At 40.9% G+C, this 60,948-nt stretch overlaps 1 protein-coding gene and 1 long non-coding RNA gene across 7 annotated transcripts; both read right to left on the bottom strand.

The window, feature by feature from the left end:
- Positions 1-4,187: 4,187 nt before the first annotated feature.
- On the bottom strand, positions 4,188-7,868 carry si:ch211-288g17.3 (serine/arginine repetitive matrix protein 1). Of its 2 annotated transcripts, none has more exons than XM_010900899.5 (2): positions 7,452-7,868; positions 4,188-6,799 (listed from the first exon to the last, which is right to left on the bottom strand). In XM_010900899.5, exon 2 carries the CDS (start codon positions 6,718-6,720, stop codon positions 5,758-5,760), a length of 963 nt encoding a protein of 320 aa, XP_010899201.2. In that variant the 5' UTR covers positions 6,721-6,799; positions 7,452-7,868; the 3' UTR covers positions 4,188-5,757. The 2 variants fall into 2 exon arrangements, with proteins under 2 accessions (XP_010899201.2, XP_010899202.2); XM_010900900.5 differs by lacking the exon at positions 7,452-7,868 and adding an exon at positions 7,061-7,444.
- Positions 7,869-24,254: 16,386 nt separating this feature from the next.
- LOC105028278 lies at positions 24,255-53,635 on the bottom strand. 5 transcript variants are annotated; one of them, XR_002196505.2, is made up of 8 exons: positions 53,157-53,635; positions 51,604-51,732; positions 49,377-49,497; positions 48,785-48,840; positions 39,951-40,025; positions 25,425-26,637; positions 25,221-25,277; positions 24,255-25,016 (listed from the first exon to the last, which is right to left on the bottom strand). It is a non-coding gene; the product is annotated as an uncharacterized LOC105028278 (long non-coding RNA). The 5 variants fall into 5 exon arrangements; XR_004576251.1 differs by having other exon boundaries at positions 25,425-25,491; XR_002196507.2 differs by having other exon boundaries at positions 53,198-53,635.
- Positions 53,636-60,948: the final 7,313 nt, after the last annotated feature.

The following is a 60,948-nucleotide window of genomic DNA, read 5'->3' as shown; positions in this document are numbered from 1 at the left end:
TTCACATCATGTGGATGGCCAGGTGCATGTGCGTTGCTTACCTGGAGAACACATGACCCCAGGATGCACTATGGGAAGGAGGCAAGCCGGTTCAGGAATGGTTTGAGGAACACAACAACGAGTACAAGGTGTTGACTTGGCCTCCAAATTCCCAAAATCTCAATCCAATCGAGCATCTGTGGGATGTGCTGGACAAACAAAAGTATGATCCATGGAAGGCACACCTCGCAACTTACAGGATTTAAAGGATCTGCTGCTAATGTCTTGGTGCCAGATACCACAGCACACCTTCAGAGGTCTAGTGGAGTCCATGCCTTGACGGGTCAGGGCTGTTTGGGTGGCAAAAGAGGGACCTACACAATATTAGGCAGGTGGTCATAATGTTATAGCTGATCACTGTCCAGCAGGAAGAAGGTAGAGTGACTCTTGACTCTCTGCTATGGACCAACTCATTGGCAGCATAACTGAAGACCTCAGTGTCTGTCTTTTGTGATGGTGAGACTGATGACAATCTCCCAGACCCTGAAGGAATACCAGACAAACCAACTGATGACAAGTCAAGCTTTATTTTCACAACCATATTCAGACATGAACTTGCTTTACAAAAATATATCAAATATACATGACAAAATAAATGGAAAGCAAAATCTACTAATAAGCCAAGCTCAACAAAAAAATCTGCACACTCATTGAAATTATGCTCCCTGCGATCCTCCAGCAATGCAATATTTGCCCTTTTGGACAAGACACATTGCCTCAGTGTGTCCCTTTTATATTATTTAACTGTCAACTGAAACACATGGGAAAATCTTATCAGTAGAAATATGAATAGCCTACAGGAATGCAACATCGTAGGCTAATAGGCTACAGATGTAGCAAGCTCAAAACCATACCGCCTGTAGTTGATCCTATTTGAACTAATAGGTTGTAAAACATAGCCCTTTCAGTGGGCATATCCATTCAGTTTGAAAACTAGACGAACAAGTGCCCTATGTGCATGTGTGTAAGCAACACATTCAACATTGCATATTTTGCCATACACTACAATATTAAGATTTATTAAATATCTCACTTTTACTTTTAGTTTGTCTTTTTGAATGAGCTACAGCATGTCATACATGTTGGCTTACAATTTGTAATTTAACAAATTTACAATACATTTCAGGAATTACTTTCATTAAAATTATCACTGAATGAAAATAAATGGAACATAAAATAGGTACGCTTATTCACCACAAATCGATTTAAAACAGCCAATAGTCCTAATCAACAAAAGTATAGGGCTATTGCTATGCAGCACTAAATAAAAAATGCATTTCACTAAAATGTAACAATCATTTTAACACAAGGACTTTCCAAGAGTCACTGATCTTCTATAAAACTTTTGAAATGCTATATTTTTTCTTGGCCATATTCCTTAGGCTACTATTTCTTTTAACAGATCTTGCATTTGCAAGACAGCCTCGGCTGTACCGCCACGACCCGGTATAGTCCTCACTCGAAACCATACGGAACGTTGCTTAACTGCAGAGCCCCGCAACACCATTCTGGCGTGCCATTGCAGATTCTTGTTATATAGCAAAAATAACAGCTAGTACCACAAGACTTGAAGTGGGCTTGACCAATTCCCTTTGATTTTATGTCTGTATTGATATGTTTCTTGAATGTGAAGTTGAAATGTTATGATTAGCCTAGTGGCAAATGATCATTCCCATATGGGAAATAAATACATTTTTGCAATGCAAAATGTATGTCAAATATATGACGAACATGTCGACATTTAACTTAATTTGATGCCTTTCAGGTATCAAAATGTATTTCAGCTTTTATTCCGAAATGTATTTGAAAATGTATAAATACATTTCAGTTTTGTCTAAATGTATTTTACAGTCATAAATGCTCTCATTACAATATGTATTTTGTGTAGAAAATACATTACAAAATGTATTTTGAAGCCCATATTAAAATGCTTTGAAATTTAAAAGATTAAATGTAATTACAGACATATTGATTATAATACATTTAGGTGTTGAAACACATTTTATAGATATACATTACCAAAATACTTTACATCTTATGGTCACAAATATCTCCATCAACTGCAAGATGCTATCCTATCAATATGGCCAACATTTCTAAAGAATGCTTTCAGCACCTTGTTGAATCAATGCCACGTAGAATTAAGGCAGTTCTGAAGGCGAAAGGGGGTCAAACACAGTATTAGTATGCTGTAACTGCAACCCTCCCACAGCGACATGTCGGTGTCCCCATCAAGGACTTTTCCGCTCAGACCTCCCCAATGATGCCAGCGGTTTGCTAGTCACTGGGGAAAATATCTATCACACTTTGTCCACCTCCTGTAGTTTGTCCACTGGTTAGGAGGGCAGCCAATCGCTACCTCATGTCCACCTTGACTGATCTCTGACCACTTTATTTTATTAACAACAGCCACGTCTTGCAATGCTGAATATTTATGACTTCTTTTTCGAGCTACTTGATACGTCTTGAAAAATGACACGTTTTTAGATTTTATATCAAGTAATATTATTTGAAGTTCATTATGGGGAATGTATTTTTTTCTGACTGGTCTCCATCTTGTTTCGTGTATTGACTGAAATTACATAGTCAATAGGGCTCTTTTGGATACCTTATATGGGTAATTGTAGGCGTTCTTTGGGCGGAGACCGTGAGGTCGTTCACATATGTAGAAGTATAGTATGGGTCTGATTTATCAACGGAAGCATGCATATGTGTTGCGTATGCCAGTTTGATAAATACAAATATTTATTTGCACACACAAATCATAGGATTTCCACATACGCCAGAATTTAGTTAGAAATGTAAGCAAGGTTGATACATGGAGGCCCCTGATCACTATCAAAGTCCCGCCAAAACTATTTTCTAATTGTCCCTCCTTTGTTTTTTTTTTATTTGATACCTTATTATTTACCCACCAGATTCTAATTAGCTACTTGATTTAACCAGTGCTCTTTGGGATTCACCTATTTTTGCACATGCACTAATTCCCTAACATTAAAATGTTTATAAGAATGACAACAATGCAATGAAGTGACGATGTGCAACCCATGAAAACATATATTTAATAGCAAAACTACAGTCAATTATGTAATACAAATACAATACATCCCACAGAGCACAGAACATTCCCTAAAGGTTCTAATTTCATATAACATTCTGGGAACCTACATTTGTCAACTAGGATAATTTAAAATACTCTGTGCATCCCTTCACAATCTACAACCGTATGGTTGTTTTGTAAATATATTTATTACCTATTTTTATTTCTAACCTGTGCCTGAGTTACCGGAAGTACTTTGCAATTCATAGGTAGCAGAATTCATTTAGCTTCCTAAGCCATCAATGTCAAGCATAGGTGGAGCTGAGATAGCTTATTTGCCCATAATGCAGGGTATTCTGATATTTTTGTTTGTTTATATTATAGCTAACTTATTTTTGTGTGTAGTTCCATGCTTTTTCAATATATAGTATTTTTTCCAATCATCTGTGTTGCTTGCTATTACCAGATTGAAGGAAACGGTTAGTTTAAAGCTTTTTTTTTTTAATGGTTTAATATAGCTAGTAATGCCCCCCATCAAAGACCTATCTGTAAATATCACATACATTATCCAATATTTCCCAAACATAGTCCACACACTGACATAGCATTTGGTGGTCTAGAGCAAATTCCTACTAGGATAGACTTTAGATGAGGTAATTGAATGTACCCACAATTGAGGCCAACATTTTCACACTTGCACTATTTAAAAATAATTTCCTATCATCTTAACATTAAGTAGAAAATTAGCAATCTTTAGTTTTTTTCCCATTATCATAGATTTTTACAATTGCATGACTGTGAAAATAATTCCTAGGTCCCTGAAGAAAACTGTCTATGTTTAAGGATTATTTTGTTTATGACTTCCTTGGGTAGTTCTTTGGTCTTCACCATCTTGACAGTGGTACAGGGAGTGGAGTCTATTTTCTCTTTCTCAAATCCTGCTGAGTGGCAATGTATGGAACCACTGACCAAAATGACAGCAACAGAATGCCTCTAACACTGAAATCTGGAGTGAACAATACTGCAAGAGAAGATTTCCATTTGAGTAATCAGGCTTCTTTCCTCTATACAATCTTCAGTGTATCCTATAAAATAAAGACAAAATAAGTAACATTTTATTTTTTATTGAGATTAAAAAACATCAACAAATAAAACAAAGTTTGATATTTCACAACTACACTAAATGTTCTAAATAATTGCTCTAAACAAAAATAAAATTCACATTAGCCTCAAATTAATGTTGGGTTGGTTTCACAGACCTGGTTCTCAGATACACAGTATGCATTTATCTGTATAACTAGTTCTATCACTAAAAGTCAAACAATGGAAAAAAATCCAAGTAATCATAAAAACAAACCAATTTGAAATCATGAAACTTTGGTTACAGGAACTTGGATTCATACAATACAAGAAAATTATAGATTTTCCTGTGTATTAAAAACAACCATTTTGGTATAACATGAATGACCAAGTTTGTATGAACGAATATCATGACCAGGCACAGAAATAATGACAAGGTAAATATACATGCAAGCTTAAAAAACATTTACACACAACTTTACAAGTAGTCTGCGAAACCAAGCCACCCACTCCGATAAAAGCCAAATGACAAAAAAAAATGTTCATGTGAAAATTGCAGATCGCAATATAACTGCTGGGGGAAATCTTAGGGATGATGGATTAGAAGTTTAGTTTTTGCTCCAGAAGGTGAAATATTCAATGAACTTAGTAAAAGTACAACTATATTAACTGTCTAAAGTGGCGCACTGTTCCCTTTAGAGCGTAGTACTTTATTACACTTTATTGGAAAAGGTGTGACAGTTGGGCACTGGTCAATATTAGTACACTACAATAAGAATAGGCCATATTTGGGACAAATGAAACTGAGTGACTAACACTGAGACAGTGGAATAAAATGGGTGGGATGGGGAATGGAAATTTAGGCAAATAAATGTACAAGACATTAGCAATAAAAATTTATAAAAAATAATAATTAATACTGATTGAATGGATTGAATCAATTTTAGCTACTTTGCTTAACCTATATCAAATGTAATCAGGCAGCTGATTTATACCTTCTGGATCTTTCCCACATCATAATATTTTGGGAAGAGAACAAAAAACAAAATCTAGAGAAAAGCTCAATGCCAGTATTATCAACTAGACTATATATGAGCATGGAATTAGAAGCATTATCAATGTCAGTAGAGGAGAAAAAGTAAAACAGGATAAGTCTGCACAGACAAATACGAGATTAACAACTGTCCACTGAATTCTCATAATTTGAGCTATGGATAAGGAATGTACAAAAGGGTAAAAAAAAATCCACATGGTTTTCACAAAGGCATTAAACCATCACAAATAATAGCAAGAGCAAATAGACACGTATGTTAGTTGAGAAACAAAAAAGGGTAATAGCTTAGTGCCATCCCAGTAATAAAATTTTAAAAACATGTCAGTTCATCCTACAAGATGCTTCTGATATTTTGTGTTCCCTGACAACAAGGTATGTTGTCTCATTTAGATTGCTCTACCTAGGTTACCTTTACTTTACAACCTTTTTGCTAGAGCCAGGCTTCCTGCCCCGCCTCTTAGGAGCAACCGCCACCTTCTTTTTGCGAATACCACCATGCACTTTCACTTCCCCTTCATCTTCCACTGGAGAAGAGTCTTCATCCTCATTTTTTCTCTGCATCTTCAACTTTCTCCTCCTCTGAATCATGAGTTGTATAATCTACTTTCACAGTCTTTCTCCTGCCTCTTTGCCTCTGGGCTTGGGAAGCTGCTTCATCTAACACATTTGCTTTACCATTAGAACAGCGGTAAAGCCTTACTATTGGAGAAACATTGCACCCCCGTTTGGCTGGGGGTATGCTGTTAGATCTATCCTTCTCTTCTGCACCCTTGGCTTGGACTGCACCTAAGGGTCGTCCCCTCTTTCGTGCGGAAGCCTCTTTAGTGGGGGGCTTAGAAACTTTAGGGGTTGGAGGTGGGTTCTTTCGTATGAGGTCACCTTTGTCTGTTATTGCCTTGCGTGGACGGCCTCTTCCCCGTGGCTCAGTAGAGGTGGGTTTGGCTGGTGCATCCACACGAGGATGGATGCGTGGCCTTCCTAATGGTTTCCATTCTCTAGATCCCTTATGTTGGCTTTTAGGTTTCTTTCCCTCCTCATCGGGTGACAGCGGGGTCTTTCGCGGCCTACCTCTTTTCTTCGGTTGTTGAACTTTTTTGGGCCGACCACGCTTCAAGGGCGCAGTTGTCTTTTCAGAAACATCATCAGGCTCAACCACATCAGGATCAACAACTTTGCGTGGCCTCCCCCGTGGCCTCTTGTCTAGTACCTTAAGTATCTTCGGTTTCTTGGAGCCTGATCCTTTAGGCCTACCCCTTCCCTTCTTAGATGGTATGGGGCTGCCATTAGACAAGGCTTCACCTGACTCTTCACTACCAGCAGCATCTATCTGTCCTTCCGACATTGTGGCCCCATCCTCTGACACTGTTGCTTCTTCTTCTGACATTGTTGCAACTTCTTCCGACATTGTTGCCCCTTCTTCCGATACTGTTGCCCCTTCTTCTGATACTGTTGCCCCTTCTTCCGACACTGTTGCCCCTTCTTCTGACATTGTAGGCTCTTCTTTCATCTGTTTTCTCTAAACCTGGCTCCTTCCTTATATCCAACTCACCTTCTATGAGTACTTGCAAACTACTGAGGGCTTCCAACTATAAAACACACATATTGAGAAGGTTACAATAGAAGCAAATGTTCTTTGTGCATCCCTTTATAAAACTGGCCACGAGAATGGATATCAGCCAACATTTTATTTTAACATGCAATCCTTAAGTACTGACTTCGTGTTTACTATGTGAAATTGTGTGCATAGGAAACGGTAGACCGTACAAAGAAAATCGGGTACAGTATTATTAGTAAAAATTCTAATTTGTTTGGTTAGTATTAGCTAGTAACGTTAGCCAACTACATACCTGCTTTTCGAAGCAACATCACATTCATTTTCTAGGAGGTAGCTAGTTTGCTAGCTAACGGAATTTAAAAAGCCACTAGCGAACCAGCTTATTGGCTACCTATCTAAGCAGCATGACCATCTAACTAGTCATCCTGATAACACTAGCTAACTAGCTAGCTGGCGAAATACATTAGGGGTATTCATTCCCACAAAACAAAACGTTTTAATTGTAAAACGTTTCGTTGAACGAGTTTCTATTGGACAAATTCAGCTAGGCCCCTCCCCACTTCGTCCTGTTTGGCGAAACGTTTTGCAACTAAACCTAGGATAGCTACGCTAGTGTTAACGTGCTAGCTAACGTTAGCTACGTTGGTGAATGAAAATTCCACGCATCGCAGCATACACCTCACCTTAGTAAAATCCTCTCTTAGGTGGTACTGTCTAGGAATTGATCAGATATTGTTTAATCTCATCAAAGTCGACAGCTGGTTAATCGGTCTTTGTTGTTTTTAGCTAGCTAGCTAGTAGCTAGCAATTTGAATTTAAACCGGACGTTGTGGCTTTGGGGCTCTTCTACCGGAGACAGTACAGAAAACGAGATATCCGACTTAGAGACACGCCCTCCTTTTATTAATCGGAGGGGGCAAGCTTGCCCCCGCATCGTGGTGTCCCCTTCAGCGAGACAACTCAGTAGCAATTTTTTTCTGTTTGGAATGGGGACGCTATTCAGACCCGAATTTGCTACCACGGCTCCGCCCTGCCTCGAAGGGAGAGCACACTAGAGACAGGGCACACTTCCAGGGGCGATAACAATAAATAGACCCGTATGAACCCAAACACAAAAACATATATTGGGGGGGAGGTTGTTTGAATGTTGGGTGTCTCTTTTCTGTACTGTCTCTGCATCCGTTTCTGCTCGGTCTTTGTGTGAGCTGCAGTGGAGTGAACCCTATTACTGCCTTTAACAGGTTGGAGTGTGAAGAGCACATTTCTTGTTTTCCCAGGGTTATGGGAAAACAAAAATCCCACCACCATCTCACAGGCCTTCAAGTGTAAGAATTAAAAGATAGTTGACATGCCTGATGAAATAAAGGTATGAGTAAATGAATTATAAAATGTTTTGAAGGTTGTGCACTACTAGTAGTAGTCTAAAATACTCTGTCCTCTCTCATTACATCTTGTTTCCCAGACATTTGAAATTTTCCTTTAATTTCTTTGCATGCGGGATCAAATGCTAGGCTTGATCATCTCAGTATGGTTTGGTGTTTTTAATAGAAGTCTCAATACTAATTTAATGTCCCCAGCATTAATGACAATATTGCAATTCTATGGGGACTACGATTCTATGGGAATAACTTGTTAAGGTAAATTTGTTATGCATGGTCATTCATTAGCATTGTGTAATTAGTGACATGTAGATAAAGTAAACATAACATCAGGATATGATCAAACATTTTACAACAACATTTTCAAAAATGAATTTGCAAAATGGAAATAAAAACATAATGCAAAGATGTGCAAATCATTTAAACCCTATATTCAATAGAATATAGTACAAAGATAGCATATCAAATGTTGAAACTTTTGCCACTGGCCATTTTAAAAGCTTATTAGCCAGTAATATTTCACTAGACACCATTAAGCATTGTATTTCTTATTAAATTTACATCCACCCCATAGCATCTATGAACTGTATGGCTTTTGCCACTGGCCGTTTGAACAGGTTATTTGCCATTCGTGAATGACATTGATACAATAACTATCTATATAGGTGACGATAACTTACTTTTTCGTCAAGTAAAAACATGAGAGAATCGTGTAGCCAGTGAATTGTTTGTTTATCCTGAACAAATGCTAATATCCACTAGAACTGTTTATTTTTAGGCTTCCCATAACGTAGCTACTGAAGGTTGTGGCCAGCGAAGTTTTTGTCTATCCTGAACAAATCCTCTTTTGCCACTGGCCATTTTAACAGCTAATTAGCCATTTGTGAATGACATTGATACAGTATATCAATATAGATGACGATAACTGACTTTTTCGTCAAGTGAAAAGATGAGAGAATCGTTTAGCCAGTGAAGTATTTGTCTATCCTGCACAAATCCTAATATCCACCAGAACTGTTTTATGTTAGGCTTCCTATAACATAGCTACTAACGGTTGTACCCAGCAGTTTTGGTCTGTCCTGAACAAACCCTAAGGCATAATGTGTCATGACAGTGATGGGAGTCGAAACAGGATCTGTTGATCCGTAGTCTGGGTCTCTAACCACTACACTATTTACCAAGGGATACTCAGTCACTCACTCACTCAGTCAGTAAGAGACATTCGCTCTTCTAGGCTGGCTCCGCTTACGCAGTCTGGCAAAAATAACCTGGTGGAACACCTCACAGCTAATTAGGTTAACTGGCAACAGGCCAGTAACATGACTGGGTATAAAAAGTTGCGTCCCAGGGAGGATGACTGTTTCAGAAGTCATTTGGGAAGGGGTTCACCACTCTATGAAAGACTGCGCGGGCAAATAGTGCAACAATTTAAGAATAATGTTTCTCAAGGTAAAATTGCTAAGAGTTTGGGGATCTCATTATCTACAGTACACAATATAATTAAAAGATGCAGAGAATCCAGAGAAATCTATGTACGCAAGGGACAAGGCCCCTCCATCCATCATCTTCCGCTTATCCGGGGCCGGGTCGCGGGGGCAGCACCGAGGCCAGCCGGGAGACATAGTCCCTCCAGCATGTCCTAGGTCTTCCCCGGGGTCTCCTCCCGGTGAGACGGGACCGGAAAACCTTCCCGGGAAGGCGTTCCGGAGGCATCCGAAACAGATGCCCAAGCCACCTCAGCTGACCCCTCTCGATGTGGAGGAGCACCGGCTCTACTCTGAGTTCCTCCCGGGTGACCGAGCTTCTCACCCTATCTCTAAGGGATCGCCCAGCCACCCTGCGGTGAAAGCTCATTTCGGCCGCCTGTATCCGGGATCTTGTCCTTTCGGTCATGACCCAAAGCTCATGACCATAGGTTAGAGTAGGAACGTAGATTGACCGGTAAATCGAGAGCTTCGCCTTGCGGCTCAGCTCTTTCTTCACCATGACAGACCGATACATCGACCGCATTACAGCAGAAGCTGCACCGATCCGTCTGTCAATCTCCCCTTCCATCCTTCCCTCACTCGTGAACAAGACCCCTAGATACTTAAACTCCTCCACTTGAGGCAGGCACTCTCCACCAACCTGAAGTGGGCAAGCCACCCTTTTCCGACTAAGGACCATGGCCTTGGATTTGGAGGTACTGATTCTCATCCCCACCGCTTCACACTTGGCTGCAAACCGTCCCAGTGCATGCTGAAGGTCCTGGTTTGAAGGGGCCAACACGACAACATCATCCGCAAAGAGCAGACACGAAATCGTGTGGTCCCCAAACCTGACACCCTCTGGCCCCTGGCTGCGCCTAGAAATTCTGTCCATAAAATTTACGAACAGAACCGGCGACAAAGGGCAGCCCTGCCGGAGTCCAACATGTACTGGGAACAAGTCTGACTTACTGCCGGCAATGCGGACCAAGCTCCTGCTTCGGTCGTACAGGGACCTGACAGCCCTTAGCAAAGGATCCAGGACCCCATATTCCCGAAGCACTCTCCACAGGATGCCGCGAGGGACACAGTCGAATGCCTTCTCCAAATCCACAAAACACATGTGGATTGGTTGGGCAAACTCCCATGAACCCTCCAACACCCCGTAGAGGGTATAGAGCTGGTCCAGTGTTCCACGGCCCGGACGAAAACCACACTGTTCCTCCTAAATCCAAGGTTCTACTATCGGCCGTATTCTCCTCTCCAGAACCCTGGCATAGACTTTCCCGGGGAGGCTGAGAAGTGTGATCCCCCTATAGTTGGAACACACCCTCCGGTCCCCCTTCTTAAAAAGAGACAAGGCCGTAAACCAATATTGGTTGGCTGTGATCTTCGGGCCCTCAGGTGGCACTCCATTGAAAACAGACACAATTCTGTAGGGGAAATCAATGCATGGGCTCAAGAACACTTTCAAGAACACTTGTTGGCGTAAGATTTTGCTTACACTCCTCTCATCGCATGATTCATGAAACTGTGCGTACCTTTAAAATCCAGGTGTACGCAATACCTTCCCTTGATAAATGCCGCGGCTGAAAACGATCGTCATTAGAATAACACGCCCCTATATATTCAAGTCTCCAATTCCCCCACGCCCTCATTTTGCGCCATGGACACACGGAAGACGGCAAAAAAGAGAAACTTCTCTGACGTGGAGATTGAGACGATCACCAGGGAGGTAGAAAGAAATAAAATTGTTTCATTTGGCAGTTTAAAAAGCGGAATAAAAGATGATGATGTGATGTGGAGTACCATTCATTCACATTAATAACTGCATAACAATTTGTAATATTCGTCTTATTATTTCATGATATTTATCAATGACGTTTATTGTTATTTAGAAGAAGAATGTCGTTATTATTATTATTTCTATTATTGTCTAAAAGAAGAAGAATGTCATTTTTATTATTTTGTCAGTCTGAATTATATTTTGATAATTCAAAGCCTTTTATTACTGAACCCAGTCCATGCGCAACTGCCGGGCCTAACCCTGAAACGTCATGTAAAGCGCACAGGCTCGCATCTGAAGGAATACATATAAGTCAAATGCTTTGGTAAAGTCACACAAATGAAACCTTGAAGTCCATGTTGCACAAAAATAAACACTGAAGTTTGTAATTATGTTGTTGTTTTTTTTACAGTAGGTCATAATATATCACATCTTTTAGTTTGTCAGTGCGTTAGGATTTTCTTTTCTGCGCTGTTAAGGTTTCATTTCTCTCCGCCATGTCCATGTGCAATATTTTGTTGTCATCCATCCACCAAAGATCACTCCAAATATAACTATTAATACTGTTTTATTTTCAGTTTACATCTCTGTACTGGCATAACATCAGTGCACGAGGGAACTGCAGCAGGGGCTGAGTATATGGCTACACATTTTTTACTTGAGGTCAAAATAAAAGTCCCTTCTCTTCACACATGCGCACAATTAACTCTTGCACAATTTTGGGTATACAACAGTCAGTATCATAATTAAACAACATAATATAATATAAATGATGAGAACATATAACTCAACATGCGCATTTCCGCACTAACTCAAAACGTGCGTACACCACCTCCTGAGCTGGCGTAGGATTTGAGAGTGCCGTACGCCAACGTCCATATTGATAAATCTCAAAGTCACCATGGTTTTGGGTGTACGCCAGGTGTACGCTGGAAATTTGGTGTACGCACTTTTGATAAATGAGGGCCAGTGTGAGCTCCTGAACCATACTGTTGTGGTCTCTGTGTGCAGTTAACCTTGGAGTTGCTGGGAACAATCAGCAAACAGAGTTAGCCATCCTATCCTCATGTCCAAGATTTGTAGTGGGAATTCTAATGAGTAGAGAGACTGTGTACACTTAAAACAATTAAAGATTTATTATAGATTTGCAAATCTGGAGCTGTTAACAACACTTTTAGCAGAATCACTTCAAGAGCACTAAGTCCAAGGTTGAGCTCAGACCTATACACTGCGTGGACAATTATTAAGCAAGTGAGTATTCTGATTGTATTATTATTTCTATGCACATTTTCCAACTCCAAACCATATTAACCTGAACGCTCATTGGATTGAATCATTTTCAGGTGATATGTATTTGTGTAATGAGGGAGGGTGTGGCAACAGTGAATAACACCTTATATCAAGGTGGGCAAATTATTAGGCAGCTTCATGACCTCAGGTATAATGGGCCAAAAAAGAGATTTAACTGACACTGAAAATTGTAAAATGCCTTTTAGACAGGGTGCAAAAAATGCATGGAGAAGAAAAGACGCAAATTAAATGCAAAAGACTTGAGAATAATTAAACGTGAAGCTACCAGGAACCCATTATCCTCCAGTGCCAGCATATTCCAGAACTGCAACCTACCTGGAGTGTCCAGAAGTACAAGGTGTCAAGTGTTGAGACATGGCCAAGGACAAGAAGGCTGTAAAAATACCACTGAATAAGATTCAAATGTTGAAGCGTATAGATTGGGCAAATAAATACCTGAAGACAGATTTTTCAAAGGTTTTATAGACAGATGAAATGAGAGTGACTCTTGATGGACCAGATGGATGGGCCTGTGGTCATCACTAATGGACACAGGGCACCACTTCGAGTCAGGCGCCAGCAAGGTGGAGGAGGGATACTTGTATGAGGTGCTATCATTAAGGATGAGGTAGTTGGACCTTTTCGGGTTGAAGATGGACTGAAACTCAACTCCCATACCTACTGCTAGTTTCAGGAAGATACTTTCTTCAAGCAGTGGTACAGGAAGAAGTCCTCAGCATTCAAGAAGGCCATGTTCTTTATGCAGGACAATGCTCCATCACATGCATCCAAATACTCCACTGCTTGGCCAATTAGCAAGGGCCTCAAAGATGCCAGAATAATGACCCAGTCCCCTTCATTACCTGACTTAAATCCTATTGAGAACTTGTGGACCCTTCTCAAACGTGAGATTTACAGTCAGGGAAGACAATACATCTCTTTGAACAGCATTTGGTAGACTGTGGTTGCTGCTTCAGCAAAAGTTGGTCGTGAACAGATCAAGAAACTGACAGACTGCATGGATGGAAGGCTCATGGCAGTTATTGAAAAGAAGGGTGGCTATATCGGTCACTGAATATTTTTGAAAGGCCAGAAATGTTATTTAATTTTCATTTTGTGTTACTTATTTGTTGCACTTACAATTTTTCTTTTGAATAAACAAGTGAGTTGGAGAAATTATTTTAGTAATTTAGTTGCCTAATAATTCTGCACACTAATTTTTGCCTAATAATTGTGCACACGTATCTATTCCCCTGAAAAAGATAAATGTTTTTCCCCCTTTGTTTAACATTCAGGTTTGAGGTTCAATTATATTTTGGATTGACTGAGAGCATTGTGTTTGTTAAACAATACAATACATTTTGAGGAATACGATTTGCCTTATAATTGTGCACGCAGTGTATACACTCACAGCCCATTGTGACCCCCTCCTATACATGGTTAGACTACATGTCTCGGAAGCTGTTCTGCCTATAAAAGAAAAACAACATGTCTGCAGCCCTTGAGAAGTTAGCTATATTTATCTGCTGTAGGCACATCCCGTTCAGCAAGGAAACCTTATTCACATACTTGATTATGCACTGAATTTCCATATAACATAGTAGTAAGCAACATGAGTTCAATGTAACAAGAAATAAATACCGCAGCCACCTCCAAAAGTATTTGGACAGTGACACTGTTTTTTAGATCATCTCAATGAGTTCAGCATGTTTTATATAGTACAGTGGATATAGTCACCACCTTCTTTCAAAATATATTTCCTTTTGTTGCCTTTCAGCCTAAAATGAAAACAAAATGTTGATTTTCTATACCCACTGTAGTCATAATCTCCACATACCAAAAGTATTTGGACAGTTAGCTTTGCAGCTGTTTTTTTCATCAGGAATGGTTTGTCTACGTTAAGTTTTTATTCTTCCTTTGTATTTGGAATCTCTTTCTTGGGTTCACCAAATGCAAGTCAAGTTGGCATAAAGATAAGTCAGAATAAATAGATCAGAGTCATAGGCAAAACATTTGGCATGCCAAATTCAAATGTTTTGGGACAATAACAAGTGGAAAGAAAGCACTGATAGCAGGAGAAAAGTGTGGAGAAAAATGGAACTCATATACCACCTAATTTGTGAAACATGGTAGAGGAGGAGTTATGTTGGGCTTGTATGGCTACCACTGGATCTTGCTAACTTGTTTTCATTCATTATGTAACTACAATGGCAGCAGCATGTGGGATTCTAAACGGTATAGAAATATCTTGTCTACTCAAACACAACCAAATACCTCTAAACTCATTTGACAGTGGGTCATTATGCCGTAGCACATTATACCCAAACACATAGTCATAGCAACAAATATGCTTTTGAGGGACAATATGTAGAAAGTTCTAGACAGCTCAGTTCAATCACGGCATCTGTCTAACTGACAGTTAATTTCACATGATAAAAAAAAAGACTTTTGGCAAAGAGGTTTAGAACCAACTAGGATCTGAAGATGGTTGCAGTACAGGCCTGGCAGGTGATCACCAGAAAAGATATCCAGTGTCTTGTGATATCTTTGAGTTGCAGATTTCAGGCAATCAGTTACATGCAAATAGTGCAACAAACTAAACATGACTACTTAATTGTAGGTATTGTTAATCTGTAAAATATTTTTGGACAGTATTGTACTGCAGGAAGTAATGTTTTTTGTACATTTATTTAGTTAATTCATGTGTTACATGAAACAGCAAGACATTTGGAAAAGGGTTATGAGATATTTTTATCAAAGATTAAGAACATGTTAACTATTACTGTGGTTTTCTGAAAATAATTACTGTTAGATCGTCAATCTACTTGCACTGTTTAATCAAACAAGATTTATTGCTTATGCCTGCAAGTCTATACTAGGGAGCTCACATGGTTTTCCTCATTCTCGATAAAGTCACGGTTGAGGAAACACTACGCAGAGTATTTCATTTTATATTATCTCCACTTACAGGGGTATTACATGTACACCTAGTTGGTCAGGAGTTTATTATAATGCAATATAGTGAGCCAAAACATACCTCCAGGCTATGTCAGAATTACCTTAGAAAAAAACAATAAGACTTGCTTAAAATCATGGAAGCACAGTCTCCAGACTTAAAGGGATAGTTCATCTTACCAAGAGATATTCCAGAAGGGAATATTTTCATAGTCATATTTTCAAACAAACCATTATTCAGCTCTGTCCCAGTCTGTAATTAGCGTTATTAGCATCGTCCAAATTCATTAATGGAGATAATTCGTACCGCTATTGCAAAACTGTATTGCAAATGGAAAAGTGGTATGACACCAAATAAGGACATGATACTAACGAAACTAAAACAAAGACTAGAACAGTCGCATTGAAAGACATTTAGTATATATTGAACTTTAAAATTATGAACGTTTTTTGATATGGGGGAGAGTCAGTTGGAAGCTGGGGATGATTAAGTGATCATGATGATTTGAGGGCCAGAATGAAAATTTGCCAGGACATTGGTGTTAGCACCACATTTAACAACCCAGACAGAAAACACCACCCTATTCAGGGCAATGGCCCTTCCACTAACTTGATGCCAAAGAGACCAGGGGCTGTATTCACAAAACATTTTATCTTACACTAGGAGGACTCCTAAACAGCACTAAAAGTTCCTAGCTAAGAGTTTTCTCTTAAAACCTATTCACAAAGCTGCTAAGACCAACTTTTACTAAGGAATGGGGAGAAGCCTTAAGCTAAGAGAATGGGTGGTGTTGACACTGTTGCTATGGATGATGTCGTGTTCCACAAGCCTACTTACTATGCCCACAGTGATTGGCTGATAGGGGAGGGGTATCTGTCAGTGAATTCATCATAGCAATACTGTAGAACAATGTGTCATGTTGCCATATTGAAATAAAGATATAAAAAATTAAAATGTAGGGTGTCACTGATTAAACATGAAACCAAGAATGACATACTGACTAGTCAAGATATTTTCAGCTAATTGTCAGCCACTTACATGTCTGGCTAAAGAAATGCACGTTCATCTTTTGATGGTGCAATAATTCGTACAATTATGTGTCTCATCTATAGCACCAACTACACCGGGTGTTCAAGCTATGGCCATGAAGTCGACTTTGTTTCTTTGTAGTTGGGGAATGAGGAAACTGAATGGGTTTTTGGACGATATGGGGTCTGGTGAGGGCATTTATTGTTTGATGTAATATTCAAATGACAGGTAACTGAAATTCGTCTGCGCTGCATACTGTGGATATAAAAAGTATACACACCCCTGTGAAAATGCCAGGTTTTTGTGATGAAACAAAGATAAATCATGTCAGAACTCTTTCCACTTTTAATGTGACCTATAATGTGAACAATTCAATTGAAAAACAAACTGAAACCTTTGAGGAAAAAAAATGAAAAATAAAAACCTTACAATAACCTGGTTGCATAAGTGTGCACACCCTCTTATAACCAGGGGTGTGGCTGTGTTCAGAATTAACCAATCATATTCAAACTCATGTTAAATAGAGGGCATTACACACCTGCCATTATTTAAAGTGTCTCTGATTAATCACAAATACAGTTCAGCTGTATTCACCTCTCCGGGAGCCATCACCTTATCGTGGTGGAGAGGTTTTTGTGTTCCTATGAACCTAAGGGCTGTGTTGTCCAGGCCTTAGTGCTCCTGGTAGGGTTTCCCATGGCAAAGTGGTCTCAGGGGAGGAGCCAGACTAAGAATGATTCAAAACAATCCTATGTATAAACGAGGAAGAGGAGGAGTTACCCTGCCCTGAGGAAGCCCGGGGCCCCCGTCTGGAGCCAGGCCCAGAGGGAGGGCTCGCCCGCGAGCGCCTGGTGGCCGGGTTTGCCACAGAGCCCGGTTGGGCATAGCCCGAAAAAGCAACGTGGCACCTCCCTCTCCATCCTATGGGCCCACCACTCATGGAAAGAACCGCTGGGGTCGGGTGTGCTGCCATATGGGTGGCAGTGAAGGCCAGGGGCCTCGACGGACCAGACCCGGGTGGCAGGGGCTGGCTCTGGGGACGTAGAACGTCACCTCTCTGTCGGGGAAGGAGCCGGAACTTGTGAGGGAGGTGGAGCGCTATCAGTTAGATCTGGTGGGGCTTACATCCACTCACAGTCTCGGTTCTGGAACCGTACTCCTGGATAGGGGATTGACTTTATTCTTCTCTGGAGTTGCCCAGGGTGTGAGGCGCCGGACGGGGGTTGGGATACTCACAAGCCCCCGGCTGAGTGCCGCTATGTTGGAGTTTACCCCAGTGGATGAGAGGGTCGCCACCCTAAACCTACGGGTTGTGGGGGGGGGATCTCTGACTGTTGTTTGTGCATATGCCCCAAACAGCAGTTCGGAGTATTTGGCCTTCTTGGAGATCCTGAATGGAGTCCTGTATGGGGCTCCAGTAGGGGACTCCATAATTCTGCTGGGTGACTTCAACGCACACGTGGGCAATGATGGAGACACCTGGAGAGGCGTGATAGGGAGGAACGGCCTCCCTGATCTGAACTCGAGTGGTCGTTTGTTGTTAGAGTTCTGTGCTAGTCATGGATTATCTATAACGAACACCATGTTTGGACATAAGGATGCTCATAAGTGTACGTGGTACCAGAGCACCCTAGGCCGAATTTTTTGGACACTTGAGTAAAGAGAGGGGCGGAGCTGTCAACCAATCACCATCTAGTGGTGAGTTGGGTCAGGGGGTGGGGGAAGACTCTGGACAGACCGGGAAAACCCAAACGGGTAGTGCGGGTGAACTGGGAACATCTGGAGGAGGCCCCCGTCCGAAAGATCTTCAACTCACACCTCCGGCTGAGCTTTTCTGGCATCCCTGTGGAGGTTGGGGGCATTGAACCTGAGTGGTCGATGTTCAAAGCCTGTGGTCTAAAGGTCTTAGGTGCATCAAGGGGCGGTAACCTTCGAACACCCTGGTGGACACCGACTGAAGAAGGAGGCCTTCCGGGATATGTTGTCCCGGAGGACTCCGGAGACGGTTGCAGTGTACTGACAGACCCGAAGGGCTGCGACCTCTGCTGTGAAAGAGGCAAAACAGCGGGTGTGGGAGGAGTTTGGGGAAGCCATGGAGAAGGACTTTCTGTCGGCACCAAGGTATTTCTGGAAAACCGTCCGCCACCTCAGGAGGGGAAAATGGGGAACTATCCAGGATGGGACACTGTTGACCTCAACTGAGGAGGTAATTGGGCGATGGAAGGAACACTTTGAGGAATTCCTAAATCCCACTAACACGCCCTCTATAGTGGAGGCAGAGGTGGAGGCTGATGGGGAAGCATCGTCAATCTCAATGGCAGAAGTCACTGAGGTAGTCAAACAACTCCACCGTGGCAAAGCTCCGGGGATTGACGAGATCTGTCCAGAAATGTTGAAAGCTTTGGGTGTGGAGGGGATGTCTTGGATGACACACCTCTTCAACATTAGGTGGGAGTCAGGAAAAGTGCCTAAGGAGTGGTAGACCGGGGTGGTGGTTCCCCTGTTCAAAAAGGGGGACCAGAGGGTGTGTGCCAATTACAGGGGTATCACACTTCTCAGCCTCCCTGGGAAAGTCTACTCAAAGGTACTGGAAAGGAGGGTTCGGCAGATAGTCGAACCTCAGATTGAAGAGGAACAATGCAGATTCCGTCCTGGTCGCGGAACAACCAACCAGCTCTTTACTCTTGCAAGGATCCTGGAGGGGGGCAGGGAATATGCCCATCCTGTCTACATGTGTTTTGTGGATCTAGAGAAGGCATATGACCGGGTCCCCCGGGAGATACTGTGGGAGGTGCTGCGGGAGTATGGGGTGAGGAGGTCCCTTCTGAGGGCTTCAGTTAGTTTTTCAATTTAATTGTTCACGTTATAGGTCACATTAAAAGTGGAAATAGTTCTGACATGATTTATCTTTGTCTCATTCTTTTACATCACAAGAACCTGGCATTTTAACAGGGGTGTGTAGACTTTTTATATCCACTGTAGCTGCATTTTCCCTGTGGCCAAGTAGTGTAGTTGTCACAACCTTGATGTCCGGTCTTATTGTTTGGGTTGTTTCTGTTTGTTGAAGTGACACCCTCCATGACTAGCTCTACTATGATCTTAATACCCTCGCGATTAAGCTGATACCTTTTTAAAAGCTCAGTATCAATAAATGTTTCTAAAATGTTGACAGGATTATGAGGCGGACTGCCGGCAGCAACCTTTAGGAATGTTTGTGATTTGGTCTTTTGACTACTCCTAACTTTTTCCAGATTTAGGAGCTGGTTTTAGTGCTAAAATGTTTTGTGAAATACTCTTAGGCCAAAATGTACTAACATTTGGAACAACACGCGCATTTTTTTAGTTACTCCTAAATAAGCAAGTTAGGAGCATAGACTGTAAAAAAATAGGTTAGGATCTACTTTTAGCCTTAAGATGTTTTGTGAATACGGACCCTGATCTTTCGACCTTTTGACCAGAGGGAAAACAACTTCCAATAGCACCAGGAGTGACCATGCTTAACTTTAGAGGCAAGCCAGCAATGGGATATAGGGTGCACCCCCTGTTTAGGGACATTTACCATAAAAAAATTCTTAACAATGTATTTGGCAATTCTTTCACACCTGTTTGTCTTTTGGATTGAAATAAATACTTTGTCAGAACCCAAAAAACATTATTGACAGCTAAATAAAACTCAGTTTCTCAGCACCATAATTTAATATTACGGTCTTCAACCAGCCAGAACGAGTCCCCAGAGGACAAATAGGCAAGGCAATCAAATTAAAATACTAACAACACAAACCCAGACTGTGCTGGCAAATTCCCTCAAAGGCAAGTCAGATTCAAACTGGTCTTGCAATGACCCAGCTAACTGCAAATCAGTGATATTACCACTGTGCCATTCAGGAGCCCTCGATCCAAAAATGCAGTATCTCCTTCTCTCTCCCCCTGAGGAGCTTTCTGGATCTTGTACAGGTGCCCCCCTATCTCACAGCTCTTGCTGTTTGTATTTAATCACTTCTGATCAACCCCTTAGACAAAAGTGTTTTGTCTGGCAGAATGAATACACCACATTGTTGTTTGGGCTGATGAGGAATGTAGCAGCTGGTGCTTGTTGAGAAGCTGTATTCAAGAAAATGAGGTGAAAGCATTGCAATCAGTTGCAGCTGGGGCTTCATGGGTTGCTAGGGAGTTCAAGGCAACTGGTTAGTATTGCACTGAATTTGTTGTTGATTGTTAACAAATATTGCTTTGTTTCTGAAGACGTAAGTTTGAGCTCAGCGCCTTTCTTTCAATTTTGTTCCACGTCTGCGTCACAACTCAGTTTTCCCTCTTTCTGTGGTGGGAATTGATATGTAACCCATTAAAACCAGTAAAGGATGAGTGAGACCACATTTTTCAGTTCTGTTCCCTGAAATCAGAAATATATTGTCTATGACCGCTTTTTGTTCACAGAACTGATTACACTTGTGGTTATTGTTCTTTTTTGAGGACAGCATCATAACCTCTGATTTCTATAGAAAACTGGGCAAAAACGTAGGCTTTTTCTAAAAAGAGTTGTATTACCCCCCAGTGGCTACTCTGGAGAGGAAATGTATGCCCTTCATGGATATTAAATATTAAATATTTCATCATTCAGACATATAACTCATAAATGAATTAGTTGTTAATAACAATATTTACCTATGTTTTAATTTGCAGATGATTCAAATATAAAAAAGAAGACATATGAGTGATTTAATTAGTATTTTAAAAACCTTTGCCGCTAGAGAGAAATACAAACTCCCTATTTGCAGTGTGCCAGACGGGTTAACCCACTTTGGTGGAAATTGTAATGTGGCTCATCTGGGAGTATCATTACACTGCCCTCACAGAATGGGAAGGCACAATCTGTGCTTCAACCACATTAGCCTCTTCACACATCCAGCCAGTGTTAGAACATTTTACCAGGAACCGAAAAGTTGCTAGATCAAATCAACTAGACAAAATCCCTTAGCAAGGCAGTTAATTGCTCCCCGTGCACTCATTATGGCAGCTCTCTTTCCTCTCCAATTTTGTGTAGGGTTTAATGATGAATCTCGGTTGTATCTTGTTTGCAAACTAAAAATTATCCCCTTTCCCCATGCATACTGATGGCCTTGCGGATCCCACTTTTGACATCAGTGTGAAAAGAAAACATGCCAATATAATTCACCCACGTAGAAAGAATAACAAGGTGGCTGATAAGAGTGGATACATTTTATACAGCTACTGTTTAAAATGCACTGCTCCAAAAAGTTAAGGGAACACTTAAATCACTCATTGGGTCTCAATGAACTAAATATATTAATGATAAAAATCTTTACTGTGCATTGTGTAATTAGTTGAGAACAAAATTACATAACAATGGTCAATGGAAACCAAAATCACCAACGGATTTAGGGCTGGATTCAAACTCACACCGAAAATCTAAGTAAACAATTGAAATCACAGGCTGTTTCAACTTGCATGAATTTCATCCCGGCAACTCATAATTTGATTCAGTAGTGTGTATGGCCCCCACGTGCCTGTATGCACTCCCGACAACGTCTGAGCATGCTCCTGATGAGTTGACGAATGGTGTCCTGAGGGATATCCTCCCAGACCTGGATCATGGCATCAATGAGCAAATGGACACTGTGGCACTACTTGGCAGCATCGGATGCATCGATAAATAACGTCCTAGAGGTTCTTAATCGTTTTCAATTCAGGGGAACGTGAGGGCCAGTCAATGGCGTCAATGCTTTTGTCATCCAGGAACTGCCTATACATTCTGGCCACATGAGGCAGGGTATTGTCCTGCCCCAGGAGGAACCCAGGGCCCACTGCACCAGCATAAGATCTGATGCATTCAATCCCCGCAGTCAGGGTACCGTTGGCTAGCACGTTGGAGGTCTGTGCGACCCTCCAAAGATCATCATTTACCCACCGCCAAACTGGTCATGCTGATGTTGCAGGCAGCAACATGTTCACCACAGCGTCTCCAGACTATTTCATGTCTTCCACATGTGCATGTGGGTTGATGCCCTTCTACATTCCTGTCCAACTCTCCTCGTGTAACGACTCCAGTTATCTCCTGGTATCTCCTCCATGCTCTTGAAATTGTACTGGGAGACACAGCAAATCTTCTTGATGGCACATATGGATGTGCCATCCTGGAGGAGCTGGACTACCTGTATAACCTGAATGGGCAGCAGGTACCGCCTCATGCTACCAGTATTGACAAGGACACTAGCAAAACTATTCAATTTTTGGGGGTTGTCTTGCTTTTGCCCCACCTGTTGTCACTTTCATTTGCACCAAAACCAGTGACACTGATTCGCACTCGCTTATGCTTCCTAACTAGACAGCTAGATATCCATGATGTTGACTGACATGGTGTTATACTGTGATGATTACATTTTCCCTTAATTTTATTGAGCAGTATACTATGGCAAAGGCCTTTAACTGTAAAAATGCAGAAAACTTCCCAGGCAAAATTTCCCTTAAAAGTTTAGAAAAACTTGTTAGAAGGGTCAATTGTATTTTCTTCATTGCACCATTAAATGTTTCCCCTTGTGCTATCTTTTGATCTGACATCTACAGAATAGAAATACAGCAGTAATGGAACAAATGGAATATTGATGGAAAGCAGAGGGGATGAGTGCAGGAGGGAGAGGGATGAAGGGTGGAAGGAGATGATCGAAGCAAAGAGGTATGAAGTTACAGATGAGTGATGGAAGCAGTCTGAATAGGAAAAATGTATGCAAATATTGTGTTTGTGTGTGTGGAGGGAGAGAAACTGAGGGAGAGAGCTTGAGGGGCAACCCCAGAGAGAGGTTGTGTGTTAAATCCTCTAACCCCCTATCAACCCCCACCCTTGTGTGTTTTGTCATGGTTACGAGACAGGGTTCCCGATGCAGGCATTTAATGTGTTTTTTAGCAGCAGGGGCGAGCTGGATACTAATGTGTCTCAGTCTGTCTCCTCGGCAAATAGCACAATGTCAACCATCTCAAGGTGCTCCGCCACTAGCTCAGGGCCAGCAGAACCCACCAAGCTGCCAGGGCTGGATAACGTACAGTGGCTGTAATATAACACTTTTGCAAAATTCGATGCTTAAAAATATAACAAAAATCCAGTGTGCTTGTTCAATATGGAATAATTTGTAATAGAATTTTTTTAATTTGAATGTATTCAAATGTTAAATTTAATGTTTTTACAATTTATATGTGAAATGTAGGCCTACTACACAAGATCTATTGTATACTAATGTTTCAAGCATGTTTTTTCTTTATCGATTGTTGTTATGATGAACAGCTTTTTCTGAAAGAGCAGCGGGACAGAATCTAACCAATGCTACAGAGTTACACCAGAGGCAGCGGTTTTGAGTGCATGACTACTGTAGGCCAGAGTACATCGTTTTGGATTAGTCATTCAATAACTCTATTGAGTTATTGAATGCAGGACAGGTACAAGGTTCTTTTGATTATTATCTCCATAAGCATAATAATAACCTCCGTTGCAAAACAGACTTTACATAAGAAATTCAATTCATTCATTGAATTCAAGTTTCCATTGCCAGTAAAATAATCAAACAACCAAATGAAACACATTTTATGTTTATTTAAATAAAACATGCTTATTACAACTCATCAAAGTGTTTGCTTTTTGAAACACGAAATAGACTATTTTCATAGTCCGGATGGAAATCTTGAAAGACCCAGGTGGTACAAATATCTAGGTAATGACCCTTTGCTGTTTTCTTATTGGACCATTAATGGTCAGGGCACAAAACTGGCCAACAGGGACAGTCCCTCCAGTAGTCTCAATTGCGTCATTGGCTGCTCAAAGTTGTCTGGATGGTGCAAAGATAAATCTTTTCAGACAAAATTAAATTAACAATGATAAGAGTTAGATTTTTGATTTGTGCAACAAACAAAAAAAGTGCGGGTACCCTAATTTGTAGATGCTATGTTGAGTGTAAAATAATGAATAAAACTTCTTGGATATACAATGAATACATAATGACATATGATATTGTGAACATCTTACAGTTCCATTCCGTCAGTCTTTCCTTTCACAAACACCTTAAAGGTTGTTTGGTTTGCGATTTCAGTACCTTAAAAATGCATGTATTATGATCAGGTAATTTCACATGCTATGGAACATGAACTGCAAAGAGAATGTATTACATTTCAATGTCATTATCTAATGCTTTTGGTGGGTATATTTCCATGCCGTCTTGGCTGTAAAACTGATGATATTTTCTTGATCTCGATGACATCCTTCTGCAAGTCCACTAACAGCTTTTTTTTATTCTGATGAACTTGCATGCAGCCTTGTTCCCAAGGACCTCACCTGTGACCTTTAAAGTAATCACAGGTTAAGGGTCTCAGGGACAAAAAAGCACACTCTGAGCTATATTCTAAAGATTTATGTGAATCATTTTCAGTATCAAAATACAACACAACTAAAGTTTAATTAAAATGTCACAGTCGAACACATTAGTTTGATAATGGGAGGTGTATTTTCTTTTCATTGTAAAAAAAATGATGTATTGGAAACTTACAAAACCAATGTCTTTTTCTTCAAAGATCTTGTTCCAGGAATTTTAGATCACGCAAACCTGTAAGGTACCCCACATTAAAAAAGGCATCCAAAGATTATTTTATTGTTATAATTTTCTGTTGTGTGAAAGTCAAATTAAGATTTACACCCCCCCCCCCCCCCCCCCCCCCCCCCCCCCCCCCCCCCCCCCCCGGACTCTGGATACCATCCAATTGTGTGTAGTGTCGCTTGAGTGGATGTAGATGGCTCATCTCTAAACCTCCCATCCAAACCTGACAAAAGGACACAAGTAAGAAATAAATGGAAGACAGGCACAGTGTTATTTTTGGGTTTTCCATTTAAATAGTTCAGGGTCACATATACTAAAATCAGACATGAATATACATTTAGGCCCATTGTCGATCTAATTGTGCACAATGTCACCCCCTAGTGATAGACAGAAAGACTAACTGATCAATTGTCTAAACCAGGTCTGCCCAGCCCTAACATCCGATAGTATTTCTCTCCAACCCACACCTGATTATAACAATCAGCTCGATGGAAAACTGATCCAGGTTAGTCACAACTGCCTGGAGAGAAAACCTATTGGTTAGAAGATCTCCAAAAACAGTTTAAGCAGCCCTGATCTAAACCGAACAGCAAAAACAACAGTGTTTGAGGAGAATTTGATGAACACACCGTCATCAGGTTCCACAGGCTCTGTGACTGAAATCACTGTACTCGGTAACCCAAAACAGGTTAGGGCCAACTCTAACCCAATCCGGAGTGCGCTGCCATGACATCGATTTGACATTTTAGTCATTTAGTAGAAGCTGTTATCCTACAGTGTTTTGGGTTAGCGATGACAGAATGTTCACAGTCTCAGCTCACAGTTTCGAAACAGTTTCCTTTTCGGTTGCTGGCCAAGCAACTCTAACCGCCCTATAGACACAGAAGTGTCCACTGTTATGGCGCACATCATCATTTTGTGGAGGAAATAAACGCAAATATTCCTATTCCTTTTCAGTGACATTAAATATTAAAGGATGATCATTGATTGGGAGACACATTCCAAAATCAGTCCACATTGTATAGTGAAACATAAATAAACATGTGCTTTCTTTAAACAACGAAAGGCTTTAAACTACTGAGAAACACAATCAATACTATGAGTTTTCCGCATGCACGTTTGATACGGACCTTCAGAAGACAGAAATTGAAAGATGGCCTTAACATTTCCAGAGGATTGTGAACAGCTCCAGGGTCATGCACAGAAAGACTAACTGTAGGCCTGCATATGCACAGGTATGCAAATGCACCCGACAGCAAAGGTGCATGGAGCATTGTACTGTATGTTAAATTAGACCTCTCTCCTTTTTGTCCCTCTGGTTTTCCCTTGTCCAGGTTTATGAGATCCTACGTTTTCGCTGAAGCGCAAGCTGTGGATGAACAAAGCAAGAGAGAGGGAATGAAAATGCAATTTTTTTTTAAAGAAAAATATGTCTTGAAACAAATGAACCTGAGGGAGAGGAAATGGAAAATGAATAACAGCTGTTGGCCGAATAGGTCGGACGGATGGCTTCTCCCTCTTCGTTTTCTGATTAGTTCGAAAATGTCCACTCACCATTTCGTCTCTGGATGGTATGGAATTCCGTACGATGACACACATTAACGTGTGCACTTATGGACAGAAAGAAATCCATGCACATACATAAAAATGAATGAAAGTCACACATTGTTGACAGGCTATTGATTCATTAAATCCACTGAAAATGTACTCAATATTACCCAATCACAAAATGAAATAAAACCGTGTTAAACCTTATCCTGCGACATCTTCACCATCCTTTTTCAGGGCTGTAGCCTAGACGCTAAGATAAAACAAGGCGCATGCTCTCTTCTCCCCTTTTTCCCCTGCTCCCCTGGCTTTATCTGTCATTCTGTCTGCTTCTCTCTCTCTTCTTCTATCCATTTACCAGGCTCTGTCACTGGTGTCTTCCTGTGCCAAGGCAGAGATCTAATTCTCTGGGTTATTAGGGTCCAAGCAGCCGGTATTTTTGACAGGTACACGCAGATGATCCCGTTTGGTTCCATTACGGCTGTACCGACAGTCCTACTCCACCCTCTCCACCCCTTTACCAAGACCAGCAGCCTCTGACACGATCAGTGACCCCCCAATTCCATAATTAATCTGTATCTCCTAAATACACCACGTATACAAACACATGCACCCAAACACATACGCAAGCATAAGGTTCCTCTCTTCGTCTCTCGCTTGCAGAATCTCTCGCCCCTCTTTTCCCTACACTCTTCTGCCTCTCGCTCTTTCTACTCATCCCATCTCCCTTCTATTCCTTCCTCTTTCACTTTCTCTATCTGTCTTTCTCACCTCATCCTCTCAACCCGTGTGTTTTTCTTTCTTCCTTTCTCCTAGGCGTGACGTCTCGTCTCGCCCATCTTGCAGTCGGTGTGTGTGCGCGCATGTGTGTATGTGCGTGTGTCTCGCGCGCGTGCGGTGTGGCTCGTATGTTGTCGAGCTCATGCATCCGGGTAAATGTGTTAGTGTGTGTGCGTGAAAGAGCTGGAGGGATGGGAAGGGAGGGAGGCAGTGGCAGGAGCAGACAGACACTGAGGCTGTGGTATTCACACAGCATGAGGATCAAAGCCACATCTAGCCCAAAGGTGATTAACCTTACGTTCACTCTGTCCGACCGCCATCCTCCTCAATGAAACATACTGGGCTAAAGAACATACATCATCCTCTCAACATCTGAACAAACCCCGTACCTCTGCAGCAAATATCTCCTATAAGAGTTGATTTGTAAGTAATGTGTCTCGTAATATGAACACTTTGCTGTTGGAATCCCAACTATAATATGCATAACCTAACTGCCACCTCTTCTTAAATCACATCAGTTTGTCATTGCCGTTTATCTCGACTGCACACATGAACATGTTCCCCGGGACTGGATTTATGTTACGCAATCCGTTTGTTCTGTGATACATAAGAGTAGCACCTTCAACCGACCAGAGTCGTGTCCATGTGAATGTGACATGACAATGTCATGCAGGACAGTTGATTATCGCATTGAGAAATCAACACTGACAGTTCGATGGCTGATGGCAGGAGGGAACACCAGAAAGTGAATGCTGTGAATGGCACCAGTTCCAAAATAGCAGACAATCTGGGCTTTTTTTGGCACGAGTGGCATGCTGTTTATACTTCTCCTGCTTAAGGAGAGAGCAAAGGGAGACGCTCTTTGTGTGCGTAAAGAAAAGAGCAACGGCTGGCACACATTGCTGATACAGGCTCTTTTTTCCCTCCTTACTGGAGCACTGCAACGCAATGCGGATACTGTCTGAGCCACTAGCCAGACATGCTGGAGGGGGGGTCTGAAGGGAGCGGAGAGGGGTTTGTAAGGAGAGGAGTAGAAGGAGGAGAAAGAGGAGAATGAGGAGGCGGTACAGTGGGAGAGCTTACACACAAGATCCCATGCTTTAGGACATTGATACTAATAGCTCAACTCCATTTTCCGACTTGCTGCAGCCAAACAGAACGACCATACTCTTGCGAAAGACGGCAAATGTATGAGATTACAGACTAACAATGTACGCTGGCTTCCATTTTATTCAAAAGCATAAGCCATGTAATCTGGGGCGTGTGCCTTGCAACAAATGCCACGACAGAAAGGAAAAGCCACTGTGTATCTACGACTAGGAACGAACCATGAAATTGGTGCTTAGGGTTTTGTGATTTTGCAGGTTGGCAGTGGTGAAAATAATGTAAAAAAGCTAAATACACATGCTGCACCAAAGACCTGTCAGAGGACGTTTGCCATATTGATGTCCGCCTGGATTGCCTGAACTATCAGTCTTCAGAGTTTAACATTCATGTTTCAAAGCACTGAATTCAATGGCACATTTTAATCAAACAACCGTTGTCCTTGTATCATTCAATGTCCATTTCAATTTATTTGACATTATGCTGACATTATTTTTTTATGTTGGTATTTTTAAATTGTCATGTTGAGATCAATATTAAAATAAAATTTTCATCATCTAAATAAAGTGCCTTAATTACAGCATAGTGACTGTCACTTGAAATTACTACTTGATGTCCCCTTTTCAACCACACACACCTAGGTTCCATCGATTATGAGCACTCCTTTTGGAATGCAGACCCACATAATGTCATGAAAACAATACATTTTCAATTGAACGAACGATACACATTAAAGGCATTTTTTCCAAACACAGATGAAGCCTAGTCCTGGACATGAGAAATGTAGTCAAAGCAAAGACCTGACTCTTTCTATGAAACACACAAAAAAAATATGTTGTGTACTATTCAGTGGCATATCTATACTTACCACGTGAAGTGTTTGAGGTCCATCTTTGATTGACGTGTTTGTGACGCCGCAGGGAAAGCTAGAAGGTTGTACAGTTATCTCCAGGCTGTTTATTATGCGAAACCATACAACCAACTACCTCACACTGCAGAGCACTCTTAGAGCAGGGTCATTGCTGGAGTCTCCTCCATGCACCAGTCTGTCAGAAGACCTTAATATACATTCTCTCTCGCCCCATCCCCCACTCCATCTCTCTCTCTGTCCATCTATCACCTTCTCTCCCTCCATCTTTATCTCTCCTGGTTCGATTCCCACTGAGGACTAGTAATGGAAATGTGCATATAACTCACTACTGTAATTTGTTCTGGTTAAGAACACCTCAAACAGAAATTGATATATTAATTTTAAAAAATATCAGTAAGTCTAAATACATTTTTTTCCTTTCATACACAAACTTGTATCTTGACATTGTACAGGATACTATGATATTAACAAAAGTTTCAGAGTGAGCTAAAATGCATTATGGTCAGCCAATGCACCCACCCAATGAATTTCTGTGGCATTGTCTCCCTCTTCTGGTAAGTGACTGAACCATTGAGACGTTCCCCTCCCCCTCCCTCATGGCAAGATTTTGGTTGTCCCAAATGGTACCCTATTCCATTCATTCATAGTTCACAACATTTGATCAGACCTTGTCTCAAAGGTAGAGCACTATGAAGATAACAGGATTCCATTTGGGAGGTACCCTATCTTACAGCACAAAGCCAGGCATTCTACCTGCAGTCTAGCTGACCTACTTGAATAATAGGCATATGTGGTGAATCCGAAATCCTCACATCTTCGAATACTTACGTACACTGGAGCACGATAGAAAATGCTGAAGCCCTGACCTACTTTTTGACTAAATCAAAACCATATAGAATTTCTAATAGTGTAGTTTACGCTTTCAATCTCAATTCACCACAATATAACAGAGACAGTATCATTGTAAATGCTCTCTTATTAACTATTTGTAAATAATCAAAGGAGAACACTTCAAACAGCAAAGACCATTAATGCTGGCATTGTTGGCCACTGGTTGTAAAAGTGGCAGTGTTGAGCTAAAACAGGTCCCCGAAAATGATGCAGTATTCCTTTGTATGTGCCAAAGTGCCCCATGCCACCAAACCACTCTCCTTCATACTTTTTTATTTAACTCTGTTATGATTGGGATTCGACTTAAAGATTAAGTAGACATAAAGAACATTATTACACATCCAGAGCAAAATGTGAGGTTTAGAAAAGTCCCAGAGTGCATCTTTAAAGAATTACTCAATTGTAGGCAAACAATGTTTACACATTCTTATTAAAATTGCAGCACTAAATGGTAAATCCTGTATTCATACAGCTTTTTTATCCGTAAAACTCATTCTGATACTGTCCCAGCGCTCTACCCACTAGTCTATCTGCTGCCTTCTTGTAGTATGAATTCAAAGTGAGTTACAGAACTTTAACGCTCTCATAAAAGCAGGTACTGGAATCGCAGTCAATTGAGGTATTTTGACACTCTTCCTTTGTGCCTGAAGCACTCATTGATTACTTGACAGCTGCAAAGCTGAGTTGCTAGGCTCAACTCAGCTTGGTTAATGCGTTAAAACTTATTCTGTATCGGATAGCTAAAGCCTTATAGAATTTCTGTTGACTAGAAGGTTGAGGAGTTGGAACATGGCCTCCTGTCAATGGAGGCATCACAAGTCTCACTGAACTAGGAAACACATCAAAACATGCATAAGTGTAAATGCGTTTTGCCAGTGCCAGCTATCTAGCTAAGTGATTCTTCATTTGATATATTATAGAGATCTAGTACACCAGGATGGGAAGGCTAACTATTAAAGCAAACTGCCTAGTTGTTAGAGCATCTGACCTTTAAAGGGTGGCAAGATTGAATCTAAGAGCTGCCAGGTAAAACATTTGTTGTTCTGTCCCTGAGCAAATCAGTTAACCTTAACTCCTCCCAATTTAGCAGCCTTCTGGACCTCTTTAATTGGGATGAGTTCCATATCGGTTGGACCTAATGTCATTCGTAATCCTACTGTGCACCAAGACATAATGCCAATTTTAAACAGTATGCTATTTCGAAACGTGATCAAAGGAGACATTACAGATCAGAATCTTTTTAAATTCATGCTGGATGACATCCAAATGGAACCCCCATTTGCGACATTTCTCATTTTCTCACCCATCATGTCACTCTCTGTCACTGCACGACGCAGAAAGCCCTCTCCTTTAGTTTACCCTTCCTTCTTTCTTTGGCCAGCTTTCCTGATCTCCTGCCTCTTGTTTGTCTTTCATTGCCAAACATTTCTGTCAATAAAGTATTTTTTATTTGGGGGGGGTCTCTCTTTTCATACATACCAGGTGTCCCTCCTTCACCCCCTTGATTTTGTTCCTCCCCTTTCAATCTCGCTCACTGTCTCATTCGCAGTCAAATCACGCGTGTATGCGGCATGGTTGTGCCAATGCCAGCTCTCTGCCAGTTTGTTTGTGTGCGTGTGTCTGTTTGCGTGCCAACGTAAACCTGAAGGGAAGCCCTCGTGCTGGGTGCCAGAGTCTTTGGTCTAGGAATCCCAGATGGTTCAGGGTTAGCTATTGTGCATTGCAATTTGTATAGACCAAAAAAAATTTAGAGTCTCTGAGGGTCATCATGAATTAGTTTTTGATGTCAATATAATAAAACAAATGAAATTCCCCTTGGTATATTCAGAAACAGCCAATGCATGAGCTCTGTACAGGCTTTGTCTGAAAATTTTTGACTTTGCACCAGGCACCAGTATTGGACATGTGAAGGCGATAGAGAGAAGCACATCCCTTGTCAGAATCCTGATTTGGCACTGCACAGTTGACTGATGGATGGTAAAGCTGTCCAGCTGTTTCACAGTGGGTGGCTCCCTTTCCTGACCACTACTAGAGGCCTTGGTCTAAAGTAGAGCCCTATATAAGAAATAGGATGACATTCTTGGTGCAATCACTGTCAATTTAGGGTAAATGGTGTAATTTGGTGTCAAACAAGTTATTCATTGAAGATGGATTTATTCACCCAGTTGTCAATTGAAAACAGTGTCTAACCCATTCAAATTGGAGAGGTGCCGGTCAGACTTGCTCTGGGAGAAAACAACAGATTCAGCCTAACAAACTCCTGGTTTCAATCTTACTCTCAAAACGCATTGACCCCATTGCTGACTACAGGCACGGCTGCGCTCAAAAGTTTGCATACCCCGGCAGAAATTGTATTGATTTTGAAAATATGACTGATCATGCAAAAAAAAAATAAAAAATGTCAGGATAGTGATCATATGAAGCCATTTATAATCACGTAGTTGTTTGGCCTCTTTTTACATTATAATGATAACAGAAATTTCCCACACCTGTGGCTTTTTAAATTGCAATTTAGTGACTAAGTTTATGTAGTTTTAATAGTCAATAAGTTTGCAAGCTCTCACATGGATGCACTGAGCAGGCTAGATAGTGAGCCATGGGGAGCAGAAAAGAACTATCAACAGACCTGCATAACAAGAAAATTGAACTTTATAAAGATGGAAAAGGATATAAAAAGATATCAAAAGCCTTGCAAATGCCAGTCAGTATTTGTCAATCCCTTATGAAGAAGTGGAAAATTCAGGGATCTCTTGATACCAAGCCAAGGTGAGGTAGACCAAGAAAGATTTCAGCCAAAACTGCCAGAAGAATTGTTCGGGATACAAAGAAAAACCCACAGATAACCTCAGGAGAAATCCAAGCTGCTCTGGAAAAAAATTATGTGGTGATTTGAAGGAGCACAATACGACGATACTTGAACAAAAATGAGCTGCATGGTCGAGTTGCAAGAAGCCTTTACTGCACCAATGCCACAAAAAAGCTTGGTTACAACATGACTGACATAACCTTGACACACCTCACAGCTTCTGGCACACTGTAATTTGGAGGGATGAGACCAAAATAAAGCTTTATGGTCACAACCATAAGCGCTATGTTTGGAGAGGGGTCAACAAAGCCTATAGTAAACCGAAAACCAATTTACATTCTTCTGCACGAAAGCTGCGCATGGGTCGCTCTTGGACTTTCTAGCACGACAATGACCATAAGCACAAGGCCAAGTTGACCCTCCAGTGGTTACAGCAGAAAAAGGTGAAGGTTCTGGAGTGGCCATCAAAGTCTCCTGACCTTAATATCATCGAGCCACTCGGGAGATCTCAAACGTGCGGTTCATGCAAGACAACCAAAGACTTTGCATGACCTGGAGGCATTTTGCCAAGTCGAAAGGACAGCTGTACCACCTGCAAGAATGCAGTGCCACATAGACAACTATTACAAAAGACTGCACGTTGTCCTTGATGATAAAGGGGGCAATACACAGTATTAAGAACGAAGGGTATGCAGAATATTGAGCAGTGGTCGGTTCATTTTTTCCTTGTGGCCATGTTTTGTTTAAAATTGTGCCATTCTGTTATGATCTACAGTTGAATGGGAATCCCATAAGAGGTAAAAGACATGTTTTTCCTGCTCACTTTCCTGCTCACTTTTCTTTACAAATGGTACATATATTACAGATTCTCTAATGGTATGCAAACTTTTGAGCACAAATGCAGTTTAATAAACAAAAGAATAGAGGTGAAAAGAGATATAGGTAAGAAAAGAAAAACAAAAGGAACAAAAGACAGTTGGTTCAAAGAATAAGCTTCACATATGTTCATGCAGTCGAAAGCTGAGGGACCTCAAAGTGTTTATCCAACAAAGAATGAAATGCAGCCTTGAGGCAACAGAAAGAATAATATAAAACCAAGGTTTGACCTTTCACAAAAAATTAAAGCATTTTCATATGCGTCTGATTTCCCTAACTGGAGAGGAATGCTAGATTGATATGACATCTGCATTTGTTAGTATAAAACGTGCCATTCCTTCGCTGTTCTCGACAGACATCTTTGTGAATGACTGTTGCTTATTCTGACAACATTTTAAGCCCAGGTTACATTCACTTTTGACACACCAAGCCAGAGAGCATTCTTGAGTGGAAAAGTCTTGAACCGATCTCCCACTACTATCCCACATCTCCTTCACCTAACTGGAAAGCCAAATTCGGTCAGGACGGCAAGTGGATGTGACACGCATTACCTTTGTGGAGCTGAAGCAGTTATGTGGGGAATACAAATTGCGTATTCAAAGTCGATACATGACCATTATTTTCTATTTTATTTTCATAATATATTTTGGGAATTATGAGACTGATAGACATTGGGGAGAAGGCTGGAATGTGTTATACTTCAGTGTCATATGTGGTACCTTGTCCTCTTTAGACCTTGGGATTCTTTCTAACCATAGGAGAACATGGCTAAGACCAGTGCAAAGACACCCATATAAAACTTGCTTCTTGACCACATGGTGGAGGGGATGATCAGCTACTCCCGTAACTTATTATCAAGATGATATGACATGCTGTAGTATTAATCCCTGCTCTCTATTCCCATACACTATTTACAAAGGTAGCAAATACAATGTTACCATGGGAACACTGCCACTGCCTGGCAACGCCAATGGCTTGGAAAGATGCCCAACGGTTGCTAAGGCATCGTTGTCAGTTGCTATGGGTACTGAGCCAATCCTGTGTGTACGCGTGTGTGCATGTGTGTTTGTTTAGAGTGCAAGTTAATGCATGTGTGTCCTGTTCTAATGAAGCCCATGGGAAAAGTAGATGTAACCTATTATTGGGTGTTCTATGTAAAACAGATATTCTCTACTGTACTTCATACTGTCTTCCATCTTTATGAACTAGTTACTTGTGGGAGGGTCTATGTGTGGAATTAAAGTCTACAGAACCTTCATGTACTATGTCAAAATACAGTGCCCTCATTAAGACATGCAAACTGTTGAGGGCCAAAAAAAAGGTGATCCTTCTGCTGTTTGTGTAATTCAACTTCACAGTGTTTACTGTATAATAGAATTGCCATCTGCAAACAAATTCACATTTTCTTATATCCAAAGGATGTGATTTAGAAGGAATAAAATTATACATATCTGTATGACATCGTGAAATTAAATGGAAAACATGTCATACACGTTTAGTTTTCAGAGAACTTGACACATCCCCTGCTCTCTCACATACTGTATAATATCACACACTTCCACAATGTCATATAGCTTAGAATAACATTTATTATGCCACATTTTATGTTTATTGTGAATATTTTGATTCCTGCTTTGCTAGTAGCATACTTTTTTGCATTTGACTGAGCTAGCTATGTTAAGCTAGCAAACAAAATTTAGCCTGACTAAATTTAGATTGCTTTACAAAATAATCTTATTAGTAATTAAATGATTTAAACAACCCTTTCAGACCATGTTGTATACTGAACTGACATTTACTTGGTTTCAAGCATGTCCATCACTAGACTCCCAGGGGCCGTATTCACAAAACATTTTATCTTCCCACTAGGAGGACTCCTAAACAGCTCTAAAAGTCTAAGAGTTTCCTCTTAAAACCTATTCACAAAGCTGCCAAAACCAACTTTTACTAAGGAACGAGAAGTCTTAAGCTAAGAGAAAGGGAGGGGTTGACCCCGTTACTATTGATGATGTTGTGTTCCACGAACGAGCTAACTTAGTATGCCCAAAGTGGAAAATAATTTAAATAAACTATGCCCCCAGTGATTGCCGATAGGGCAGGGGCCCCTGTCATTGAATTCATCATAGCAATACTTACTGTAGAAGAATGTGTCATGTTTCCATATTGAAAAAGATAATAACATTTAAATGTAGGCTAAGTGTCACTGATAAAACATGAAACCATGAACAATATACTGACTTGTCAAGATATATTCAGCTAATTGTCAGCCTCTTACATGTCTGTGCATGAATCTCTTGATGGTTCCATAATTCGTGCAATGTGTCCCAGCACCAACTACACCAGGTATTCGAGCTATGGCCATGAAGTTGGATTTGTTTCTTTGAAGTTGGCGAACATCATGAGGAAACCGAATGATTTGTCACACGATATGGGGTCTGGGGAGCACATTTGTTGTTTGATGTAATATTATACTGACAGATGACTGACATATATGTAGTTCGTCTGCGCTGCATAGCTGCATTTTCACCTTTGGCCAGCGTAGACTTATCACCAGCGTAAGAATTTTACAATTGGCTCTGGCCGTGATGCTCCGAAAGTCATTGTACGCCGTATGGCCACCATGGCCTTTGTGCCCCTGTTACTGTCAAAATCTCACGGTCAGCAGTTTGTTCATAAGTTTGTTTATAGTTCTGAGAACAACCACAATAACGGACTACATGCAGGTAAGGAAGCTAGCTAATTATCGATAGACAGCTGATTCATTTAGTGCTAACCTGAATCAAACCTCTGTTTTGGAAGGTGCGTTCATGAGCAATGGGGAGGTGGGAAAGTTCCAACCTCCGAGTGTGAGATTACACCTGAACGCTTTTTGAAACCCCTGAGAAGTAACGGTTTGACTTCACTCAACATGGCAGCGTTTGTGGTGAAAATTTAAACAAGAAACCAGGCAAGCCTAGTTCACCTGGCCCGCAATAGAAATTGCTGCCCTCTCGAGATTCAAACCCAGGTCGCCTACGTGAAAGGCTATGTCATTTACCATTTGCCCTGTCTCAGTATAGCCTCTTGTGTCAATCCTGAACAAATCCTCTTTTGCAAATGACCATTTTAACAGTTAATTGGCCATTTGTGAATGACACTGATACAGTTAAACTGACTAACATTTCTTACTAAGTTTACCACCACCACAAATAGTGTCTATGTATGACATTTGCCTCTGGCCGTTTTAACAGCGTATTAGCCAGTAACAAGCTTTACCGGTATCTACTAACTTACTGGAATAGTCATAAGAATTGAGCAATTGCTAGCGAGTCTGCCAAAGCTATTTCATTTCATGGCATAAGAACATATTTTATTCTTTAATGGCCAAACAACATACTTTTTTCTTTAATTTGTGAATGACATTTACACAAACTATCAATTAAGGTGACGATAACTAACTTTTTCATCAAGTGAAAAGATGACAGAATCGTGGAATCTACCAGAAATAATTAATAAATGTTGTTGCTCTCAATAGATTCGAACTTTGGTCTTCCACATGAGAGGCACTGTCTTTAACCACTATGCCACGGCATTACACGTTTCAGCAGTTGCTAGACGGCAACTGGCCTTTTAACAGCTTATTTGCCAGTAATAGGCTTTCTAGTATCTACTAACTTCCTAGGAATAATCATAAGAATTGAGCAATTGCTAGCGAGACTGAATATGAACTTTTCATTAATTTGAACGTTTGACAGCGGATTTCTACAATATGATGACTTGCTTCATACCCGGTCCTCCAGCTCAGTTCTATGATCAACGTCTATGTACATTCACAGAGAAAACAAGAAACCAGGCAAGCCTATTTCAGCCGGCCCGCAATAGAAAGTATTGCTCATGGCTTCTCTGTCGAGATCCAAACCTGGGTCGCCCACATCAAAGGCTGTGTCGTTAATCACTATACCGCAGAACTGTACATTTGTCAGGTGTCAGTATAGAATATTTCGTTAGACACCATTAACCAGTGTGTTAAATTGAGTAACGTTTCTTATTAAGTTTAGCGCAACCACAAAGAGTATCTATGAACTGTATGACTTTTGTCACTGACCGTTTTAAAAGCTTATTAGCCAGTAATATGTCGCTAGACACCATTAAGCATTGTGTTAAACTGAGTAACATTTCTTATTCCTCCACCACAAATAGCAACTATGAACTGTATGGCTTTTGCCACTGGCTGTTCTAGCAGCTAATTAGCCATTCGTAATTGACATTGACACAATAACTACTGTATCAATATAGGTGACGATAACTGACTTTTTCATCAAGTGAAACAACGAGAGAATCGTGTAGCCAGCGATGTGTTTGTCTATCCTGAAGAAATCCTAAGACATAATTCGAAAATCCACCAGAAATAGTCACAATATAACAGCAAACAGTTTCATTTTAGGCTTCCCATAACGTAGCTATGGAAGACTGTAGCCAGCGAAGTTTGTCTATCCTGAACAAATCACATTTTGCCACTGGCCATTTTATCAGCTAATTAGCCATTTGTGAATGACTTTTTTGTTTAAGTAAAAAAACAAGAGAATCGTGTAGCCAGCAAAATGTCAGTCCTGAACAAATCCTAACATCCACCAGAACTGTTTTATTTTAGGCTTCCTATTACGTAGCTAAATAAAGTTGTAGCTAGCAATGTTTCTGTCTGTCCTGAACCTCAGGCATAATGTGTTTAGACTGTTATGGGAGTCAAACGCAAGACCTGTTGTTCCATAGCTTGCTTCTCTAATTTCTACGCTATTTAACAAGGGGTATTCAGTCAGTCAGTCAGTCAGTCACTCACTCAGTAAGAGACATTCACTCTTCTAGCCCAGCTCCGCTTATGTGGTCCAGGAAACAGATCAAGGCAGGAATTCTAGGTGAAGTGGACCATGCGCTCACACACTCTGAACTCTGAAATATTCCTGCATACATTTAAGGACGCATTCCATGCTCAGATGTTCTTATGCTAAAAAAAAAGGGTTGAGTACCATTTGCATGATAAAACAAAAAATAAATCTTGATATGTCACACCCCTTAGCATTTCATCTTCATCAAGACAATCCATTCACCTGCCAGGTGTGGCATATTAACTAGCTGATAAAGCAGCATGATCATTACACAGGTGCTCTGTGTTGAGGAGAATAAAAGGCTGCACTAAAATGTGGTCTTCACATCTGGGTATTTCTGAGATCAGCCAGCCGGATGAACTGCTGATGAACTGTGAGTTTGCACAACCAAATAAGTTCTGTATAAACTGCTCATAAACAATCTTAGGGGAGCTCAGGGTCCAGAATTGATTGCAGTTCAGCATTGTAACTGACTTTTGTGTCAGTGCTAATCTTCAATTGCCACTGGCATGCTGAAGAAATGTGCCATTCCCTGATGAATCCCTGTTTCAAATGTACCAGGTATTGAAACTCTCAGAATCTTCGAAATTGTTACATGTTGTGGTTATAGAGAGAATTTGCTCATGTTACACCAGAACAGCTTTGGTTATCAGTGCACACTTCCAATGCTGATATTCGACAGTCTGGTCCATATTGCATGGCCTTCAGTTGGAAGCCAAAAGAAGTAAAGGGCAAAGCAGGTACTGATGTACTGCTCTGTGTCAGCAGTCTTGGGCAGCCTCTCTTCCTGGAGAATGGGGTGTTATTCGTACCCCTAGGTGTCCTCACATACAGTGATTTGTGGCCTCAAATAAGGTATATAAATGTGTGTGTGTGTGTGTGTGTGTGAGAGAGAGAGAGAGAAAGAGAGAGAGGAGGGAAGAAAAAGAGGGACAAAGATTTACCGTATTGAAATTCTCCCCATAACTCCTTACTGGGAAGTTTCTAAGGACTGAAGACAGGAATATGCTACAGCAGTCCTGAAATAAAAAAAAAACTTGCCATTATTTTCTATTAGGACATTAATGGATCAACTATGTCCACTGCCCATAACTGATTTTGTCCAATGTACAGTGCATTAGATAATAACCATGTGTAAAACAAATCATGGAAAAATGACTTATAGGTGAAAAAATAACAAGCTTTGTAAACTCATTGAACCAGAAGCATAATAGCCCATGGCCTGATTTCAGGAAACAGAAAGTATTCTCTGTATTATCTGCGTAGATAATGAATGGGAAAACTGAAGAGTAAAAATATTACAATGTTGTTGCGTAATTGAAAGCAACTGAATGGTACATGACACCCAAAGCCACGAAGAGATACTTTAAGACAATAGTGATGAATAATACATAAATAATGATGAACAACACCATCCGACACCGTCAATTAAATATTAGTCTTGCGAATGCAATAATTATGACATCTCGACACAATAGAGTTCAGACAGATGGAGGTTGAGCAAGTGCTTGTTTGTGTGTGTCTCAGTGTCTGCATGCAGTAAGAGACATGGCGACTGTTGCCTGCAGTGAATCTTTGATCCAACACTACCAGAAGAGGTGCCCCCCCATCACTTTCAATTGAAACCATGGCTGGTGATGTCTGACTGAGCACAGCATGCCCTTAAAGGAGGTCAAGGGCCAGGCTAAACAGTCTGGTGTCATGGCAACTTGATGCCACCAACTAGAGGCAGCAAGGGGTTTAGGGGGGTTGGTGGTCAGAGAACTTGTCAAAGTGTCATTATCTGAAACACCTTATTCTGTCTCTGAATTGGCAACAAGGCAGTTAAGCTTCTTAGATTCTTCTTGAAATGTTTTTTGGGGAACTTTTTACACATGTCCCTCATACTACCTAGCAGATACCGTAGCTTAGAGGTTACACTTTATGAGCAGTAATGAAAGGCTGCTTGTATGAAACAGGTAATTGAATCCTGTCCAGTCACTCTGGATTATAGTACCTGCTAATTGACTAAAATGTGTTGTGCCATTGCTGTGAACAAAAAAAATGCAAAAATAAATACAAAGATGGCACCATTGAAAACTGCAGCTTTAGCCTCATTTGTTACATGCAAGGTCTTCACCATATAAAATCTGTGATTTCCATTCAGTGTCATTAGCTTGTCTGACTGTTGAGAAGAGATGTCTCTAAACCTCAAAAATCTACAACCTTCAACATGTGACTGGAGAATAAAAAGGTGTTGACTACATGTAAAAGAGTGAGACACACACACGCATTGGAATATTGCAGAGTGAGTGCATACTTATGCAGCATAGTGGCACTGCCTCTCAATACAATTCTGACTCAGACCTGTCTTCACAGGGTGCTTGTGTTGATGCACTTCACGTATGTCGCATGTGAGTGGGTGTGAGCGAGTGTCTTTCTAAAGCGTATGTGCGTGTCCTTGTGTTTGTTCAATGTGGCAGAGGGTGCAGTGGTAGATCAATAAGAAACAAATGAATTCCGATCAATATGAAGCCAAGCGAGGGAGAGTGAAGGCGAGTGTGGGAGCGAGCAAGAGAAGCGATTAAGAAGTGGGAGTTGGCGGGTGGAAAGGTCTGGATGGAGGACTGCATGTTAGAGTTAGCGCCCTGGCTAACCATACACTGGGGAGAAACCAGTCATCCCAACAGTCTGACCGTAGTGCTTAAACTGAACAGGCTGGAGGTCAGTGACGGTGAAGAAAGAGGGTCAAAAAGGGCGGAGAGAAGAGAGCAGAGAGATACCGGAGACTAATTCAACCTTCCCGCATTCATATCGACATTCTGTTAAAGTGGTGACTCAGACTTCAGATCGCAGGGAGCAAGAGAAAACACTGGGAATAGGAGATGCATCTGCACCTCTTCCTTGTAGTTTCAGTCCTACGGTCATAAAAATGCTACTCTTCGCTACTCTGCGCACTGATCGAGCACCAGTTGGCATGCTGGTGCAGAGATTGGTTTTATCCAAAATTGCACCCTACTCCCTGCATAGTACACTGCTTTTGACAATTGCCTTATCATTCTTTCACAAAATCTGCCATTATGTGTGGTTGTATGTTTGTAGGTGGTCGGGTCACCTCCTTGACATCTGAAACCCTGTCTGTGACATCTGGCTTTGTCTGTAAAAGGGAGACACGCAACAGCAGAGGGTCAAGTGAACTGTGATCCCTCAACCTGTCACCCTAGTGCTTATTGAAGCATTTTCTTTTTTTCAAATCAAATGATCATACACCAGTGGTGGCCCATCCATTAGGGTATTAAGGGCGGGACCCCAATTGTGATTTTAAAAAATACATTAAAAATCCTAGTTTTTCGATAAATAATTTCCTATACAAACACCCAGGGCTCTGATTGCATATCAATTGCTTGTTTATTGGAGGATAGGCACCAACAACATGCTTGGAATTTCATCGTGACATTTATAACAGAGTGTTAATGGAACAATTGAAATTATCAGGTCTCTACATATTTTTGAAACTAGTTGTCAATAGCAGGTACTGCCTAGATGGCCCCAAAGAGTGAACAATATAGTCACTCAGTCACTGTCATCATGGCAATGCCACAGGGCTAGAAAAAGAGAGACTAGACCAGATAAGCAGTACATCTGCATCAAACAAGCTACAGTATAAAATGAATGAGGACAAGATCAAAGCAATATACTCATAACCTGGAAAAATATATTTGTTCTGGAATGGAAGATAAATCATGGCTGTGTCTCTGCACTTCCAGGAACCCTTTGCAAAACCTAGCTAACTATTAGTAAAGCAGTAAGCCAAAGCTAATATAGGATACAACTAGACTTGGCTGGTAGATAATGTTGAAGCGAATCAAATTCAACATTTGTACTCCCAGTTAGGGAACAAGAAAACGTGGTAGAGAACCTAGGACTGTTATTTGGGACTGGAATTTGGACAATGCAATCAATGAAAACCACTTATAAATGTATTTTTGACATAACGCAAAGCAATAACTCAATTGGTTATAGTTTTAAGAAATGTTCTGTATCTTGCAGTATATTTTGATGAGCTATAGGCTTTTGTTCCAATACAGTCATAATGCTAGAAATATACTCCTATATTTCAAATGTTACCCTGTCTTAAGCAACAGCCTTTGTAAATATTTCAGACCCAAAAACTATTTCTTTGAAATGTTTCCAATTAATTGAAAATCAAAAACATGAATAACTAATTTCAATACGACCTTTTGGAATGGCACTAAATTGAGATATTTAAGGTAGTTGCTAGATGGAAGTCACTTCTGAGTAAAAGGCATAGAATATGCTGTCTGGAGTTTCGAAAATGACACTTAAAGTAAAGCATGAGGAAAAAGATTCCCAGGTCCAAAGTGAAACATTCAGGTCTCAGTGCACTACTTCTGTTAAAAACAAGGTACAGCTCATCTCCTGGTAATAGAATCCCTTGAAAACAAGGTACAGCTCATCTACTGGCTAATAGAATTGCTAAAGTGAAAAATGGTGGTAGGAGCATCATGTAATGGGGATGCTTCTCAGCAACAGGAACTGGGAGACAGGTCAGGATTGAGGGAAGCATGAACAGAGCAAAGTACACAGAGGCCTGTGGAGAAAAACAAAAGATTATGTTGCTTTGGGTCTAGTCCCATCCAATCTGACAGAGTTTCAAGGAACCTACCTAAGGAAGAATGGTTATGCATTGCACACCTGAAGACTCTAAGTACTGAAAAAGGGTTTGTAAATATTTTTGTTCAGGAGATATTAAAGTTTTTGTTTTGGCACTTCCCGTACTACACAGCCAATCAGGATCTGTCATAATCAAATACTTATTTATTTACTCTAATACTTTTTTATTTATCTCTACATATCATTAAATTCCTTTTCAGACTGGCATTCACTTTCTATCGTCGCTATATTTATCAAGAGATCTTTGCAGATGTCGTTGTGCATCTCAAAAGCAGAAAAGCAGTATTACCTAGCCGTCTACATCGTCCCGCTGCTTGGTTGCGAGATCAAAGCATCGAGGGACATTTCGGCATGTAGACTTGATGAGACTTCTTTGATGTGAAAGACATGGCTGAAAACCAACCCTTGGCTGCCAAGTGCTATTGATGCTTCTTTGCATCTTGCAATCTCTCCATCCAGCTCAAGGTTCTGCAGCACTTGAGACAAGTTTTAATTAGAAAGGCCCCTCCACGCAAGTCGAACCAACCATTTCTATTGAAGCACCTGTGTAGAAATGTAGCGTGTAGTAGTGCAGGCTGCGCAAGGCTGAACGATCAGGTACACTAGTGTCCATTTTTATTAGCCGCTTCAAAAAGACACATCCTAGACAATAATGATGAATGGGACTCACGTGGGCCCAGATGAAAATAAGGAATGGACAATCCTGTTCGACTTGTACAAGTAATCATTTGGTGTGGTGTTTGCCAAAAGGTATATTAGCAGGGTTTTACAATAATGATGGCCCGATGGCCCTGGGCCAGTAAAAAGTCAAGTCGGACTAATGAAAAAAATGAAGAATATATTAATGGCATTATACACTCGACATCCTCCAGTTGTTTCGTAATCTAGCACATGCACAAATAAACTGCCTTGCAGCTCTTTGCACCTGCTATTGTCCAGTCAAGTGTTGAGCAGTGATGTGACGCGTGGCTGTCTCGTATTGTTCTTCAATAAAACATTGCAAATCACTCAAGTAAAGAAGGCAACCCTGAAAGCGAACGTGTTTAGCTCAGTGCAAAAAATTGTTTACCTGACTGGTCTGCATGACAGCCAAGCGGGCGGCTGGGAATCCATCTTCTGGGCCCTTGATTGTACTGGTCAGGAATTATAACAACCGCATACCTAGTAACTAATATGGACCGACCGTTTGCCTTGTACCCAGGGATGAATGAGCTAGTGTTTTGTTTAAAAGTGAAATGTTTTGTTGACTGTTATCTTTTTATTAATTTTTATAATTAGAAATTTCTGTTTTATATATCCAGAATGCACTTCATAAAGAATTAAACATGTTAAGTAACAAAAGTATCTGGTTATATGTTTTAATGCTGATAAATTAGGGGACAGTAAAAACAATTTTGGGGCCAATAAGTTTCAAACCCACTGGCATAGCATTATTTTTTTCATGTTGAGCCGTGATTAGTGTCACCTAGAGTATACTTTATCCAACATTTTGTTGCATACAAACTTGTCAGTGTTTTGCATACCTCTCATGGGAACACCCAATTGTCTCACAATTTCAATGTAGCAATTTCAGTGTAACTTTCTTACCTGAATCATGTAGTTAAGTGCTTGAAAATTACTCAGTTCAGGTATGCTAGCTTTGGAATCCATCTAATAAATGCAACAGCTGGGGGATGGCAGAAGAGGTTTGAGAACCACTTCCCTATGATACCAATCTTAAGAGCAGGGGTGTTAAAACCAGTGTCATGGCCACCTCTTATATAGCCCTTAAACCAACATGGATATGCAATCAAACCCTGCTTCCAATTGACGTAATTAATTTCCTCTCCTCCCCGTACCTATTCCCCAGGTCATTGCTGTAAATGAGAATGTGTTCTCAGTCAACTTACCTGGGAAAATAATGATAAATAAACAAAATAAATAAAACTCCAAGTTGACTCCCAGATATGACAGTATATCTCCACCGGATAAGGCGTGGAGCTGAGTGACAGGAGGGTGCTGGAAAAGCTTCACATTTACTGAAGCATTTACACATTTACTTTACACATTTTAAGTAGATGGCTCCTAAATTGCACCATATATAATGCACTGCTTTTGACCAGGGTCCATTAGCCCACCAAATAGGGATTAGGGTGCAATTTGGGATACAGACAATGACACAAAACTATCTCAAGCAAACAGCTGAGTAGACCTTCAACCCTCATGGCCTCATTCCACTTCCTCGAACCTACTCTGTCATTTCCACCTTTGGCAACCAATTTCTCGCTATAAGAGTGGTGAAAGGGAGACTGTTGCATGTGCATGTGACATGGAAACGGACTTGGACACAGAGATACAGTGACTTGCCTTAGGCAGCATTGATATAGAACTTTCCTAAGATCTGTCAGTCTGTCCAGACACATAAGAGGCCGTATAATGCAGATGGTCTTTCACTCTTTCCTTTCTCTCACTCTCTCCTGCACTCTTCTTCAATCTCTTATTTCCCATTCTCTTTTCTCTCTCCTTCCTTCTTTTCCTTTCTCCCATTCTCTCTGCCCCCTTCTCTCATCCTCACTCCCTCTCTGTCTGTCACCCCCTAGCTGTGTTCTAATCCTTATCACACTGTCTTGCTGTGTATATCATGCACTGTGGCATGTGAAACCCAGGGGCCTGGCGAGCTGATGTCCCTGTCCTAAAACCAGGTCAGGGGGTCAGTGGAATGGCAGGTTGCCATCTATGATATGAACAGCCGCTTAGAATATTTTTGCTTCCCATCTCCCTTAACTGTCTGACACTATGTGTGTGTGTGTGTTTGTGAGCGTGTGCGCATGAGTGTGTGTGAAACGTTCAGGAGGCATAATGTATGTCAAATCCCCTATCTGCCAGAACAAACATGGTGAGTGTTACCTGAGCTACGCTTGATGAATAAGGACTTGGTATTGGGGGGCGGGGGGGGGGGCTACAGGAAGTGAACAAATCATGGCTCTGTATTATAAAGTCAGATATCCAGCAGACAGCTCGTACCTAAAGCTCTATGCAGTCCATTTGGAAACATTCCTTATAAATCATACATGACCAGAACCACACCATACAGACACTTGACAGACATCATCCACACTGCATTAATAACAAGCAGGCACACACACACATTAGCACCTCAGGTACTGAACTACATGAACCAGAGAAAGACAGTAAAGAGACAAAGAGAGATGGGGTGAAAGATATATGAATTCAGAGAGCTAGAGAAAGACATTGAGAGGGAGAAAGAGAAGACAAGGAGAGAAAAGAGAAACAAAAAGAAAGCGGAAGAGAGACAAGGAGAAAGGTGAAAAGAGAGAAAAATATAGACAAAGAATGTCAGAGATGGAGAAAGAGTGATAGTGATAGAGGGAGCGAGTAAGTGAGAAGGGCATGAAGATGAAAAGGTGAATGTGAGTAGAGCGTTATGGAGGCACTACAGGATGACATTATTCCAGTCATCACTCACACACAAAGTACAGATGAAATGAAACTTACTCTTTCAACTGCTAGTCAGACACTTTAACTTCTGTCTGCCTAGCATAAGGAAGGGCAAAATAGAGCAGAGCAAGACAAAGAAGTACCAGTGAGCAAGATGTTGCTAGACATCGAAAGACTACCCGTTAAAGAGTAAGCGATAGAGTGAGGGCCCGCATTAGTGGGGAAACAGAGTGAGAGGAAGAGCAAGAGAGAGAGCAGGCGGGAGGGTGCATACTAAAATAAGAGGCATGCTCTTGTCATTGCGCAGGACTGAGGAATTCACTCACTGTCGACCAGGACACATTCCTCTGGTCCTCAGACAATTAACTCACACACTGCCGCTGTGTTGGGTTGGACAGGGTTATACTGGCTCCATCGCTTGTACATGTAGCTAATTTGCTTTATATTAGGAAACAAAAACGATATATTTCAATTTGTTGTCTGTTTTTTTGAAGAGCTGCTTGAGTTTTATGGATGGAAACAGAGTGAGGATGCTCCAAAGACAAACCATTCATTTATCAGTACCATACCATGCACAGCACTCTCGTCACTTAATACTGTGCACACACACACAACCAGCACATACAGGAAATCCTCTAATCAACACATTCCTGACTGATGAATGCCTGAACTAACAAAGTTCCAAATCACAGTTGAACATTTGAATATTGCTTTGTTTACCATGATTCTACCAGGTAAGTTTGACTGGAAAAACATTCTCATTTTCAGCAATGACCTGGGAGCATTTAGGGTTAACTGCTGCGCTTAGGGACGATTTTTCAATTGCTGATGTAAGAAAGGCTTTAATAAACTATTTCCACTTCTCGAATAATGTGCCTAGTCACTCGTAAATGCAGAAGAGAGCCAATACAAATTTCCAAAACAAAAAACACGAAATAAGAGTTGAGCAAGTCAGGCCCAACCATGTGAACCACTGAACTGAGAAAGCCATGGTGCGTGTGTGTTTGTGTGTGTTCATGTGCCACTGGAAAAACACTGTGACAATATCTGGATATGAAGGGCTCTATTGTGTAGCTGGGGCAGAATGTGGCTGTTATTCTCCTGGTGGGGATGGTGGGGGTGGGGGGGGGGCTGACATCAACACAAAGACAAAAATGTAATGTGAAGCTTCTCAAAGCCACAAGCCCTTCTCTATACCCCTTGTTTGGCTGCTGCCTGGTTCCCTAGCTATTCCCTACTCACAATACTGCAGCGCCGGGAAGTGACCGACCAGCAACCTCACTGCTAATTCAGTGAGAGACACAGTATGTCAAAGCCCAAACAGGCAAAATCCCATTGTACAAACCTCAACATTGACATGACATGGTTATCACTGTAGAACATTATCGTTAGGTTGCTTTTAGCTTCCGTGGGAGCATAACCTTAAAGTGAATTATTACAGGATGACTCAGGGAGTTGAAATTCAATTGTTCTTGTGCTAAATCAATGGGCCAATCAGTTTGGAGCAAAATGGCCGACCATGTGATATTCCTCACTGAAGGGAAAAGCCAACTCAATAGGACACTGATTTTTATAAAGATTCAGATAACTTCACTGAAAGTGAATTGATATACTTTGGATGGTTTGTAGAACATATTTCAATTTTCACTCAAAACTATCTCCATACCTTTTAGATGTTGGATTGTTTGGAATCAAAGTGGCCAGGTTGGTTGTAGGTCAGGTCTGAAAAAGAGAAACAAACATCCCAAAAATACTAAGTCAGTGTTGTTTTGAAAACTGCAATATTTGTCTTTGCTGGCCCATTGACTGTCTGTTTCACCAGATATATAAATGTATGCATGTCCAGTTAGGTCTAACAGCCTTTGGGAGATACTATGCAGGCATACATACTATTCTTACTCTGTAAACATTCACATTGGGAGTTTTTCCTAATCTATACGTAGGTTATCATGCTAGGTCATCAAACTTAAACAGATTTCAATGGACAGAAATTAGCATTTTTAAAATAAAGTCTATCTCATAGACTCAACCCTGTCCACACAAACGTGCATAGCTACCATTGGAAATCCTGAGGTTCACATGTAAGCAGTTTATGTATGCTACTGTGGTTGAACATAATATATTATGAATGAGCAGCACACGTAAATATGTAAAATATTGATAGAAATGACAAAAGGCATTATCCTAAATATAAACCAGCTAATTAGGTAAGGTTGTTGCTATTTAAAGAGAGGGTTTGATTTATTTTTTTTTGTCACCTGGGTTGGTCCAGCAGTATAATCCACTGCCTGCATTGCACATGTACTGCTGTAGCGTGGGTTAGAGTCCAACCTACTGCATTTTCAGTCAAAACTCTCTCCTCTATCTTTCACCATTTTCCTGTCAAATAAAGCAAACAAAAGTACTTGAAAACACGCACATACCTACATACATATTTGTTATACATACATACATATTCATTGGTGAAAAATATGGACACCGATTTAAAAAGATAATGTATTTACAAATAATGTATATTAATATGTAATTTTTTTTATAGTTCAAGTTTATGCTACCAAAGCTATGATTTGTTGCCATAGATTTTAACCCTTTTTTTAATTACCAACATTTCAGAAGATTCTGTTAACTTGATGGTATGGGTAGTTTTACAACCGACAGACTCACAGTGGGAGAAAAAGAAACCATGGGATACTTAAACTGTGGTATACACAGCCAGAGTCCCAAATGGTCCCCTATTTAGTACACTACTTTTGACCAGTGTTGTATTGGTTGTATTTCTATAGCATGATAGGAATATCACAGGAGCTGCTTTAGAGGTATCAGTGTTCATAATTCTACTTGAATTAGAACTACATTAGTTCAAATTCTCCATAAGCATAATGTGATGTCGACTGTATGATTTAAATATTTCCACATGGGCTAGAGATAGATTAGATTGGGCATACATTTAACTATGACAAGAAAGTATTCTGTAAATATAGACAATTGTGTCGTATTTTAATGGGACGTAATCCTCCTTTTGTGGAATGGTATTCCTATAATTCACAACCTGTCTCTTTCATTAATTAAAAATATGCGACAGGGGCAGACATAGTTATTTCACTACCAACGATCATGAGCCTGCACCCCCAATTCACTGGCACTGTTACATAAAGCTTACATAACACCCCCGGCCGGTCTGAGTAATATTTCATAACACCAGAGTCTCTATTCAGTACATCAGTATTAGCGTAGAAATAAAAATCCTGCTCCTGCAGGACTGAAATCGAAGAGGAGGTTAGGGAGCATTCGGAGTGATTGACTGTATGGAATAAAAAGGGCGTAATGCAGGCCGAGCATGGGTATCCCCCCTCCCCCCGAACTCCCACCTCTTCTGTTGTCGCTGCAAACCCAGACATTTGCCTCACGCAAACGCTGACATCAAAGAGTCCCCCCCAACCCCTTCTTTGAAAGGCGCAGGGAGGTCACGTTGGGGTCAAGGCTGGGACGACACCAAACAAAAGGATGTCCCATGCAGACTATTGCAATGCTGTCTGCAGAGAAAATGTCAAGTCATTCATTGCGGAATAAATCAAATTATAACATGTGAATTCATCCCGTAACTACACTCAAAACAGGGATAAGAAATAGGCCACATGCCATTGTATTAAAACTGGTACCTCTACTAAATTTATCTATTATCACACTTTCATAAAATCTCTTTAAAATTTAAGAAAAAATTCAAACAACCAATATAAAAAGAAAGCACATATTACTTGCAACTATAATGAGTATGATCTGTAATGCGTGAATGTGATTCAAGCACTTGAAAAATTCAGTGTACAGTATATATTCTCATTTCCTGTAATGCTTTGTAGGAAAACAATTACTGAGAGATTTATTTTATTTATTTTTCGACCGGATACACCTCAGTTTGCATGGAAATACCACTAAGAATACACAGTGAACATTAATGAAAACAAAATCCTTAGGCCACTCAGACCAAGGCATGGCACAGCACACACGAGGTGCACAGGTGTCCTTGACGCATAGCGGCTGAACAATATTTAACAAAGGAATCTGAACTGGGGTAATCCAACGATCTAGGCTGCTCTGAAACATTGATGACTTCACGGATTCGATTCTGGCCCACTACTATTCAACCACACCCTCTTCTCCTACCTTTCCTTTAGAAAAAAAAAAGGACAAAGGAGTACCGAATAACAAAGCCAAGATAAATTTCAAAAGAAACGTTCAAACTGCTGTAATAGGATTACTCCACATGGAGCTTGTGACACTGTGTGGGACTGTGCAGTGTTGTTCGAAAACGGGGTCTATCTAAGATTGCTGGTAGTCCAGCATTTGGCACTTGGAATCACACACACACATACTTTTGCAAAGATACGCATACACAAACCACAACTGAAGATACCGCTGAATAATCTCAGCCATAGATACACCATGCACAAACATGTGATAGAGAGAAAGGAGGAAGATAGTTGGTACCTTTATAAATCTGCCACAGAGCAGGGAGGCAGATAACACATGAAGGGAGGGAATAGAGAAAGGAACAGGAAGAGATATCGGAGGCTGATACTGGAGTAGACAGAGAGGCGGTACATACCAGTACCGGACCTGGAAAACATGAAGCACAAGGACTGCAATACGTACAATACTGGACCTACAATACATTATCTACTAGACCTAAAATGCAAATGGAAGGTTAAGTATCTAGGAAACACAGGTTTGAGACTTTTCTAACTCACCGCCATTACCAAAATCACATTACTTTACATATAATAAAATTAAATGGCATATATTATATATATTTTAATATAAAACAGCATAGAATCCTAACACAGGGTGCTTGAATTGGTATGGCGCTATGTCGAATTTGTACGTACTGAGCTTTCTCTCGTTGACAATGACTACCAGCCAAGTGATCCCCCAAAATGGAGGAAACGGTACTGAATAAACTTTCTTCTTGCTTTCTTTTTAAACAGGGTCTTTTCACTTTACTGTTTCTAAAACCAGCAGTCCAATCTATTGATGATAACAGATGATCTCTTGATTGGTCAGTATTGTCTTTCGGTACAGGCAGGCGTACTGATCAATGGGTACCCGGATGAACGTATTGAAGATGGGATGGAAATGAGAGGAGAAGATGGGAGGAGCGAATCATGGAAAGAGAGAAAGGGGCTACCCTTCTAGCTCTCATCCTAAATCCCAACCCCATTGGCCCACATTGTAAAACTCAAAGTATCCAGCTTGTGTCTCGTCAGCCAGACAACTGATGCCCTTCATGTCTATCAGTATATTTTTTAAAAGCGCAATATCATTTTGATATGCACATCGATACATAACGTGAAATGTGATCGACCCAGCCCTGCGCATGCGCAGGAAGTCACACAGCAGTGACCCAACAGCACCCCTCACTCCAACCCCCTCCAACACTCCCTCACTCTCCTCAGTCTGGGCCCCGGCACTAGATGCTCTGAATGCTGCCCACTCCAAATTCCCCATCTAAATATGACCAAGGGTAGTCCTACAGGGAGAGGCTCGGAGGGCAGCATATGAGATAGCCCACATTGCAGGACAGCAGGAGAAGAGTAAGAGAGAGAAAGAGGGCGTGGGGGAAGAGAGAGGAATACATGGATGGGGGCATTAGGATCTTAGGGAACAGATCTATCAAACAAAAAGAAAAGAGTAAAAAAATGGAGCAGGCGAGAGGACGGCAGAAAGAAGAATATTAAAGAAAAGAAGAAAGTGATAATGTATGAGTGAATGAAGGGATGATATATACACACACACACACAGCGGCAACAGGGAGAATGAAGGAATGATAAAAAATTAGGAAAAGTCAGAAGGCAAAATAAAAGCCAATAGAAACAACCAGCCAAGGTTTAACAGATAAGTCCTGTTCCTTATTTTCTCTCCCCCCACCCCCATTTCCCGCGATTTTGGAGAGTCCCTCTTTCCTTCTCTCACCCCTACGCGTCCCCCAATCTACTCTCTTCCCCTCAAATTTCTCTTGCTTGTGCCGGTACTCTCTCTCCTACCTCTCTCAGTCTCCAACAGAGCACGCTCTCCATTTTCTCACTTTTTTTTCCTCTCCTCTGATGTCCCCTTCAACTGTCCATTCCGCAAATGTTCTCTTCTTTTCATGGTCCCCTCTTCAGAATCGGCATGTGGAGAAATGGGCCGAATTGAAAATGTTAGTTTTATGTTGTTGTTTTTTTTAATAAAAGAACAAAAAACTAGGGAGGTGTAAATACACAAATCGATTGCTAGCGTGCGGTCGGGTGCAGGGGCAATCCAGGGCCTGTGTTTTCAGGGGCTTGCTCTCTATGCAGAGAAGGGGTTTAGCAGACTAAAAAAAACAGAAGCAAGCAAAGCAAATTAAAATGATCAAAATTACAACAACAAAAAAAGCAGAGCCCTGCTTTCGATGCGGTCTGAGACGAAAGTGGATAGGAGTCGCGCGACGGAAGGAGTCAGCCCGGGTGTGAGTGTGTGTGCATGTGTGTGCTTGCATGTATAGAGGTGGGAGGGAAGAGAAGGGAAAGCTGGGCTAGAGCGAGACTGGGCTTCATGGAGAGATATCCAGGAGGGAGGGATAGAGGAGGAGGAGTGTGTCGGCATAGAGACAGAGAAGGGGAGGGACTGCTGGAATACATTTTTCCCCTCACTCTCCCGGTGTTCGATTTTTGTTCCTTTACCCCCCTCATTCCTGGGTCAATACCATTTTTCGAGAAGAAAGAGAGTGAAAGAACTACTTCCTTTGCTCTACGTCCCGCCCTTTATTTGTATGCCTTTTCTCGTTCCTTCTTTTCTGCTCGGTCTCCCTTTTATTCAGACCATTTTCTACACTTGCACTTGAACTCAAAATCCAGTCTGCCATTCTATTGCACGTGATTGCTCTCTGCCTGTCTCTCTCCTAGACAGAGGATTGAAATAGTGCTAGCAGGCTGAAAACGAAAGAGTGAGGGAAAAGGAGAGGGCGAGAGGGACAAAAAAGGGGAGAGATGTAGAGGGGGGAGGGGAAGAGGCTTAGAAGGGCTGATTTAGAGCTGAGGTTGGCTCTGTGTGTGTGTTTTAAAATTCAAAGTTTTACAACTTAACACTTCGGGTCATAAAATGTGATATGTTTGATCCACTAATAAGCTTTAGGCAAACAACAAATTAAGAAGAAACATGCTGTTATTAACGAGAAAATCAATAACACAACAGCACAATCATGGACATCTATTCAAAGGTTTCTGTAACAGTATCTACAGTGACAATAGTTCTGTCTTTCTCTTTACAGTTAACATATTATTGCTGTCTGAGAAAAACGTCCCATTTCCAAAACAAAAACACTACATATTCTCATGCGATTTTGATTGGATTGTCTTGGTTGTAGAGCCGTTCAAATATCAGACTAAATCTAGGGTAGTATACATTGTCAGTATGTGGAAAAAATATATATATTTCTCAGGCTCATGCATATTACTCTCAAATATGACTACAATTAGACTGAAATGATGAATGTTTATTAATGTTGAGTAACTATAAGTTTATTTTGTTAAGATGTTAGAAGCACTATATGCTGTGTTACCCTTCTAACAACAGACATCGTCCAATCAATTGCAAACCCTTTTCATTAACCACAAAAGGATCCATTTTATGCCTAGCCAACAAAGCATAAAGGGGAAATTCCCAAGCATTAAAACAGGTTAGGAAGTGTACAAAGATGACCATGTAGTGAGTTGTGGGAGGACAAGGAACAGAGGGATGGGGGGGTGGGGGGGGGGTCATAACAGTTCAAGGATGAAGCATGCTGAATTACCTGTCACCTTACTTAAGGAGTTGCCTTTTTGTCTAGCCAAAGTCTTACTGCATTTCTCCCAAAGGGGTGAGCGGCTCCAATAAAAAAAAAACTCACAGCTAATTCAGATTAGTATTAACAAGGACAAAGACCATACAATCTTACAAGTAGGGATATAAACTAGCAACAATGATACATGCATGAGCACAGGAACAGGCACTGTATGTGGCTATAGTTCCCGTCACTCAGGAATCGTTTTTAGGTGGATGTTTTGTTAGGGTTCTGACTTTCATCAGTCAACACAACATCCCCTGCATACTAAATGGGTTCTGGTCAATAGTAGTGCACTATGAGGAATAGCGTGTGATTCGGGATGTCAGCTTTGTCACTTATCTACGGTGTGATCAAATCTGATGCAGCAAAATGTCATATGCACCACTTCAGGTCCCTGAAAGCATTAATCTGAGGTCAGTTTGTTTATGGTACTCTACCTTTCTTCGTGGCTAGAGAACTTAACAAACCTCCATCTAGGTGTAGGCTATTTGCCTCCTTAAACCACTGCAACACGTATTCACTGCCAGGGAAAGAAACATAAAATGATGAAGTCTGCCATCTACTGGTATAGTAGAGTAGCACAACATGCCCCCAACATCCATTCCTGGATTTTGTTAGGCTAGGCTTGCGAATCAATTAATCTTTGGAGAACATTATTTGACGAATTGCCCAAAGTGTGTGAAGGTAGAATACTTTAAATGCTCAGTAGAACTGGCTACTGTTCTGAACTTTCTGTGGTTACATTTATGATGTCCAGAGCTGAGGAGCCATCACCCAGCGTGCCACAAAGAACAGACTAGTGGCTTTAAGAACCGGCTATGTCTCGTTGCCTTGTATAAGATCATCATAACCAATCCTCTGACCACCTCTACATGCTCAACCATGAAAGGACCCTCTGCATCTTGGGAGGATACAGCATTCAAACACACACAGCCTCAGTTGGCTGACCTGTCAAGATACAGCTCTGGAAAAAATTAAGAGACAACTGCACCTTTTCCTTTCCTTTCCAAAAAATTGAAAAGGGAAGGAACAGAAGCGTTCAATTTGTAGTGGTCTCTTAATTTTAACCCTTCTGTTCCTCAGTCAAACCTTCCTTTTTGACTTTTTTGGAAAGGAAAGAATAAGGTGCAGTGTTCTCTTTATTTTTTTCCGGAGCTGTATATTGTTTATTTGTTTAGTGCTTTGACATTTTATTAAAACGGTATAGAACTTGAAATATTTTGTATTGATTTTACACATCTGTGATCTACAAGAAATCCAGAAAATGTCCATCTGTTTTCAAGAACAAAATGCTCAATTTAGTTTTTAGGCCCAGGTTTCACGTTAGCCAATTAGCAAACTCCACACATGCGTGATTATCACAGTGTAAAGCTAATCTTTCTAATTAGAATTTTTTTGCCTCTACCTAAGGCAATGGCCAGACTGAATAAACAACTTTTGAAGGTATAGTTTCTTAGTGAAATTACCTCTGCCTATGTGTTGCATAGTTAAGGACCACCATGATGTGGTGTCCTCTGGCGGCCTTCTCAAGGGGCCCTGAAAGTCCACTGCAAAAGTGGTGTATCCATGGCCGGCTCTAGCCTTATGAGAGCCCTAAGCATCCGACAGAAGCCCTGCATGGCTTCTACCACCTCTTACCACTAATAATCACCCAGGAGGCTTCAAAGGACTTCAAGGACGTGTGAGTGGATAGCTGTAATAATATAGGGATATACTTTCTTGAGACAGACAGTCTTGTTACTGTACCATTAACTAATTTAGATATAAAACAACTGCCCCTAATCACAAGGCATCTCGACTCACTAAAGGCTCATCTTCTCTTCCACTTCTCCAGCTGGTCCATCCCAACCTGTCCTGTGAGGTTGAGACAGAGTGAACCCACAAAATGTGGGAACATGTCAAATAGGCTGTCTCTTCCTTTGACCCTGGGTTAGTGGAAGCCCCATCCTTATTTCCCTGGGCAGACATCCTGTTGCATCATCTGTAAGTATGTGATATTTATTCTGACTACTTAGTTGGGACACCAGTTGGACTTAAAGAGGTACCTCAGAACTGAGTACAATTGTGCTCATAAGTTTTCATTCCCTGGCAGAAAGTTTTACATTTTGGCATTGATTTTGAAAATAAGACAGTTCATGCAAAAAAATTGCTTTTAGTTAAGATTAGTGATCATATGAAGCCATTTATTATCACATAGTTGTTTGGCTCCTTTTTAAATCATAATGATAACAGAACTCACCCAAATGGCCCTGATCAAATTTGACATACCCTTGAATGTTTGGCCTTTTTACAGACACACAAGGTGACACACACAGGTGAAAATGGCAATTAAAGGTTACTTTTCCACACCTGTGGCTTTTTAAATTGCAATGAGCTTCTGTGTATAAACAGTTGATGAGTTTGTTAGCTCTAACATGGATTCACAGAGCAGGCTAGATACAGAGCCATGGTGAGCAGAAGAGAATTCTCAAAAGACCTGCGTATCAAGGTAATGGAACTTTATAAAGATGGAAAGTGATATAAAAAGATATCCAAAGCCTTGCAAATGCCAGTCAGTATTGTTCAATCACTTATTAAGAAGTGGAAAATTCAGGGGTCTCTTGATACCAAGCCAAGGTCAGGTAGACCAAGAAAGATTTCAGACAAAACTGCCAGAAGAATTGTTCGGGATACAAAGAAAAACCCACAGACAACATTTCAAGAAGCACAATATGATGATACTTGCACAAAAATGAGCTGCATTGTTGAGTTGCCAGAAAAAAGCCTGGTTATAATACGCCCACAACACCTTGACACGACTCACAGCTTCTGGCACACTGTAATTTGGAGTGACGAGGACCCAAAATAGAGCTTTATGGTCACAACCATAAGCATTATGTTTGGAGAGGGGGTCAACAGCCTATAGTGAACAGAAAACCATCCCCACTGTGAAGCATGGTGGTGGCAAACTGATGGTTATTGGGTGTGTGAGCTCTAAAGGCACGGGGAATATTGTGAAAACTGGTGGCAAGATGAATGCTATGTTATCAGAAAAATACTGGCAGACAATTTGCATTCTTCTGCACGAAAAGCTGCGCATGGGACGCTCTTGGAGTTTCTAGCATGACAATGACCTAAGCACACAAGGCCAAGTTTACACTCCAGTGGTTACAGCAGAAAAAGGTGAAGGTTCTGGAGTGGCTATCACAGTCTCCTGACCTTAATATCATCAAGCCACTCTGGGAGATCTCAAACATGGGGTCCATGCATGACCTGGAGGCCTTTTGCCAAGACAAATGGGCAGCTATACCACCTGCAAGAATTCAGGGCCTCATAGACTACTACAAAAAACTGCACACTGTCATTGATGCTAAAGGGGGCAATACACGGTAATAAAAACAAAGGGTGTGCAGATTTTGAACAGGGGTCAGTTCATTTTTTTCTTTGTTGCCATGTTTTGTTTTATGATTGTGCCATTCTGTTATGACCTACAGTTGAATGTAAATCCCATGAGAAATAAAAGACCTGTTTTGCCTGCTCACTCATGTTTTCTTTACAAATGGTACATATACTACCAATTCTCCAAGGGTATGCAAACTTTTGAGCACAACTGTATATAGCGAGAGCAGTGTTAAGAGATCGCGTGTGGCGATTTGCAAATTTGTATGTTTGCCTCAGTAGCTATATAGCCTATATACTACCAGGCGGCGGTAGCACGCATTGATTCAATGGGTGACATACATTGATGGGCGGGTAATGTAGTGGTTTACGGAATACCATTTAAGTCAATATTAAATAAATAAATATGGCTCCCAAAAAAGCTTCTCAAAATTATTGAGAGATTGCCAAATGCCTTGATGGGATGGTGATGCAGTATGGGCTCAAATTCAGGACATTCTGTCTTGCATATCCATTTGATTCAGGTATGAGCTTTAGGCAAAGTTGCTTTGTAAATTGAATATCTTTACTTTTGTATTATATGTATGTTAGCTTTCTAGATCAGTGTTTCTTAACGGGGGCATTCAGAAGAAGCAATATTTTAGAAAGGGGGGTGTTGAGGTGCCCTTGGGGGGCCTTTTATTTTAAGGTGAGTTTATACCGTAGATTCACAACAATACAAGTTAAACATTGCAACTACTTGCAAAGAACTATGGTCTGCAAGATTAACACCTGCCAGTTTGCGACACTGTGGCTGGATGAGACGGTTCATCATAACTCTTATTCTCTTCAGTGTATCACTCAGCTTCTTGTGGCACAGCTCTGTGCTGCCTTCATGGGAATGGGACGTCAGAGTATGATCTATAAAATTTCACGCACATGGTATTACTGTGTAAACTCTGGAAAATTGACACTTTCTTGGCATTACCCGTGGAAGAATGTCTTTCACTTAAAAGCGTTCATACACCGTGTACGCCTTGTTATCGCAGTTGTTACACATTTACAAGAGGGATATTCCGCTGTCGGACTTCCCCAGAAAGCAACTTAGCGCCCAACATCCAGACGCACATTAAAACACTATTTAATACAAGTGGCTTTGTTGATATGACTGCAATACAAGCAGGCGCAGCATTCTCACTAACTTTGAAAGGTTTTTAACTAATTTCCTTTGAAAGTTAATCCTTCTGCTTTTACCCCTTGATAAGTGCCAGATTGTTTTCCATTGGAACAATTCAGAATGATTATTGTTTTGCATTTCTGATAGGCTTTTAAATAGGCTCTGATAGGTTTATTTAAGATTTAAATGTTAATTTGCTAGCGGTTTCTGATTGACTGCTGTTTGTTTCACTGGGAAACTAATCTGTTGTTTGTCATTCAATTATGTGCTTTTTTATTTTGATGAGAACAATAGTAACAACAATAATAATAACAACAACAACAATAATAATAATAATTGTAAACATTCTGGACAATTAGCCTCCCTCTTATTTCATGGGGGGTGGTAAGGGACCTGGATAAAGGATAAGGGAGCACTGGCCCAAAAAAATTTGAGAACCACTGATTGTTGCATAGACCCTTTTTGTGTTAGTAAACAGTAATGACATATTTTGTGGCCGGAGCCGAACTGGTGGCAGAAAGTGACAGTCAAGTCAAATATATTTATAAAGCACATATAAAAAGCAAGTGTCCACAGTAGTTAATATAGGACCTATTGTTTCACTTTTGGATTATTGATTGACAGTAGGCGGGACCTCTGGTTTGTGGTCGGGACTCCTGGTTTGGTAGGTGGGATGTATGCAGGGGTGGGACTTCCAGTGTGACGTATGTTCTGGGGTGGGACTTCCAGTTTGACGTTTGTTCCAGGGTGGTACTTCCTGTGTGACGTATGTTAGGGGTTGTAACTTCCTGTATGACATATGCATGTCCGGGGGATGAGATATGGTATGGGGTGTGTGGTATGTATTTTATGGTGGCTTTGATGCTTAACAATAGGGCTCCAGGATTCTGGGGATGTTAAATTCACCAGACATTCAATGTTATGGTAAGTCCAATGTTTAACGAAAGTCCACCTGGATTCGGGAATGTTAAATTCCCAAGGCAAAAGTTTGTACAACAGATGATCTATAACAAGTGGGTGGTACCTTTCATGTTTTTACAATGCTTATGTAACATGGGTTGTGCCATTTTAGTACAGAATTTCAAGATATAATGAGGGGATCGGGACTTACGATTTTCTGCCCATTTATTATTTTAACATGAAAAAGATCTTAAGATCAGATCCGCCCATTGTAATGGTCCACAAAAATAATCCTTAGCACAAAATGTAATACAATCAGTTTCATAAACATCCATCGTTTTACACAAGGTTTGTAATTCACCATAGCACAAATTATTACATAGTGTGGGCGACATTAGTGTTCTAAATGAAAATGAAACCTGAGTCAAGCAGACATTATCATTAAACATTGGACTTTGGACATCGTAACATCAAATGTCTGGTAAATTTAACATCCCCAGAATCCTGGACCCCTATTGTTAAACATCAAAGCCACCATAAATTATCACACACCCCC

The sequence above is a fragment of the Esox lucius genome, chromosome 10, assembly GCF_011004845.1.
Source record: "Esox lucius isolate fEsoLuc1 chromosome 10, fEsoLuc1.pri, whole genome shotgun sequence".
NCBI classification, from domain to species: domain Eukaryota; kingdom Metazoa; phylum Chordata; class Actinopteri; order Esociformes; family Esocidae; genus Esox; species Esox lucius.
Note: the sequence above shows the minus strand (reverse complement) of the source record. Positions and strands in the feature narration are given on the sequence as shown.

What these genes read in the sequence shown, in the direction of transcription:
- si:ch211-288g17.3 (XM_010900899.5), bottom strand. Translation starts at nt 6,720, where the DNA reads ATGAAAGAAGAGCCTACAATGTCAGAAGAAGGGGCAACAGTGTCGGAA.